At 44.2% G+C, this 70,527-nt stretch overlaps 4 protein-coding genes across 13 annotated transcripts in view; 3 read left to right on the top strand and 1 right to left on the bottom strand.

Annotated features, from left to right (window-relative positions):
- Positions 1-3,125, top strand: part of Psmf1 (proteasome inhibitor subunit 1) — a 24,258-nt gene extending 21,133 nt beyond the window's left edge. For both annotated transcript variants that reach the window (XM_090352109.1, XM_090352110.1), the window contains 3 exons: positions 954-1,007; positions 1,958-2,116; positions 2,598-3,125. In XM_090352109.1, the coding sequence (XP_090208235.1) occupies positions 954-1,007; positions 1,958-2,116; positions 2,598-2,649 (265 nt within the window). In that variant the 3' untranslated portion in view covers positions 2,650-3,125. The remainder of the gene's footprint in view (positions 1-953; positions 1,008-1,957; positions 2,117-2,597) is intronic.
- A 10,132-nt stretch (positions 3,126-13,257) lies between these two features.
- On the bottom strand, positions 13,258-15,222 carry Tmem74b (transmembrane protein 74B). The gene has a single exon (XM_090352807.1). It carries the CDS (start codon positions 15,166-15,168, stop codon positions 14,485-14,487), a length of 684 nt encoding a protein of 227 aa, XP_090208933.1. The 5' UTR covers positions 15,169-15,222; the 3' UTR covers positions 13,258-14,484.
- Positions 15,223-27,625: 12,403 nt separating this feature from the next.
- On the top strand, positions 27,626-28,707 carry C18H20orf202 (chromosome 18 C20orf202 homolog). Its single transcript, XM_090352806.1, has 2 exons — positions 27,626-27,836; positions 28,306-28,707. Exons 1-2 carry the CDS (start codon positions 27,771-27,773, stop codon positions 28,537-28,539), a joined length of 300 nt encoding a protein of 99 aa, XP_090208932.1. The 5' UTR covers positions 27,626-27,770; the 3' UTR covers positions 28,540-28,707.
- Positions 28,708-37,226: 8,519 nt separating this feature from the next.
- Positions 37,227-67,382, top strand: Rad21l1 (RAD21 cohesin complex component like 1). Of its 9 annotated transcripts, none has more exons than XM_090352103.1 (15): positions 37,236-37,283; positions 39,566-39,600; positions 40,282-40,458; positions 42,194-42,323; positions 45,746-45,839; positions 47,658-47,731; positions 49,962-50,126; positions 50,828-50,923; positions 51,914-52,018; positions 54,858-55,084; positions 55,281-55,377; positions 56,845-56,969; positions 59,508-59,609; positions 62,655-62,732; positions 66,820-67,382. In XM_090352103.1, the coding sequence occupies exons 3-15, from the start codon at positions 40,315-40,317 to the stop codon at positions 67,006-67,008; spliced, it is 1,626 nt and encodes a 541-aa protein (XP_090208229.1). In that variant the 5' UTR covers positions 37,236-37,283; positions 39,566-39,600; positions 40,282-40,314; the 3' UTR covers positions 67,009-67,382. The 9 variants fall into 9 exon arrangements, with proteins under 9 accessions (XP_090208227.1, XP_090208229.1, XP_090208228.1 ...); XM_090352102.1 differs by having other exon boundaries at positions 51,911-52,018; positions 59,511-59,609; positions 66,820-67,381; XM_090352100.1 differs by having other exon boundaries at positions 51,911-52,018; positions 66,820-67,381.
- Positions 67,383-70,527: the final 3,145 nt, after the last annotated feature.

The raw sequence follows: 70,527 nt of genomic DNA, 5'->3' as shown, positions 1-70,527 counted from the left end.
AAGTGCCTGTCACAGTTGCCCCTTGAGTGTGCTGCTTCCTAGTTTCCTCCCATGCTCACACCCCACCCCACACATGCTCCTTGCACTATGGCTTGAGTTCTTTCTGCGTTCTTAAAGCCTTGTTTCTATTGTTTCCATTGTTACCTGGGGGGGGGGGGGTGCTAAACCCTGGAGTATGTAACTGGTCCCCATTTAGGCTGAGTCCACTTTTTCTCATTAAAGCTCTTTTGTGGATATATTTTACTTAGAATTCTTTTAAGATGGATATTGATGCACAAAATTATTGAGCCAAAGAACATGAAGACATAAGACTTTGGGAAAACTGATGGTATTTTGTGTGTGTTGAAATACATGAGAATTGTCCTTCAGAACTCAAGACATTTATGTTCCTAGCTCGGGCATCCCAGTGAAGGGAATAGAGGAGAGGAGAGCGTCTTGGGGATCTCGGAGGTTTGGTACTGTGGATGTCCAGTCTAGAGGTCTGCCTGCACAACCAGATTTCAGGGCCTGGAGCCCCCTGTGAGGGCTGGTTGCAATGCACAGAGGACCATCAGCTCCTCCAGCACATGCCTGGCTTGTAAATCTCAGCTTTGGAGCTCAGGGTTTTAGCTTGAGAGTAATATTTTTCAGATATTCTTGGTTCTTTAAAGTTTAGGAATGTGAGATAAGTGTGAATAAAATACAATGTATGTACAGATTACCATTGTTTATATAGACTGTGGTCCTGTATGTAAGTTAGCTTTGGCTCCTCCCTTCTGTAAATGCTGTTACAGTTCCATTCGTGTTAATCCATCTAAAATACCCTTGTGCTGTGGTCTCTTGCCAATGGATGTCTTCCCTGCCTCCCATCTGTGGGTGTGCATTTGTGACCCCACAGGCATCAGCTTTGGGCCTCTGAGCCCAGGCGCCCAGCTGCTCAGGGACTTGCAGTAATTGTCCCTTGTTTGTTTCAGGTGTGATCCCCTGGGCCCATTTACTGTTGGAGGAGAAGACCTAGACCCATTTGGGTGAGTACTGCTGGCAAGGTGACAGCAACAGAACTCCAGCTCACTGTCTAATTTTAGAGCTTTCATCAGTGTCTTCCTTAGGGTTGAAGTAAGCCATTGTTGCTTGGTGTCTGAGAAAACACAGCCACATGCTGTTTGCTGCCATACATGGAGCAGCCCAAAAGAGTGCTGAGCCTTGTGGAAGACTGAGCCTGTCAGGCAGCCCCTACCTCCACCCACCAGGAGACAGCAGCCCTCCCCTGGATAGAATGATGCCAGATGTGGGCGACAGAGAACACAGGGGGCCTCAGACCTGAGGGCAGCCCGAGCCTGAGAAGGCTCCTTCTCTGCTGTAATGAAAGTCTTCGAGTCTCTGTGATCCTTGTCAGGTACCTAGCAAAGGGATTACAGCCTCAGCTGTGCAATCCGTGTAATGAGCCGTCCAGATGAGCTAGTGACCCCAGCTAAATCATCTCACCACCAAACAGTGACCTGACAGTGAGAGGAGTGTGGCTCGTCCCTCCCATGGCGAGCACATGTAGTGAGGCATGGAACTCCACGAGGGACAGAGGCTGTGTGGAGTCAGACTTGAGCAGAAGTTACCACCTTGACACCCTCAGAGAAACTGCAAAAGCACTGGCACTGTAAATGGTCTCCGTGCTATATTAGTCTTTAACCTAAAGTAGTGCCTGTGGAGCCGTGGGATGGTGCTGCAGGTGCTAGTTCTCGTTCTTGACTAAATCAGCCCCTTTGGTGTATAGCACATGGCAGGAATCTCAATTTAGCAGGGCTAGAACTTCCTCTACTGTGCTAGGTGTCTCCACGGCCACAGTGTACTTGTGCACTCCGTGTTGGTGCCCTTACCCACTTCCAGCTGAGCCTCGTGTGTGTGCTCAGTCCATTCTCTCCTTCTCCTCCTAATCTGGAGCAACCCATGCCCAGCCACTTACCCAGCTTCCTTGTTGCCTCAGGTGCCGGAGAGGTGGCATGATTGTAGATCCCCTGAGATCTGGCTTTCCACGAGCACTAATTGACCCATCTTCGGGCCTCCCAAACCGGCTTCCTCCCGGCGCTGTGCCCCCAGGAGCTCGCTTTGACCCCTTTGGACCCATTGGGACCAGCCCATCCGGGTAGGTATTTACTCACTTATGCCTGGCAGTGGGACCCAGAGGCAGCTCAGCTCAGCTGGCACTGCAGCCTTTCAGGTGCCACCTGCCACTGCCAAGAGAGTGGCACATCCTCCAGTCCCTGCTTGCTCCCTCCCTGGAGCCTTGCAGGAGCTCCCACCCTCTGTACCTGCTCCCTGAGCTCCCTTGGGGAGATGGAACTGCACTTAACCAGAAAGGAGAGAGTGGCAGAGACTCATTGAACACTAACGTGATGGGCTTTGTCCATCACACTACATGCATTTTATAGATTTAAAATGGAACCCCTGAGGATTAGATAACCTAGCCAAAGGGTCTCACACTTAGGCCCTCTGGTTATAGAGTGCATGCTATGAAAGTCCACAACCCAGGCAGCACCACAGAGGAAGGCTTCCTCGGTGTAGGTGCGTACGTGGGTCCTCCATCTCCTCTCCTTATGCTCACCAGGCCTCCCTTCCTCTTTCAGACCTAACCCAGATCATCTCCCCCCACCTGGCTACGATGACATGTACCTGTGAGATCCTCGAGAATGTAACATCCCAGTCCTTCCTCCACTGTCAAGGAGCTGCCGCTGCTGGCCCTGTCAACAACTGTGTTCTTGCAGGCTGGGGGCAGGGGACTCAGCCCATATGTTTGCAGGCTGGCTGGGATTGCCTTGCTCTCTCTTGTCAGAACCGAGGTGTCTGCTGCAGCTCTCCACCTGGCTGCATATAGGTCCCAACGAGAAACCAGCGTGTCCACACACCACCAGCTCCTCCCCTCTTCTGAGGGAGACTCCGGCAGCGTACACCCTCCACCCGACACAGTCCCACTCACAGCGGTATAAGAACAAAACGCATTTTGGATGTTATAATTAAGAACCAAATGTCAATACAGAATTCATGTTGCCGGACTCCCAGGTTTTTTTTTTTTTTTTTTCAATTTACTTTAATGGACAGTGCTGCCCAGTTGTGAGACTTATGTGTCTTTCTGGGACTAAAGGCCGCATTGCTTACCTAGGGTCCATTCTTGCTTCTCGTGCGCCTTCCTTTCATACATGGCTGTTGCTCCGGACATCACCAAGATGGGCCCCAGTTGGGTGGTGTGCATGGAACCCCCCGTAGGCCACAGGACAGGCCCAGTGTGGAAAGACCGCATCCTTCTCAAGAGGGTGGAGTCCTCCCTGCTCCCCTCTGAACAGAGCTCTGGGTTCACGTGTGCCTGGGCAGAGGAGTCATAAGAATAGACCTGCAGGCAATTTCACTTTTGCTTTGTAATTGGCCTTAAGAAAGTCTCTTCTCTTTGAGCCTTGTGGCCGCGTGTAAAATCAGAATTGTCTTTTCTACTCTGAAACATTCTAAAGTCTCTCTATGGATAGCATCAACCCTAAGAGCTGGAGTAAAAGGAAAAGAGTAAAAATTGGAGGCCTTAAATCCATCTGTATTTCTTGTCTGTCTTGGGGCTCAGATGAGAACACAGGAGCACAGGCTCCATCCGAGTGTTGGTATCTCACACTGGGACACAGGGAGCCTTTGGAAACCTCTGTCTGGCCCTGCCGGCGCTGACAAGTGTGGGCTCAGCACTGTCAGCTGAGGGGAAAGAGCACCGTGGGTCCTCCCACTTCGCACCTCCTCGGGTCCCTTCCCCGAAAGTGAAACAGCGTTTTCCTGTTGGCAGCAACAGGAACAACAGGCTGCTGTTGCTTCTCTGAAGTGCTGCAGGCTTTTATCTGTAGCCTAGGATTGCCTGTCTGCTCAGCCTGAGAGTGGGGAGGGAAAACTGAGACAGCCCAAATAGAAACTGGACGTGGGGTCAGGCTCTCACTTCCTAGGCAGGTGCTGTACTGCTGATTTATACCTCCAGCTTTTTTTCTGCTCTGTTTTCAAAATGGGGACTCACCCTGGCTTGTGCCGGGACTGTGATCTGCCCGTCTTCAGCGGCCCACTGTAGCTGCCATGACAGACGTGTACCACCACATCCAGCATGCTTCTCTGTCCAGGCTGGCCTCAAACTACAGTCCTCCCGATCTCAAGCATCCCACCACCCTGACCAGCTTCTTCTGGCAAACTTTTCTACCTGAGCTGAGCCTCAACCTCAGTCTTCCAGGCATGTCTGGCATTTTCCATGCCACACGCTAGCATAGACCCTGGGGACAGTGCTGACCATCGTGAAGCCTTTAGAACAAGTCCTGTGGAGAAAGAAAGGCTCAGAGGGGAGAGGCATGGGTGCTCCTGACTGTCCTTGAGGGCTGGCAGATGGGTGGAATGTTTGTCTTTGTTTTAGAACTGGACCATACTTTCAGCTAAAGGGGCTTCAAAGGAGCCATTTCCTTATTTAAAAAAGAATAATAACCCATTTCTATCAAAGGAGCATTTAAAGGAACATCAAACTAAAGGCTATCAGACAGATGCAGCAGAGATACATAACTTCTGGAACCCTGGTTCTAGGAAGAGGGCATGAAAACAAATTCACCACTGATTTTCTAGTAGCAAAAGTCAAAAAGTCATATAGATTCCTATTTTCTGAAGACAGAAAACACAGGGATTCATTTACTTGAATTCTTGGCTTGGGTGCTATCCTTGAGCTCCTCAGCTCAAGGCCTGTGCTCTATCACCTGAGCCACAGCACCACTTCTGGTTTTTTGGTGGTTAATTGGAGATAAAGAGTCTCACGAACTTTCATGATCCTCAGATCTCAGCCGCCTGAGTAGCTAGCATTACAGGCATGAGCCACCAGGGCCCAGCTATTGTTACTGCCTTTCTATCTGGGATGGTTACAAGCTTCAGTGGCATGTTTCAAGCCCTGTCTTGTAGAATCCAAAACAGCCTTGACAGTAAATATCAGCATTAATATCTTGTTCTCTTTGTTTCCTTCAAAACAGCTAATTTATTGGGAGAGAAATCAACTATAAGTTAACTGTCGAAAGTACTACAATTCAGTGAGTTGTAAATTCATAGTGCTATGGATCTACCACTTGGACATTTTGCCACCCCCAAAAAGTAACTGGCACCTCACCCCCTTTTCTTCTGTCCCAGCCTAGGCAACTCCTAGTCCACTATCTAAAAATCGGTTCCTCTGGACAGTTTTCATAAATGGAATCAATATGTGGCCCTTCATGTCTGGCTTCTTCAAGGTTCATTCATGTTGTAGTTTTATCTATTTTATGTCTTTTGTGGCTGAATAATCCATTATATGGATATATCACATTTTATTAATCCGTCAGCTGATGAATCGTTTCTTCCTTTTGGCTGTTACAATTAATGCTACTGTGAAAAGTTGTGTACAAGCTTTTGTGTAGGCAGATGAATTTGTGTGTGTGTGTGTGTGTGTGTGTGTGTGTCCTGGGATTTGAACTCTGGGCTTGGACACTGTCCCTGAGCTCTTCAGCTCAAGGCTAGCATTCTACCACTTGAGTTTTCTGGCGATGAATTGGAGATGAGTCTCACAGACCTTCATGTCTGGGCTGGCTTTAAATTGCAATCCTCAGATCTCAGCCTCCTGTGTAGTTAGGATTACAAGTGTGAGCCGCTGGCGCCCAGCTGGCTTAGCCCACCTAGTGACTCTTAGCTCACCTTGTAGGTTTGGGTCCTCCCCATATTTACGCCATGCAAGAGAGAAATTCACCATCAGGGAGCAGATCATTGCTTTGAGAACTGCCATCTCGTGGCAAGCCATCGCCAATGAGCCAGAGAAGTTGTGATTTGGGGGATGGGTTCTTAGCTAGATGTGATGTAGGACAGTCCTTCAGGTGAATTCCTGTGACCTCTTTTGATATAGTGAGGTCAACAGAGTCACTCTTGCATGGTTTGAAAGGTCATAGTTCATCCGTGACTTATACACATAGAATATGAGTCTAGTTTTAAGCCATTGTCTTCCAGTAGTGCTGAAGTGCTGTAGACCTTGTACTGACCCACATTCTACCTTCTCTTCCTTGGATAGTCTTCCCCATTCTTAGAGCAGTGGCCCCTTGTGCTATCTCCTCCATCCAGAACTTCAGGCTACCTCCCTTCTAGGTCATAAGTCTTTTAAGACCCATCCCAAGAATGCAATGCCGAGTAGATTCCTGCACTAGTCAGTGCTGTGAACGCACAGTTGAACAGCTTGTGAGTCCCACACAGACTCGTTCTTTGGGACCCAGCCTCCCTAGGGCCTCCCTGTCGTTATCACAAGCGACAGTTATGGACACATGGCTGTCTTCACAGGAGGACAATTGGAATCTGTGGAGCATGTTCTCCGTCACCTAACCCCATACACTTGGGTGCAGTTCTGATAGACAGGACTCCTTACATCATGTGCATACTTGCACCTTTTGCTGTACTAGCACTTGCAGATTGGCCGGCTAGTGTGGACTTTTTGCTCCAGAGAGACCCAGGGAGGCTCTAGGCCCTCAGATTTTGTTTGCCACAGACATACCCTGGCTCCCTCCAGTCCGGATAAGCCCTGAATCTGCCTCTGCTGGTAGGCCACAAGGCAAGCACAGCCAGCATTGGAGTGAAGGCAGAGTGGTATTCCAGCTGGAGGTAGGACAGACCCTAGAAGGCACCAATGAATGTAACCCCACATTCCCTTTGCTGGTGTGTGGCCTTCCTCTGCGAAGTTGCAATTGCCCTGATTGCAAGATTGGCATTTGGTCCCACAAAATATGTCATATTAGCGGGTAATGGTGGCCCAGTGGGTGCCAGTCACGATTTTTACCAGTCTTATGGGCAGGTGAGATGAGACTCATGCAGGGAACAAGCATACCATCTCATGGAGAGCTCTTCATGATCCTGAGGTCAATTCTGCAAGGAACATTTGTTGGGCAGATGTTCTGGGGTGAAGTGGGGGCAGAATGGGGTTATCTTGGTTCTACATCTCTAGAGTTCTTTTCAAAAGAGGTGTCCTAGAGGGGCTGGGAGTTTGGCCTAATGGTAGAGTGCCTAGCTTGCATGAAGACCTGGGTTCAATTCCTTGGTGCCACATACATAAATAAAAAGCTGGAAGTGGGGCCAGGAGTTTGGCCTAGTGGTAGAGTGCATGCTAGGCAAGCACCACATACATAGAAAAAAGCCAGAAGTGGTGCTGAGGCTCAAGTGGTAGGGCTCTAGCCTTGAGAAAGTCCAAGGACAGGGAACAGGCGCTGAGCTCAAGCCCAGGACTGACAAAAAAAAAAAAACTGGAAGTGGTAATGACTCAAGTGGTAGAGCTTTAGCCTTGAGAAAGCCTAAGGACAGTGCTCCGGCCCTGAGTTTAAGCCAGGACTGGCAAAAAAAAAAATGTCCTAGAACTCATGCCCTGGCCCAGACCCAACCCAGAAGCTAGAGAAGAGTCAGGACCTGTATGATAAAGGACAATACTGTGTGATCCTAAATATGGTCATAAACAAAAACACTTGTTTGCAAAATGCTCCTCACAGGCCCAAGAAGGTTCAGTTAACAACTACGACACCAGAGTGCCTGGAGCAAAGTGACATCTCGTCTGCCCGGCACGGACTCTATGCTGCAGAGACAGGCCCAGAAACTCCTTGGAGGCTTCTCTGTGTGTCAAGCCCAGGTTTGTGCTCTGAAGGACAGCGGTCACCTGTCCCAGCAGATGCTCACCTCAGCCTTCTGAGTTTAGCAAGACTGAAGCTACTTTTTCCCCACTGAATAAATGAGAAAGCAAGTCCAGAGTAGATGTGTGAGGATGACCATCTCAGAGCCACACTGACCTTAGGAAATCTTATCTTCAAGTCCAAGGCTGTCCCACCTGATTGGGTAAAACAGTCATGGTGGTCCTGACGCTCTCCTAAGTAGTTGGAAGAGCAATGTACTAGTTCAGCACCCCGGTCAGCACCCACACCCCGGCCAGCACCCACACCCCGGCAGCCCTGGAAGCAGGCCTTTGGCCCAGGTTATACCAGACCAGTCTATCCCCCACCCCAGAATGGCCAAGACCTGGGGACAGGCAAGCATCCCTGAAGGAAGGAAACCTACACCTAGGATTCCTGCCTCCCATGTGGAATTCCTGCCTTCAGAAGCACAGAAGCAGGTTCAGCCTTCAGGCTTCTTGCTTTCATGAGAAGTCCATGAAGAGAGGGATGAGCCAGAGCCATAGATGCCCTCTGTGAGTCCTGTCCCCCGTGGCTTTCCCATCTGTAAAACTTAAGGTGAAGATGGTGCCGACCAGGATTCTGTGAGATTCTACCTGATCAGTCCACAGCCCAGCTCTGCCATAAACAAGTTCTAACTTGCCTCAGTTGTATTGTCATGTGATACATAACAACAAGGCATTAGGCTTGAGTCTCATCTCTGCTTCATCAGCTGGCCTTTTTGTGGCCTTTTGCAGGTGCCTTGGTCTTCCTCATCTATGAAATGGAAGGAATGACATATTCAACCTCCTTTTTGATTCCTCATGTTTACGCCTCTTTCACTGAAATTACTCATTTAGAAAATTACTAAGGCAAGAAGAGGTGTGGTCATGACTCAAATGGTAGAGCCCCTGCTTAGCAAGCACAATGCCCTGTGGCGAGTGGGGGTGGGGGGACTATCTTGCTGGGTTTTTATCTATTTAGTGCTAGATCTCCAAAAACTGCAATAAAAGAATGAATGAATGAATGAATGAATGAATGGTGCGTGGATGGGGACCACAGGTGGTCTGTGCCCCACCATTATGAGTGGTTTATGAAGCGTGGGAGAGGGGAGGGGCACTGTTCCAGCCCCAGCCTGAGGCTTCAGCCTCAGTAACGAGATAATGCCTGGCATCATCTTTGTACCCACTCAAAGTGGAGCTGTCCAGCTGCTCTTGAGAAACCCAGGGCTCTGGTGACCACAGGGAACAGCTGGCCAGAGCTGGAACAGATGCCCTCCGTCCTGCCACCACTGCCACAGCCACCTGCTGTGTTCCTTGATGTCCCTGCCAAGCCCTGCAGGCATTTGCACTTGGCCCCAGCTTTCATCTGTCGGGGGAGGGCAGGGACACTGGAGTGGCTGGCGGCTGGCAGGCAAGTCAGCAAAAGTGACAGCTCACCTCTGATGGCTGGCTGCTCATGAGTAGCTTCAATGAAAGAGAGGTGGACACAGAGACAGGGATCAAAGGATGGGGGAAGACTAGATGAGGAGAAGAAAGATGGGAAAGGGGTGGTTGGCTTTGGCTGAATGTCATTGGCCCTAAGTCAGTATGGGCCCAGACACCATGCCTCCTGGGAAGAGGTTGACAAGGCAGCCGCCACCTTCCAGGGCTCCCTCCCTGCGCCCCTGGGGCCAACGTTCCTGCTAGTAGAACTGGTTAGGTTAGCGAGCTCCCTTTCACTTACAAAGCCCCAAAGACCAATGGCTGTAGCCTTGACCTTGGAGGAAAGAGGTCACATGAGGGAGCTTGAAGTCATGCTGGGGCCAGGGCACAGCGGGAGCCCTGAAAAGCTCTAGCAAGGTGCAGGCCACTGTGCTAGTCCTCCTTCCACTGCATCTGCCCTCGCAGACCCTTCCTGCTACAGACATCTGCAGCCATCCAAGGGCAGACAGACCCTCTGCCACTTCTGGAACTGTGAGCCAGGTCCTAGACCCCCCACACCCCGGCATGCATCAGCTCACACTCCTGCACAGAACCTGCACACCTTGTCTCCCCTCTCCACCTGCAGCCTCTGTCTGTGTCTGGGGTGTCTTTCCTTCTCCTCAACCCACGCTGGTACTTCCTTGTTCAGCCTTCCTACCCCTCTGCCAGGTGAACCTCACTGATCCCAGCTCACACAGCTGCCTCCTCTGCGCCCCCCTCCACGCACAAGCCTCTGTGCCTCCTACATCACCGCAGGGACCACCAGCTGCCCTACTCCCCAGACAGCCTGGCAATGGCTCTAGGACAGGGGCTGTGTGAAGAATGAAGATCAGGAGGGAATGAATGAGTGAACCTGAACACTATTTACCAGGCAATTAGGAAGCACCAGCATAGAAAGCACCAAGTGAATAAGCACCATGTTGAGTGCTCCCTGGACAGCCTCATGGGGAAGATGCTGGGATTCACACCGTCACCTACACAGCTGGGGAAACAGTCTACTGGGCACTGGGCACCTTCTCAGCACCCTAGCGGTCTAGAGGCGTTGACTGACTTTTCCATCAAATCTCATTGAGTCCCTTTGTAGGGCTCTGCTCTCAGCCCTAGATTCCCCTAGAAGAATTGCAAACATAGATGCATGTACACGCTCACTCCACACACACACACACACACACACACACACACACACAGGAGGAGGGTGGTTGGGCCATAGTTGTCCTTTTTTTAAGCCGGGCTCTGGCCAATCGAGCATTGGCGTTTCTCACAGGGGGGATCAAAACTCAGGGAGCCTTTTGATTAAAGCCCGCCAAACTCCACAAGCTCCATCCCTGAATACAGACCGTGCCAGAATGCTAACATCCCTTCAGGGACGAGGCACGGGCAAAGATCTCAGCAAGCTTCTCCCTCCTACCTGAGTCTACCTTTGGCGAAAACAAGGGCAGAAACAACCGGCTCAGCAGGAGGGTGCTTCTCCGCATTCATGGGTGCTACTGGCACCCCACCTTCCTTTTGCTTCTGCCCTTTGATGCAAGGAACCACACTCAATTCCAACATCTTGACTTCCACCTGCCCAGTTTTACTCTGGAAGATCAGCGAGGTAGAACAACCTGCCCAAAGTCAGCTGTGGGCAGGACCTGGTCACCTCGTCCCCTCCCAGAGTGCCTGGGGAAAAGCCTGGGACCTCCTCCTCCTAGCACCATGGAAAGAGGCAGGGAAGCCATGCAGAGAGTACGAAGATGGATGGCGGGCGGCCCACCCTAGGGAGGGCAGAGCTGACAGTTGGGAGGGAGGCATGCCGGGAACGTCACAGCCTGGAGCTGGTGGAAAAAGCAAGCGTCGTCAATCATGCAGAGGATGCCCTGGCTTGGGGCTGCTTTCCCAGAGCACGTGTCCTTGGCTTCTGAGCAAGGTCAGACAGGAGGAAGCTGTGTGTGTGTGTGTGTGTGTGTGTGTGTGTGTCCAGGGAAGTATGTGTGAGAGCACACAGATGTTTGTGCATATAAACCAGGGTGTGTGTAGGCAGCTACATATGTGCAAGGAAAGCATTTTAGAGAGAATCGCAGGCCAGGTAATATTTATTCCTGAGAAAGGGAGCAGCAGCAGCAGCTCCCTGCCAGCACTTGAGATGAGTGAGTGGAGGAGACAGGCACCAGTCTTCCAAAGGCCCAGGCCTGGGTGCTTCGGGTCCACGGCCGAGGGGGAATTGGGCAGATGGATACACCCAGAACATGTCTCCAGGTATAGCTGGAACCTGGTTGTGTCCTGTCAGAACTGAGAAAAAGAGGCTGTCCTTCATCCGGGAGACTCCACCAACTCTTCCACATAAATCTGTACCAAGGCCCAGAGAGAAAGTGGGTTCCCACGCTGCAGCGTCAGGGGCCAGTGGCAAGCCCCTTCCACACTTCCAGCCATGGGGTCTTTGGGGTTTGGATCCTGTCCCCCACCTCTACCCTGAGCAGGCCTCCAGGAGACTGGCAGGAACTATAGGGTTCCAGGACCCTGTGTGGAAGCCAGCTGCTGTGGAAATCTTAGGAAATCCATTCTCGGCAAACACCTACTATGTGTGTCAGCCCCTGCTCCAGTGCACAATGAACCACTTGGACTGAAATGTTTGTCCTTGTGAACTGTGGTCCAGGAGGAGGCAGCTGGAGGGAGAAACGGTACAAAGTCCAGGGCGGGTGTCCTGCCGGGTATCCTTACCAGGTTGTGGGAACAGCTATAAACAGAGTGGCCAGCAAGGGCTTTGATGAAGTCCCCCTAAAAGATGAGGGAGTGAGCCTGCAGTGAATGCAATTAAGGAGCAGTACTTAGAGGAAAATGACATCAAAGGACAGGAGACAACTCTGGGCCTTGGAAGGGGGCTGTGAAAGGGAGGGATGTGGACACGTAAGCTGTGTCCTGCCTCCACCCACCTCCGGCCGAGTTTTACCTAGAACAAGACCGATATTTAGTAGAGCGTAGGGCAGAGGGGTGACCTGACCTAGCTGCCCTTTATATAGGTTCCTTCTGGCTGCTGAGTGGAAGGTGAACGGGGAGGGTGGGGGCAGGAAAAAAAGCCATGAACCCCCCCCCCCAGAGGGTATCCTAGCTGAGTTTCAGCAGCCAGTGAATGAGCCGTGATGAGAGTAAAAGTAGACGTGACAGGATCAGCTAGTGAGTCAGAGGTACAGTGTGAGGAGGAGCAGAAGGCTGGCGTGAGTACCACTACCAGGGCTCACCCTCTTCAATATCTCATTCTGCTCAGGTACCGCAAGGGAAGCCTGGCTTGGGGATCCTGGTAGCCTGTTGAGTGGGAGAGTAAAACCCCACAAAGAAACTTCTTAGGCATCTGTGTTCTACCTGACTCCTTCCTAACGCTGTCTGGAACCCACTGATTGGGAGAGCTCAGCCGCAATCTAGCGAAATGTTTTTGGCATCTCTCACTTTTTTCTTAATTCGCTGACAAGGTAATGACTGCCTCGATCCATTATTCACATTTTCTAAAGGAGTTTCCGCATCAGCATGCAGAGCAGGAGTCTCTGGTTTAGAGAAAAACCTGAGATTCCTGGAATTTAATCTTCTCACAAATTTTTTTTTGCCTCTAAATACAATTCATTGCATTTCAATGGATGTGAAAGGATGATCTCAGGTGCAGCCTCTCCATAGGTTTAAGAACCATGAGCCCCCCCCCCACTGTCACAGGAACCATACAGCTTGGGTTGATATTTTTATTATCATCATTATGGATTTGCAAAGCCTAGGCCCATCATTTGGGATGGTCCAGGTCCACTGCAGCTCACGGGGGTGGCATTCTGCATTGTTCCTTTGCTGAGAGATTGACATGACCATAGAAGCCCAGGATTTGGGATCCTCCCACCATGCTGGGCAAGCTCCACCCATTGAACACCACGACCAAACCTGGGAGGCCAACCTCTACTATCTTTGTCCCCTCAGCAATCATTGGGCTCTCAGCTCTGGGCAAAGACTGCCAGCAGAAGCAGATATTTGATCCGGCTCAGAAGCTGTGACATTACATTGCCCAGAGGCTCAACTGGCTAGACTGAAGGCTCCTGTTACAGGGACTCAGGGCATCTCCAGTCCACAGACTCCCTCTTCCCCCAACCCCTACCCACCCCATCCTCCCACCCCTGTGACAGCCTTATCCCCACAGGATCACTGAAACAACTCCTCACCAGTGGATGAGAAGGTATGGGCTCTGAAAGCCCCCAGTGCTCACCCACAGACCTTGGCCCCCAGAATCTGCATCCTTTCCTTGTCAGAAGTTTCAAGGGAGTTTGGAAGGAACCTGCAAATATCCCACAGGACCAAAAACAGACAGCAATCAATATGGTGGGAGCGTCTACCTAAATGTGCCCGATTTCTCCCCCAAATAAATTGTGGCTGCATTCTACTCCTAAGAAGAGAAGCAAAGATTATAAATTCAGCATTAAAAAATGAATTCTTTAAAAAAAATCTTTTCTACGACCAGAATGAGGTCAATCCCTAGAGACACAGCATTGAAAAGGAAATAATACCCAACCTTGTGCCGCAGACACGGCAAAGCCCTCATGCCTCCCACTCACCTGTACTGTGGGAAGGTCATATTGTAGGAAGTGACATCCCAATACCAAAACTAAGGCTTTGACAAATTATCAACTCAACCCAATTGTACCAGGGGACTCGAGAAGGGCTAAGATCACCACCTCCAGATCACCAAGTGGTGATCACCAAGGTGGGCCGCAATATGGCACTTCGAATGACTTGTGCCTGCTGGACCCCCCCGTCCTTGAAGGAATGGCTGAGGTCAGACTTGGAGGTTCCCACTTCCAGGACACAGCTGGCCGTAAGGGCTCATGCACTTTAACCTTCCACTTTAGAGACAAAACCTGATACTTGTCTGTAGTGGGAAGATTATAGTCCAGTCAGTGGAGTGCTACAGGCTCACCCCAAAGCTGAATGGGATCCCTATTCTCAAGAAGCCATCTGCCATATTGGATGGCCAAAGCTCGAAGCCCAACCCGCCCCCAGATTAACCCACCCTCATTTGGCAGATGAGGCTAGTGGAGGTCCCAGAATTTCCCCAGACCTGGGCAATCTTTCAAACAACTCTCAGCTCTCAGAAATGCCAAGAGACCTCATCTTCCAAGAGCAGTGGTTTCTAAACTTTGTATTTTTAGCAGCAGAAGCCACCCCCCTCCCAAAACAAAACCTTATGCAAAACCTCAAGCTGCAAAACAGATCAGTGAGCACTTTGCCTGCATGTGGCCTGGCCAGGCTCTGTCTCCTTCTCCAGCACTGAGGTGCCTTCCATGGGGCACTATGTGGAGCCCTGGCCTCTGGGGGCCTTAGACCTGCCACCAAAGCAGCCATGTAGGGTGGATTCCTACTTAAGAGCCCTGGAGGGGGTGGCTGGTCTCTGAGGCTTGGACAACCTCATTCTCCACCAGGGCCTGGCTCCCATCCCCAGTGAGCTGGCGCATGCGCAGGTTAATGGAGCCGTAGGTCTTCCTGGAGCCCCTGCCTGGGACGAAGGTCCGTCGGCGGTACAGCTCACCCTTGCACAGGGACACCATGAGCAGCACAGACAAGAGCATGCCGCCCACCGTGAGCAGGCCCAGGCCTGCGATAATGCACTTGTCCAGGTGGGAGCCCAGGCGGGCGTAGTACATCTCCAGACGCTCCATTTCCCTCGCGGTCACTGTGTCTGGGTTGACCCGGGCCTCGCGGGGAATGGCATAGGCTGTCACCACCAGGAGAATCCCACTCACCAGGAAAACCAGGGCAGACACAAAGCCATAATCCACTGGGCGGCTTATGGGCTCCAAGCCTGGCCCCTCCTCCGAACGCAGGGACAGATCATCTCTCTGAGACCTGGGCAGTGAGGGGCCATGCCCTGGGGAGCTGGGGGAGTCTCCCAGTCTGGCATCCCCAGGGTTCTGGAATCCAGTCTCCTGCTCCTCAGAGGAGAAACAAGCATTCTCCACACCCACTCTGGGTGGGGCCATTGGACCCCTTGGGACCTGGGGACCATTGCTCAGTGTCTTCAGTTCCAGTCCAGGGGGTGATGCCATTGGGAAGGAGGACCCCGGCTCATCACTTGGCCCCTTGGCAGCTAGAAGAGAAAACAGTACATTAGTCCAGTTCAGCAGATTTCTGCCAAGTACGTGCTTTCTGGGATGGGACATCACACTTGTCTGTGAACACAGTTGTACCGGGGTTGGGGACAAGCATAATGACACAGCAATGTGGTCCACACTAGGATCTTTGTTCCAGCACTGACTGGCGTGTGGCTTCAAGCAAGTTGCTTATCCACGCTAGGCCATGGTGTCTCCATCTATGGAGTGACAGAACAGCAGCACTCCCTGCTGTACAGGCCTAGTGTGGGCTGAGACAGTGCACAGAAGTATCAGCAATGGAGGGAGTTAGGATGGGCTTCAAGTCCATCTTTACCACTGGAGCTTAGGTACATGATGTGGGTGCCTCTCCAGACTCAGTATTGTCATCTGTAAAATGGGACTAGACAAAACATCTCCCTCCTCACAGGTGGCTGTGAGGATTTCAAGTACAACCACATGACGCCATGGCTGGCTCAGTGCATGACATCATTATTCATGGTGAGGATGGAGTGGGATTAAAACAAAGGAGGGGGAATCAGGAAAGCCTCTGAGACTTACTTATCCCTTAAGCCAAACATCAGAGGAAGGGTGGGGTTCCCCCAGAAGTTAGGTGATCTAGGAGGGAATCCAGGAAAGGAAAAGAAGGGCCCCAGAGGCAGCTCATAGAGGGCTCCGAAAGCCAGGCCAAGGAGTCAGGGCAGTGACGGTGAGGTGTTAGAACCTGGAGGGCTGAGATCCAGGTGAGTTTCAGAAGGCAGCAGGACAGATGGTATGAAAGGAAGGAGAAAGAGAATGGAGGTCAAGGTCCACCAGGAAACCAGTCGGCTGGGGGAGCTGGACATCACAGTGGTCCCTGAGCACCGACGGCCCTGTACTGGCTCATCACACAGCAGGGCTGAAGGGGCTCCAATGAGCTGTACATTCATTCCCTGGGGTGGAGCACAGGGTGGGGAGGTGAAGTCTCGGGAGTCAGGACTGAGGCTGAATAGGAGAGCTGGGGGTGGGCGGGGAGGAAGAGAAGGCGGGAGAAGAGAAAAGGAGACGAAGGAGAAGAGGTCTCTGTGGGCTGCAAAGCTGGGATATCCCCCCCCACGCACACACACAAGCATGCACGCGCATGCACACACACACACACACACACACACACTCATCAAATAATACCTATCCTACAGTCCCATGGCCAGATTTGGCTTACACAAATTTTAGTTTGTTTTATTTCTTATCTGGTTTTGGTTGAATTCGTTGCACATATACATACATGTAATATATGTGTATATACATATCGAAAGACTTTCTATTTTACTATTTGGATGTGGATGCTTGGCTTTTCTTGACAAATGGAAGAATCTGTCCACCCTGGTCCCATTTCTTCCTATCACTTGAGTACAGCCCAGTCCTGCCTCACCCAGATCCTGTCTCTTCCCCACAAGCCCCTCTCTCACTGCACAGCCACACTGTTGCCGGTAGCTCTGCTGTACTGAGGGCATAGACACCCAGGGCCCGGAGCACACAAGTGCCTGCACATCTCAGAGACACCATCTGCCAGATTCAGAGTGGCTCTGTGCTGTCACCTGTCACACGTGCACACATGCACATGCGTGTACATAGACCCGATGCTCTCTGCATTCTCATGTTCGTTTTCTCATGTGAATCTGAGCAAATGAATGAAAGGAAGATGAGTGAATAGAAGGCATAGAGGCTGAGGACAATGGTTCCATGCAGGAAGGAATGGGCTTCCATCTCTGGCTGCCCCAACAATGTGAATGGGCAGCACAAGGCTCCTCTTAGCATACACCGGGCCTCTCATCTGAGCCCCTGCTTGTACTGACAACTCATTTCTGTCACTTTGTTTTTCTTTCTAGAGTACTCATCTAATACATGTTCACGGAGCACCCACTATGTGCTGGACGCTGTACTGCCTTTCATTCAGGATGAAGAATAGTTGGTTAATCTTCACAAGGAACAGGAGACATGCCTGGATTCCCTGACACACAGGAGTATGCCACTTGAATGCAGGTGCCCCAACATGACTGTACCCTAAAGCCTGCACTTCTGTGCATCCTGTGAGGCAGACAGCACTCCACCCTCCTTTCCCAGCTCATCCTGCTCCATGACTGCACTCCACTTGATTCAACTGTAATGCAGCACCCTAAAGACAGTGGTGGGCCCTAAGGACCTGCCCAGGGCACTCACTCCCTGCTGAGTGCTCAGTTAAGACAGGAGAGCTGGCTGGCTTTTTATTCTTACCACCAAAAATGACATCCACGGTGCTAAGCTGGGTGGTAGATGCTCCGATGTGCCCCAACCACCAGTCCCCAGCATATTCCACCCCTTCCCTGACACCCCCCTAGCACTCAGATTCCTGGGACTCTCACCCTGCAGAAACCCAAAACTTTTCCATCGAATGAGAGGACAGAAGTGGAGGGGAGGGCCAGAGTTCCCTCCACCCTCAGTCTTAAAATGTGTTTTTTTCTTAGTAAGGTCCCGGTGCCCACCAGATACTCTAGGACATGCCCAAGAATTACCCAAACACATCAGAAACATAACAGACAGACACATTCTGGTGTTCATCGGTTACTCCCCACAACCACAACCACAACCACCACACCAATGTGCAGTGGGGCAGGTCCTGGCTCCCCTGGTTCCGGGAGCCAGGAGTGTGACCCACAGACCCATGGGCCAATCTGGCACCAAGGAGGGATTAGGAGTGGAGAGAGAAAGGGAAGACAGACAGACAGACAGACAGACAGACAGACAGACAGACAGACAGACAGACAGACAGACAGACAGGCAATAAAGGAAGGTCTCCGACCTCTCCTAGGAGAGCCAGATCCAGTTGGTCGCCCCAGACCTGCTCAGGGCCCAACAACCCGCCCATGGCGTCTGTACCCTGGCACCCAGACACCCAGCGAGGATGGGCGAAGCTTCACAAATCCAATCGGCAGACACACGCACGCATGAGTTGTACACAAAGCCTCCTGCGCGCGGATACGCACACGCAGGTCCACGCTGTCATACCCAAAGTTCCGCGGAGAAAGCCCCGCGCGCCCGCCCGCCCGCGCGCCCGCCGGCCCGCGGCTCATACCCCCGGCCCCTGCCCTTGACCGTCCACGCCGCCGCGGGCCCGGGCCAGGCCGGAGTCGGCCGGCGGGCAGCGCCCACAGCAGGGAGGCCCCGGCGATGCCCAGGCGCCGCGGGGATACGCGTGCGCCCCGGTGCCCCCGCGACGCGTGTCCTTCGGCGGGCCGCGAGGTCAGGCAGAGCTGTCCTCCGCCGCCCCTGCCGCCTCGGGCCTCCGCCTCCACCCGCCGCCACGCCGCCCCCCGGTGCCCATCCCACCCGGCGCGCCTACCTGCGCCGGGCCTCCCGCCGCATCCCCACGCGGGAACGGAGGGCTCGGGGCGGCCCGGGGCTGCGTCCTCCCCAGCGCCCGCGCGCCAGAGTCGGGGCTGCGGCCCCGGCCAGGCCGCCCGTGTCTCGCCCTCCCCGGCTCCCGCCCACCTTCCCCGCCCGCCCCGGGCCGCTGCCGAGCCGCACGTACCTGCTCGCGCCGCGCGGGGCCACACCGCCGCGGCTCTGGTCGCCGGGGGGCTCCGGGGAGGGAAGGAGGGAGGAAGGGGCGGGGAAGGGGCGGGAGCCGGGGATCCTCGGGCGCCGCCGATCCAGCTCCGCCCGCCACCGGCGCGGGCGCCCGGAGAGTTAGCGCGGGGCGGGACCGGCTGGCGGGCCACGGCCTAGGGCAGGGGCGCGGGGGGCGGGGGGCGCCCACCAGGCCTCCCCCCTTTCCTCGGGACACCTCCGGAGCGCGAGCGCCCGCTAGGTTCGGGGAGCCGGGGCGGGGCCCAGAGGCCTTCCCCCAGCTGGGAGCTCCGGCTGCGCGCAGCCCCGCCGCTTCCCCTCTTCCACGCCTCCCTCTCCAGGTAGGACCCAGGGTCCGCTCTAAGGCCTTGGGGCTCCCGGTGTTCTCGCGCGCGTGGGGCGCCATGGCTCCAGGGCGCCACCGGAAGGTTGAAAGGAAGCCTCTGACGGACCCCACCCCACCCCCACGTCTTCATCTGTGGGACAGAAGATCGCACACCCAACAGGCGTGTTCTAGGCTTTCCCGCTGGCCGTGCACCCCGTAGCCCTCTATGGCCTAACTGCGAGGTCCCCGGGCTTCCTCAGACCCCCTCGCGCACCCCACAAGGCCCTCTAGCAGGCTGTGTCTTTGCTTCTGCTGGCCCTCCCTGAGCTCTTGGAACCTGCTATCCTTATCACCATGCACAGGGGTGGATACAGGTTCAGAGAGGCCAGGGCCCCCCCTGAATATTCCCAGACACCCCATGTCCTTTAGACCAAGTCACTTAGTTGTAGCTTTCTGTTGAGGGCCCAGCCCCCTCCTTCAACCTGGCAGCTCTTAGAGAACAGGGCCCACGCAGGACACCCCCAGAACCCAGCATGGTGTGTGGGCGAGCAGGTAGTGAGTGGGAGCGACCCTTTCTTGCTGTGATGTATTTCAGGACTGTGATGTATTGTGTTGAGCACAGACCTGAACCAGGCACTTCCTCTTGAGGACCCAGGCCAAGCCCATGAAACTCCATGGAAGGAGCTGGCTTTCCAGGCAGACTCTGTGTCCGGGCCTCAGGTGACCCCACCCCCACCCCCGCATGTATTTTTTAAATTTAATTTTATTGTCAGAGTGGTGTACAGGGGAGTTACAATGACATATGTAAGGTAGTGAGTTCATTTCTTCTCAAACATTGTTACTCCCTCCTGCGATTTTCTCTCATTTTCCCTCCCCGACTAAACTGTCAAGTTTATTTTCAATGTATTGTCTTGTGAGCATTGCTGTTACACTGATTCACCGTTTGTCCTTTGTTACCGTTTTGTTGTTCCCCTTTCCTTCCCTATTTCAAATAAACGTATCTACAATACACCAGGTACTAAAATCACATACAGTGACAGCAGGGATAAAGCATAGGGGAGAAAAAGAAAGAAAAAAGAAATAACTTCCCATAGCACCTTAAAAACAACAACCACAAAGAAAAGTCTCTTGTTTCCATATTCTGGAATTCATTTCACTTAGCCTCATCTTACATGGTCATATGCACATAGCTATTGCGCTGTTGGGATCCTCTGCTAGGAAAATCCTAGACATATACTAGATATTAGAAATGAGGGAAATCATTTCTGAGCTTTGCATCTGCGTCTGTTCCTGGGAATCAGGACTGCGGGATTGAGGGCTGTGGAGCCAGCTCTCTAACTCCCATTAGAGTCCGATGAACATGGCTTCTAAAGCCTGTGTTGTCCTCAGGACCTAGGGAGAGCTGAGACAGCCCTGGAAGAATGGGTCTGTTTCTCTTCCAGCTTTCTAAAGACCTGGCAGGTAGTTAGGGTCTCCAAAGCTAGACCCATGTATCCCCAGCACCACCACTCACAATCATGTGGCCTTGGGCAAAGGGCTTCCTGTGTGGAACTCAGTTCCTCCACCAGAGGATGGATTTAGTGCAGGAATCCCATGAGACCTTTCCTTAAAGTCCTCACAGGTCCTTTCTAGTCCTACATGGTCCTGCTTCACAGCCTGTGGCTTGGCTGAATTGCTTGGGACATTTTCGTCCTGATATCTCTAGTGCTCACCCCCTTTCCTCACGTCTTCTATCACAGGCCATCAATAAAAAGTCAAGTTTTGTCCCGAGCAAGGCCGGGAGTAAGCATTATCATTTACCAAGAGAGCATGCTGGTACATATTTGAAATCCCAGCACTTGGGAAGTTGAGGTAGGAAGATGTGGAATTAGAGATGAGATCCTGTGACCTAGCACCTTTGCTGCTTCACTTGAGCTTTTTCCTCTGTATCCATTTTCAATTCCTGCCATGAAGTTACTTCCTGTATTGTCATTTCCACAAAGAAAAAGAGAGTAAGGGCTTTGCCTGTTTCTCTCCCTGTTTACCCTCAGAGGCTAGAAAATGGATCAGCACCCCAGGAGGCCCTTGACAGATGAATACTCTTTGAATGAAGAATAAAGAAAGTGAGTGGGTACTTCCTGCACCGTGTCAGTGCCTCTTGAACTTAGTAGACCCCACCAAGAAACACATATCATATTCCAGTAGGAGAAAGGCTAAGGAAATGTAACATCACTGTTGTAGAAAGTGCTAGCAAACAAAGGGACATTGTGGTGAATAAGCCTCAAACAAGCATACTAACCTAGTCTTGGGGACAAGATGGCTTCCTGGCAGAAGTGAGAATTGAGCCAAATTTTGGCAGATGCATGGAAGGCTGCTGGATAAAGAGAGCAAGGATGAGTTTTGGCAGAGGGCTCGCATGGAGAAAGGCCCTGGGATGGAAGGGAATATGTGAGAATCCTGGAGAAAGAGGGGGGAGGGAGGAGAGAGGAGGAGAGTACTCTGTATGGTCTCTATGGAGAACTCAGCATTAGCAAACCAGGCTATGTCTTGTAAGCCAAAGAGTTAGTCCTTAATTCTCAGCACAGCCACAAGCCAGGCTAGCGTGTTGATGGCAGTTAAGTGGACCTTTTCCCTTTGTACATATGGCTTTTCACCTTTGATTACTTGTCAGGCTGTTTCCTAGAAACACATAAATATATGTCTTCTAGGTTACTAAGCAACATGGCTTATGACAAAAATGACCCCTCACGAGGAAACTAGAATGGTCCATGTGGCAATGGATTCGAATTAGAGGTATCAGGATGGATGGCTTTGCTTAATGTAGGTACAGATAGTCACCTAGAAAAACAGTTACAGGTACGTTAAAGCAAAATGCACGTGGGTACCTGTGCACATCTGTGTCTCCATGCTCTGGCAGGTGAGCGGGAGCAGCTACAGTGATGCACCATAGCTGGGGCCTGCCTACTGCCAAGATTTCAATTCCTAACACCACTCACCAGTAAGAGGAACCAGGGCTCCTGGGACAGATGGGAAAATCAGTACACAAGATGAACCTGCAGCATCTTACAATGACTAGCAAATAAAGACATGCAAAATGCACACACACACACACACACACACACACACACACACACACACACACGAGCGCTGATAGGGCATTGTCCAAGGACATGGGCCAAATTTACCAGCCTCCAATGGCCAAAGCTAGAAAAATTAGAGCAGCAAAATAAATAGTCATAGTGCTTAAGCTGATGAAATCTGAGTGCAATATGAACTTTAACCAATGATAGTGTAGCAACATCAGTTCTTTAATTGAAACAAATGTCCAGCACTCATGTCATGCTAATAATAAGAAACAGTGGTTAGGGGGAGAAACTAGGGGACTCTCTTTGCATTTTTTTGCTCATTGAAAACTGTCTTAAAAAAGACAATTGAAACTGGGCACCACTGGCTCGCACCTATAATCCTAGCTACTCAGGAGACCGAGATCTGAGGATCATGGTTCAAAGCCAGCCCAGGCAGAAAAGTCCGTGAGACTCTTATCTCCAGTTAACCACCAGCAAACTGGAAGTGGCGCTGTGGCTCAAGGGGTAGAGTGCTAGCCTTGAGCTGAAGAGGTCAAGAATGGCACCCAGGGAGTTCAAGCCCCACAACTGACCAAAAAAAAAAACAATTGTTACTAGGGATGATAGTGTCATCTGGTAATCTGGGATTATGAGTTGAGGCCAGACTGGGCTATACAAAACCTTGTCTCAAGCAATCAATCAAGTTATTATCATTTTTAACAGCAGCTGGGAAGAATTGTGGATAGCTAATGGAAAATTCATTCTGATTTTCCTTTCCTGTATTCGGCTGTCAAGTTTTTAAGCCAGCCTCATCTTAATAAGCCTGATGCCTACAATCCCGTGATCCCAGCTCCAGCAGAAGTCTTGGGCAGTAGGACTGCAGCTCAAGGCTAACCAAGATCCTATCTAAAAGGTAACTACAGAAACAAAATAAAAAGACAGGGTGTGTGTGTCTGGGCGGAGGGGTAGGGAGGGTGGCTCCAGGGGTCCAGCACCTGCCTAAGCAAGTAGGAAGTTCTTAGTTCAAACTCCAGTTCTACCAAAAAACAAATCAAAACAAAACAAAAATCCACCAGACTTCAAGTCAGTGCTCTAAATTATGAGGTTAGGTTTCATTGTAATTTTCAAAGCATTTACAACATTCTTGAGAGATTGTTTGCATTTCCAATTTTAGTTAATATTAATGATATAATTGTTACTATTTTTATTTTTTCCCATTTGGGGGGGGAAATTGAATCTCAAAGAGAAGACTCCCCTACAGGCACGCAATAGTGGCTTCAGTCCAATCACACTCTGGGACCCCTGACTTCCACATTGATTTGTAAACCTCAGACAGACCTAAGTCCTAGGGTTGATCTATGCCCTGCCTTCTCTGGCCCACTCCACTCAGTTTTCCCCAGTTTCAGAATCGGGCTGGATTTGGTTCCTGGCTCTTCTGGTTTCCCTGGAGACTAGAACCTTTCTAGGGAATCCTTGTCAGGGATTTAAGGAAATGAATGAGTGGCCCTAGACGTACACATATATCTTCAGATAACCTGCCCGATTTTCTCCCTGTCTGCTTGCTCTGTCTGGTACTCCCAGACTCTTCCTGCCGTGGAGAGAAAATGAAGGGAAGCCGAGAGGAGCCCATGTCCCCATCTGCAGTTCCTTGTCATCTCTTTAAGGGCCTAGGGGCCCCAGAAGCGCTGGGTTAGCTTTGTATTCGGTCTACTCACTTGGAAGAAGGTAAATCTGGGGGAAGAGGAGGACCAGGAGGAGGTACCCCATGTCTGAGCTCCTGTGTGGTAATCCCTGTGTGCCTTCTCACTTAGGCCCCCCCCCCAGCCTGATGGATTCATGGAGATGTTTGTCTTCATGCTTAGCATGGCTGAGGGCTGTTCTCAGCACTGCTAATTTATACACTGGTCAAGTATGTCTCTGGAGTGGAATCAGACATGCCTGCTGTAGGAACAGGGGATGGTTGGTGACAAGTGCTTTGGCAGTGCTGGATACAGAACACGGGGCGGGGACATACTTGTTCCTGGCCCATGAAGACACAGTCCACAGACATAGACAGAAGACATGATGATTTGATCCCTGCCTACTTGTTTGGAGTAATGGGAGAGCCTGCTGGAAGCAGGTAAGCACAGAGAGGTGGTGAGAGGATCTATAGGTGTTCTGTCCCCATGTTGCCTCTCTGATTAATGTGACATTGTAAGCCTGCACAGTAGGAAGGGAGGACTGAAGAGTCAAGGTTGTTCAGACTATGTCTCATTTGTACTTGGCAAAGTGGATGACGCTAAGGTACACAGAGTAGAAAGGATACAGCATACAGCCTCCCTAGAGGTGGAAAAGCTCTGCCTAGATGCTGGACACCTGGGGCAGATCTGAATCATAGCCTGATCCCACTTGCCCGTCCTGGAGGTGGGAGGGACTCCTCACTCTTGCATCTGGGCAGGACATCAGCACCTCTTGCACCTTGGCTTTGCTGCCTACCCCAGGGGTGGCCGCAGAAGTCATCTCTTAGCTATGGATGCCACAGAGATGTTGCAAGGACTGGATTCAAGAAGGAAAAAACAGTTGGAAGGGATTACAATGTCCAAAGCCATATGCTGGGGATTGTAGACAAGGCTTGAAGGGGAGAATAGGATGCTTGGCTTTGGCTGTAGCTCTGCTGGCTTGAGTCCTACAATAGAGGACTCACAATAGTCGTGTTCTTTAATAAAACAGGATTTATTGCTCAAGTGTGAAGACTCCCTAGCTGAAGCTGAGGTGGTGGCTTCTCTATCAAAGATGTCTAGATTCTTTCTTTCTCTGCTATCCTCAAGGTGGCTGCTGAAGCTCCAGCCCTTATCACTGCATTGAAGTCAGCAGAAAATACTGAGAAGGGCTCCCTTCTCCATCCTTATATGTATAACCCAGAAATTGCACATATTGTACCCATTCATATCCCATTGGCCAAGACCCACAAAGGAGGCTGGGAAATGTAGTCCTTTTCCATATAAGGTGGGGTATGAAGAAACAGCCTGAAAATTTTAATCACAGCCAATGACTTGCTTGAGCAACTCATAGCTCCAACTGCATCATAGGTTTTTTTTATTCGCAAATTCACTGATTCATCTTACACATACACATGCACACGCGCATGCGCACGCGCACACACACATGCACTTGTTGTCTCAAGTAAGATTTTTATCTTTTTTTTTTTTGCATAACTGGGGTTTGAATTCAGTGCCCTGTTCTTTGCTTTTTGCTTATTAATTGGAGATGGAGTGGACTTTTCTGTCTAGGCTATCTTTAAGTTGCCATCTTCCAGGTCACAAAGTCCTGAGAATCTAGAACTTCAGGCTATAGACATCGGAGCCAGGCCCAAAAGTAAGATTTTTGAACCAGAGGACCCTATAAGCTTCTTGAGGCCAGGTGCAAAGTCTCCTGTGCTCGCTACTATATTCCCAGCATGCAATGCAGGTCTGGCACGTGGACGCCATATACCAGCTGCTCGTGGATGATGAATGATGACCATTTGGGCTTGCCTATTTGGTGGGTGGCATTTTTTCTTCATTCAGAGGTTTAATTTCCTTCTCCTTCCAAGCCTTCTGGCTCTACCACTCCTCATCTCTGTATGCCAAGCTTTTCTGAGCCTAGGACGTGAAATGTGCTCTAGGCCAGATTCCTGACTGGGATTAAAAATAAATGAAAGTGTATCAAAGCAAGTTAACCACAGAAATGGCTTCCAGGGTAATAAGGCATCAGTATAGGAGGCCACCTACAGAATCGCCAGGCTCTTACCACCAAGTGTTCTTATCACCCCACTACTGCACAGGGCAGGAAACATACTGCAGCCTCCCTTGACCCTCCACCTCCCTAAAAGCAGGCAAGACCTCCATGTACACTGGCCCCGGGAGAGCAGGCTCTAACTCCTGCTCTGCTGCCTACATGCTGCAGTGGGTCATGGGAGAACCCGTGTTTTGTTAGGTTCACCCGCTGCAGAGTGGTTTTGTTCACCTGTTCTCATTTAGAAGATGCAGGTCATTAGGGACCCTAACTCACAGGCAAAGAACCCTAAATTTTCTCAGCTCACTACACCTTTAACATCTCAGTGTGGTAGCCCTCCCCCCCCCAAAAAAATCTAACACTTTAAATTAACTAATTATGTTCCAATAACTTAAAAGTCATTGTTTGTATAGCATCTGTCACATACCATTGTGTGCCCTCAAAACCACAACTATTTTGCCCCAACTCTGGGAGAGTCTTTTACAGTACATGGCAGTGCCTTGACACAGAGTTTGGGAACTGCAGTCATTAGACTTTGAAGATGAAAGGAAGTTGTGTATGTCAAGGGCTTAGCATGATGCCTGACACAATGCCTGGCCCAGAGCAGGGGATCGGTAAATGTTGGTTGTCCTAAATGGTCCCTCGAGATTCCTTGTGCAATCACCTTCCTCATATAGAGTCGTATTGCTCTCGTTTTTCCCCACTCCTGACATGGTCCTTTGTAGATGGATAGATGTCCTTGTGCCTTAGCTTTGGGCTTAGTTTTCTGACTCACTTTGTCCATAGGCATGTGAGAAAGTGGTAGTGTGACAGTTCTGAGCATCAGCTGGACAGCAAGCAGCCTCACAGAACTCACTTGCTCTCTTATCCTTTGCTACTGCTAAGAGTAGATTGTGCCACCAGCCCTGAGGCCACGAAAGACAGAAGCAGCATCAGACCTACAGATGTGCTGCTGGACATAGAGCATCCTGGCTAACCCACAAACGCATGCATGAAAATAAATGGCTGCTATGGGTTAGGTAAGTGTCCCCAAAGGGCCATGTATTAAAGGCTTGAGCTCCAGCCAATGATGCTATCAAGAGGTGACAGAGCATTTAAGAAAGAGGTGGGACTTATTAGAAGGCCTTTCCAGTCATATGAAGGAGATATTGGGACTCTAGTTCTCTGTCTCTCTTTCTGTCTGTCTGTCTGTCTGTCTGTCTGTCTGTCTGTCTCCCCCACCCTTTCCCCGCCCCTGGCTGTCTTTATCTGTGTGCGTCTCTTCTGTGGGCCACAATAAGGTAAGTACAATCCTTGTCATGCACAGTCCAAAATGACAGGGCCAACTTTCCATGAATTGAACTCTTTAAAAGTATGAGCTTAAAAAAAAATCCTTCCAATTTTAAAAGTAGTTCTCTCAGGTATTTTGTGCACTCTGTTATGTATGGTGGGCTATGTCCCAGTGGAAACACATGTATATTCTTTATATGTAAAGCACACATCAAGCCCTCCGAAAGAGACTTCTTTTCATAGTAGCCATTATTGTAATAATTCAAAGCTTTATAATCTCTGTAATCCTTTGGGCATCAGCTCTTCTTGGCTTGTGGAAGCAGCAAGCACTGGGTTACCATATCCTAAAGATTTCCCTTCCTCCTTCCTTGTTTGGTTCAAAGCACTGAAGCCCTTTAAAAAAAAAAAAAAAAAAAAACCTCCCTTCTCCAAGGTGAACCACTTCCTGCTCTGCTCTCATTAGCTTCATTCTCAGCGATTTGCCCAGCCCCTGCTGCCAGCCTGGGGGAAGCCGGGAACTGTTGGAGTCAACGATCCCTCAAGCCTGCACCCAGGTCACCATTAAGGTCTCCCTCAAGAGCCCTAAAATGAAAACAACAGGAGAACCCACCTCAAACCTTGAGCAGACCCTGGAGTGGCTGAGAAAGGAGCTGGTAAGGTTTGGCGTTGCTTTTGCCCTCATTTTCTAAGGTGCACCATTGGCTGGAGCAGAGGCTTCAGGCTGAAATACGGGCCCTGCAGGCACTCTTCTGGGGCTGCCACACAGTGCACAACTGGTTCTCCAGGGCTGGGATAAGTAGGTCGTGGCCTACATAGAAGGTATGCTGGGTGCAGTGTTGGCTCACTGGTTTTAACATACACAGGGTCCCTGCTGTAGGATGACCTCTAGTAAGTGGCCTGACATGCCCTCGAGCATGTGTGCTAATTCATTCTGTCCTCAGAAGAGTGCAGAAAGGTAATATGCTTTCTCTTTTGTAGATGACAACACTGAGGCTTTGGTAGGTATCTTCTGTTGGGTGTGCAAGTCACCAGGAGACTTGTATGCCAGGAGGAACAGGAAGGGACTTAGTGGGAGAGGGGGGACAGCCCCTTATTCTCCTCACAGCGTTTTATCTCTCCTAGGCTGAGATGCAGGTTCAAGATCAGCGGCTTCTGCTCACACTGAGGCATCTTCACAGTGTCCTGGCAGAGTTGCAGGCCCAGAGTGAACACTGGGAAGATTCCATGTCCAGCAGAGGGGTATCACCCATCCGGGCTCGAGCAGGCTCGGAAGGCAGCGGCTGTCAGCCTGTCTCCTTGAGGGGACTGGCCCAGATCCTCCAAGGGGAAGAGAGCAGGCGAAGCTCTCTCCCTTAAGAGGCCAGAAGTGACACTTGCCTGACTCTTCCTTCTAAGTCTAAACTTTCCTAGCAATGTTTGGAAGGCTAGTTTCTACCCTCACCTGCTGTTTGTCTCTGGACCCATCACTCATCCTCTCTGTGTGTGTCTCTGTCCCTTGTCAGTTTTTGGAGAAGTATCAATAAAGTACTGGTTGTAAACAAGGTTTACACGTGCCAGTGTGTCACGTAGCTTCTGGCAGGCACTCATTATGGTAATCTTGGCCTTGAGAATTCCCACAAAGAAAGACCTTGATGTGTGTGAGGATATGTTGCCATGGTAAAAAATCCGAACACATGTAGTGAATTAGTGGCTGGTTTCTGTCTTCTCAATAGGCCTTCATATCCTCCTTTATCTGGAAAAAAAATCAGAACAAAATAGGTTCTCTTGCCACTCTGGTCATAGGAATGGAAATGTCACCAGACCTGGCCAAGAATATAATTCATGGTTGCTGTAATAACCTGATTGGTTCGGTGGGAGGGTTATGTGACTCAACAGAGCCAATCGCCATCCTTCCCTGACACTGCTGTCTGGATTACCTTTCTACTAGTTATGTTATGGTTTAAGGACAAATGTCTAGCGTCAAGGTGACAAAAAGTAAATTGGTGACTTGATTGGATTGAGAAGCATTTAGATTAGTAGAGCACACCTCTGGGTGTGCCCATGTCTCCAGAGACAGAGTTCTTAAGGGCATAATTGGAAAGTGGTGAAAGTAGGAGGAGGTCCTATTTGAAGGAAGCATGTTCTCTATTTTGTCCTGGCCCCTTCCTGTATCACCTCTCTTTACTTCTTTTTTTTTTCTGGTCCCAAGGCTTGAGCTCAAGGCCTAAGTGCTATCCTTGGGCTTTCTCAAGGCTAGAGCTCTACCACTTGAGCCACAGCACCATTTCTGGCTTTTTCTATGTATACGGTACCAAGGAATCAAACCCAGGTCTTGCTAGGCAAGCACTCTACCAGTAAGGCAAACTCCTGGCCAGCCAAACTCCTGCTCTCTTTACTTCTTGTCTACCATGAAGTGAACAGGTCTCCTCTACCACACACTCCCCAACTGCCATGTTTGGCCCAAATGCATGGGGCCAAGTGACTATGAGAAAAATAATGCCTTCCTCCCTTAGGTTTTTTTCCCCCATGTATTTTGGTCACAGTGATGGAAAGGCAATTAATACAAATTACAAATCAACACAAGTTACAGAAGTACTTGTGACCGTGTTCCTTGCTGGGAAGAGAAGACCCGGTTGTCATAGGGATGAAAGTCACATCTTCAGAAAGAAGAGAGAAAGGACTGTCCTAGAGATGAAGAACAAGGGAAAGTACTGGCTCTTTTTAGTTTCTAGTTCCAGATCATAGTTTAGTGAGGATCCATTGTCTTCTTTCCAGTGAATTCCGCCACCAGCTTGCACAGTAATATACACCGATTTGGAGTTTATTTAAACTAATTTGAGAAGAGTTTTCCTCATGGGCAAGGAGAATGGCCCTGGGAATACAATATGGATGATCAAAGAAGCAGATAAAGGGCTTTCATTCAGTTGGGATTTGTAACAATGACCTCCAGAATAGCTGGCAGCAAGATTTACAATGTGGCCGTGTTACTGGAACTGATGATGCTTTTCCCAGTGGAGTCGCCAAAGAGCAGTTACGGGATGGGATGGCATCAGTGACTGATAATGCTCCAGGCAGGGGGTGTTGAAAAGGGAGGAGGCACTGCTTGGCCCTGGGGTACTGAGTTTGTGATGTTGGAAGGGAAGAGTTTGAGGTAAAGACTCAGAAAACTTATTAGTAAAGCAAAGGAAAGGGGAGCTGGAAAGATACTACACTACCCAGATCTGGGTGCAGACACACCTGATAACAGCTGCTATGAGCGCTCTCACATCACAGGTGTTTATGGTAAAAAAAATAAAAGCCTGGGGTTTGGTTCATATTTACCTGAGAATAACTGTTCTTTTTTTGTTCAAATACTTGGTGCATTGTTATTATTGTGTTAACACACATATTTATTTTTTTAATCAAAGCAGAGATTTCAAGGTTGTCCTCTTCACTAAATGTGATTTATTGATGCCTGGGGATTCCTTCAAACAAAGGATGGATTCTGCCACACATTCCCTTCAAGACACATGTCCATCATTGAGAGCATGTATTTTTAAACACACGTCATACCCAAAAAAGTCATTTCCTTAGAATAAGTCTTTAGAAAAACAAAAAGATTTCCTTGCTCAGTCCTGGATCATGTCAACCAGACCATTGAGCAAGTGGACAAGAAAAGGGTTAGAGAAAGAGCAATGTTCCTTTTTTCTTTTATTTATTTTTACTAAACTGGGCATCAGTAGGGTCACATCTGTAATCTTAGCTACTCAGAAGGCTGGGATCTAAAGATTATGGTTCAAAGCCAGTCTGAGAAGAAAAGTCTTTGAGACTCTTCCCTCCAATTATCTACCAAAGAGCTGAAAGTACAGCTGTAGCTCAAATGGTAGTGTGCTAGCCTTGAGAAAAAAGGGGGGGCTCAGGCATAGCGTCCAGGGCCCTGAGTTCAAGCCCCAGGACTAGCGCTCGTGCACACACACACACACACACACACACACACACACACACACACACTAAAGCTAAACATTGTAGCCTTTGAGAGAATATAAGAACAAAAATAGTGCTCCTGTGCTTTAAATCAAGCAATTCACTAATATAGTGCTTGTCTCTGAATTCCTAACTTCTGTTTCCTAGGCCGCTTTTTTCCTGATCAATTCGACTTTATCAGGACACTCAGTTATATGGAGTGTGGCAATTGTAACTTTCAAACTATATCTGCTTGATTTTTTTTAAAGGTTAAAACAGAAAAAAAACGAAATCATTGTGGTAAGATGGTCCAATTACTAGTAGTGTGTTTTTTATTTTAACATCTATTTTTTTGTATTTTGCATTTGCATTTTGGGGAAGGAAGGGTGTCAGTTCTAGATTGAACTCAGGGCCTGAGTGCTGTCCCTGAGCTTTTGTGTGCAAGACTAGAGCTCTACCACTTGAGCCACAGCTTCACTTCCAGTTTTCTTGGAGGTCAATTGGAGGTAGGAGTCTCGTAGATTTTTCTGCCCAGGCTAGTTTCAAGCAGTGATTTTCAGATCTCAGCCTCCTGAGTCGCTAGGATCACAGGTGTGTGAGCCACCAGCATTCGGCTTCTACTTACATTTTAGAATGTTATTTCTATGTCTTTAGTAAATAAATCTACTGGGGCTGGGAGTTTGGCCTAGTGGTAGAGTGCTTGCCTAGCATGCACGAGGACCCAGGTTCAATTCCTCGGTACCACATACATAGAAAAAAGCCGGAAGTGGTGCTGAAGCTTAAGTGGTAGAGCTCTAGCCTTGAGAAAGTCCAAGGACAGTGCTCAGGCCCTGAGCTCAAGCCCAGGACTGGCAAAAAAAAAAAAAAAGAAAAGAAATCTACTACATACAGAGGCAGAGTAGCAGATGTCCATTATAATCACAATGTCTATAGTCAAATAATATATACTATATATTATATAATGAATATAGCATTTTTATATATTATATATAAAGTATATAATAAAATAAAATCATTTCTGTGTTTCCAACTACTTTCTCTTAGACTTTGCTGGTCTTAGTCAATAAGCAAGGTACAGTCAGTGTACCTGAGAAGGGCCTGGCTTGTTGAATGTCTTTCTGTCCGAATAAACACTACCCACCTTCACCTCACAACAGCAGCTCCTTGCCTGGCTCCAGCCATCCCAGGATCTAAGTCCAGTCCAGGCCCATAGACCCCTCTCCTGAGCACAGAGATATCAGCTCTCTGCCTGTAAGTCTGTTCCTTTGTTCCCTCTGCCCCAGGGGTGGTTTATGTTTCCTATAATTGCTACTTTAAAGTTCTTTTTATAACCTCTCAGTCACTCAGTTCACAACTTTTTACCTGGTTAATAATTTTTTACATTAAATTCTTTATGGTAATAGCCACACCAAACCAGAATGAGGAGGAAGAAAAGGCAGAGGAGGAAGAGGAGGAGGAGGAGGAGGAGGAGGAGGAGGAGGAGGAGGAGGAGGAGGAGGAGGAGGAGGAACTGATGTGGTTTCTGTTTTCTCCATGTCTCCCTCTGACACAATGTACTGTCACATCTACCATGCCACTGTGTCTGTTCATGTCACCCCATGCACAAGTACAAGATTTGTTAAAATATACACATGAGAGTTGGGTAAACAAGTCTGAATACTCATTTATAGCTTGTACCAAGGCTGAATACCTATTTAACACCCCATAAACACAGTACAGGTGTTCTTGGTGCGTCTTACCTGATGACCAGCTGATAGTATCAATCCTTTAAGTATTTTTACTTTTATTACAAAGGTGATATCCAGAGGATTTACAGTTACATTAGTCAGGGAATCAGTACATTTCTTTTTGGACAATGTCGCCCCTTCCCTTGTGCACTCCTGGTTTTTCTCTCCTGTCTCCACTGACATCAATCTTCTTAAATGCTGCTGGTACAATGAACACAAGATAGTATTAGAATGTGATCTTAGTATTGCCCTAAGGCTGATTACTGTCAGTTTATTATTGCTGTGGTACTGAAATTGTGACACGCACAAATAGGATTACTATCCAGATATCTTCCTGGATGTGCAAGGTAGAGATGGCATTGCTGCCAGGCCCAGTACAACCATCAGCACACTTTACCTTTCCCAACTTCCCACAGCTGAACTCACAACTCCCAAACCCCTGCCAGCCCTCACTCCCAACCCAGTCTGGCAAGTCAGATCTTGCTAGGCAGGTGCTCTACCGCTGAGTACTTCCTGCCCTGTGTTTTGCTTTCTAGGATTTTTTCCCCCTCCTTTCTCACTGTTAACCATTTCACTCTTCTGCAGAGGGGCACCACCCATCCGGGCTCAAGTGGGCTCGGAAGGCAGAGGCTGCCAGCCTGTCTTCTTGAGGGGACTGGCCCAGACCCTCCAAGGGGAAGACAGCAAACAAAGCTCCCTCCCTTAAGAGGCTATAATCTGTGGAAAAGGAATCTGATTGGTCAGTCCAACTTTTGACACCTGGACATAGGATAGATTGTTGGGGCACAAGATAATTTCTATCCTCTTCCTTCTCTTTTTTTCTTCTTCCTTTTCCTTGTCTTCTCCAGCACCACCAATATATAAGTAATATAATCAACAGTGATTAAGCATGAAGATCTGACACTAGGCTGCTTGGATCTAAATCTCAAGTCTTCTATTTTTTTTTTTTTTGCCAGTCCTGGGCTTGGGCTCAGGGCCTGAGCACTGTCCCTGGATTTTCTCAAGGCTAGGGCTCTACCACTTGAGCCACAGCACCACCTCTGGCTTTTTGCTACGTATGTGGTACTGAGGAATCGAACCCAGGTCTTCATGCTTGCTAGGCAAGCACTCTACCACAAGGCCAAACTCCTGGCCCCTCAAGCCTTCTCTGTGACCTTGCGTGAATACCATAACTTTTTTGTTTCCATTTGCTCCTCCAAAAGTGAAGATAAGAAAATTTCATTAGGCTCTCAGCAAATGCAATGAGTCAACCTGTTCCAAGCACATAAGAAGTACCCCATAAATCTTTGCTCTTATTAGTAATGACAGCTAGAATAAAGTCAGATTAATGTATAGTCTCACTGCTTGTGTTCCAACTCTACCATGTAGTAATTGTGTGTCCTCAGATAAGTTATTAAATGCTCTAAGCCTCCATTCCTTACCTGCAGAATAGGCTAACAGTATTGCTTTATGCCCTGCCTTCTGGTGCTGAGTGGAGCAAGTTATCTCTGATATCTGTGACAGGAATTTTATGACAGTGCCTCTGGAACCCAGCCTCTGTGTTCCTTAGAGGATATATTACTCTTTGACCCCAGCATATTTTGAATCCTAGTTCATGGGCAGGATTTTTCTGTTGGTTATGGGGCTTGAACTCAGGGTCTAGCACTGTCTCTGAGCTTTTGTGCTAAATGCTGATGCTTTACCACTTTGAGCCACAGTTCCACTTCTGGTTTTTTGGTGGTTCATTGGCGATAAAAGTCTCATGGACTTTCCTGCCTGAGCTGGCTTTGAACTGTGATCCTCAAATCTCAACCTCCTGAGTAGCTAGGATTACAGGAGCCACCAGCTCCCAGCCCTTGGTAGGACTTCTGCCCTGCTCTGATGGCCTGTTTTGTCCTCCATAGGTCACACTTTTTATCCTTTTTCACTGGGATGAAGCCAGTTATACTAGGTCAAAAGCAAAATACGAGGTTGGCCAGGCTCCAGTGTCCCTCTGGAGACTCTGAGAACTTGCACCTTGCCTGTCCCAGTGTCCAGTGACTGCGGTTCCTTTATTTGAAGCTGCACTACTCCAATCTTCACCCAAATCATCTGATAGCTTTCTACTTTCAGAGGAAAAAGATTCCCTGTTCATGCCTATAATCCTAGTTACTTAGGAGGCTGAGATTCTGAGAATCACAGTTCAAAGCCAGCCTGGGCAGGAAAGTCCGTAAGACTTTTATCTCCAATGAACCACCAAAAAAGCCAGAAGTGGCACTGTGGCTCAAGTGGTAAAACACTAGCCTTGAGCAAAAAAGCTCAGGGACAAGTACCCAGGCTCTGAGTTCAGGCCCCAGGATAGGCTTGAACAAGGATTATCCAGGGAAAATCTCTGTATACCAAGATCCTTAACTCAGTGACAGCTAAAATAACATGGATAGGTTCCAGTGATTACTGTGTGGGATCCTTTTCTCTTCCACAGTTAGAAGTCAACAAAAGGGAATGTTTTTCATATTTCTTCCAGAAATCATTTTCTGGCCCATGTGTAAGGCTCAGAATTTCATCTACAGTCAGCTTCCATATCCATGAGATTCAGTCAATGACAGAACAACAGAATGTATTCAGAAGAAATTACATGTGTATTAAACATGGGGGAACTTCTCTTCCTTTTCAGTTTCTAAACTATACAGTGTTATAACTATACAATCTTTACATTGTATTGGGTATTGGAAATAATCTGTGATCTGAGATAGGTAAAGTATAGGTTGCATGTAGGCTATGTAAATAGATTTTAATATGAGACTTAAGCCTCATGGAATTTGGTATCCAGCAGAGCTCCAGAAACCAATGCTCTGATCGTGAATGACTAGCTGAGATTAGCTTGGCCCTGCCAAAAGATCTATTAACTATGTACAGATATCTAAGTATCTCCTCCTCTTCCTCCCCCTTCCTCCCTACCACCAAACTCAAAGCAATGGCCAATGAAAACAAAAACAGGAGAGTTGAGAGCAAACGAAACCGATAAGTCGGGTTTCTGACAAGATGTTTTTTTTTTTTACATCTACTTTGCTTACCATGTGCAGGACTTATACACACAAACGCACACGCACACGCACATGCGCAGGCATACGTACTCCAGTGCTCTGTCTTCAGGTGCCACCTACTGTACATATAGTGCAATCCTGCAAGGACTAGGTTGCCCTGGATAGTAGGGGCAGGGATGAGGGGTGAGGAGGAGGATTGGAAGGACAGTAAAGGATGAGGCATTATAGCCCAAGAAATAGCACTTTGGATATCAACTATGCTGCTGAGTAAGTGACCTAAGCCAAGTCACTACTTCCCTGGCCCCTCAGTTTGCCTTACCTTCAAGATGGAAAACATGACAACTTTTCAAAGCCATGGAGAGTATCTTGGGAAACTATTCATTAAACTGGAAATATGGGGGAGGAGGAGAAGCAGCACTGTCCGCAGCTGAAGAGGTATGGATTTATGCTAAAAGTCTTCCTTTCAGGCTGCATCTCAGTGGTGAAGTGCTTGCCTGCCCTGCAGGAAGCTGTGGATTCAATTCCCTGTACTTCACCCCCTCCTGCCAACACACACGTCCCATCACATTGTGCACCTGCTGAGTACAAGGCACTATGTGGGAGGTGGAGATGTAGCAACAAATAAGAGCAAAATTCATGTTTTCATGCAGGCAACAATCTAGCATTCTGGATTCTGAGTTATTTCTTCTATTCCTCCACAAACTCATCTCTGATTCTGCCAAGTGTAGGTTCTTCCTAAACATGGACACTGAAGTTATCCGATATAGCTAGAGCTCATGGAGCAAAGGGAAGAGGTTGAAAAGGGACTGGCTCAAGTTTGGAGAGCCTAGAGATTACAATGTGGGGTACTTACTCTAAGAGAAGGAAAATTACATTATGAAATTAGGTTAGGAATTTTTTAGAATGCTGAAGTAACAAATTACCAAAAAAGTTTAAGTTGGCGACTACTGTAAACATTAAAAACAACAACAACCGAGAAACATGTTACGGTTTAAATTTTAAGTGTCCATTCCATTCAAAAAAAAAAAAAAGCCTTTATTGGATAGTAGTGGAGTCTTTAGGAGGTAGGGCCTGCGGAAGAAAGTTAGGTCACTGGGTAGGTGTCCTAGAAATGGTCACTGGGACGCTGCACGCTTTACACCCCGCTTCCAGCTGCCACGAAGTGAACCGACCTTCTCCCCTCCCCCTACGCCCACCGTGGTGATCGTCGTGATCTTCCCTAGAGCCCTGGTGCCCTGCAGCTCCGCCCCCGCCGGCTGACCACACCCCCGCCGGCTGGCCACGCCCCCGCCGGCTGACCACGCCTCCGCCGGCTGACCACGCCCCCAGCTGGCCACGCCCCCGCCTCGCTGTATATAGTTCACGCCCCCCACCCCCCCCACCCCCCCAGGCGCCTAACGCCTGAGACTCCTCGCGCGCTCGGCGACTCCGCCGGGTAACGGCTGCTCCGGTGGGCTTCACCTCAGACCCTGCCCCCCACCCCACCCGGCCCGGCCCGGACGTAGGCTGGGGCGGAACCGCGGCCGCTCACCCCTCCACGCGCTCCCTCTGGCCGCCTACCGGCCGCTCGGGTCCAAGCGCGAGGTCGACCCGAGGAAGACGCCGGCTGGAGGGTCCCCGGACGGGGCGCCCCAGCCCGCACGCAAGGGGACGGGCCCTCTAACCTCGTTGTCCGTGAGGAACCCCCGACGTCCGGCCTTAGGCCGGGCCTGGCCCACCTCGTACCTTCCTTTTCCTCAGCGCCCCGGGCTCCTCCCTCTTCCCACCCTGTCCCTCTCACCCTCGGCCCTCCCCTTTCCTAGCGGCCCGGCGCCCCTTCAACCCTTCCTCGACTCCCGCTTCCCCCCCAGCCTCACTAACCCCAAGCCTCAGAGCCCGCCCCTCCGCCCTCACTAGGCTTTAACAGCCGCCCCTGCGCCCAGCCCCGGCCTAGCCTGAGCGCCCGCGCCCCGCCCCGGCCTAGCCTGAGCGCCCGCGCCCCGCCCCCTCCACGCCTCGGCGCCCGCGCCCCGCCCCCTCCACGCCTCGGCGCCCGCGCCCCGCCCCCTCCACGCCTCGGCGCCCGCGCCCCGCCCCCTCCACGCCTCGGCGCCCGCGCCCCGCCCCCTCCACGCCTCGGCGCCCGCGCCCCGCCCCCTCCACGCCTCGGCGCCCGCGCCCCGCCCCCTCCACGCCTCGGCGCCCGCGCCCCGCCCCCTCCACGCCTCGGCGCCCGCGCCCCGCCCCCTCCACGTCTCGGCGCCCGCGCCCCGCCCCCCCACGCCTCGGCGCCCGCGCCCCGCCCCCTCCACGCCTCGGCGCCCGCGCCCCGCCCCCTCCACGCCTCGGCGCCCGCGCCCCGCCCCCACCACGCCTCGGCGCCCGCGCCCCGCCCCCACCACGCCTCGGCGCCCGCGCCCCGCCCCGGCCTTGCCTCAGCGCCCGCGCCCCGCCCCCTCCACGCCTCAGCGCCCGCGCCCCGCCCCCACCACGCCTCAGCGCCCGCGGCCCGCCCCCTCCACGCCTCAGCGCCCGCGCCCCGCCCTCCACGTCTCAGCGCCCGCGCCCCGCCCCCCACGTCTCAGCGCCTTCGCCCCGCCCCCTCCACGCCTCAGCGCCTGCGCCCCGCCCCCACCACGCCTCAGCGCCCGCGCCCCGCCTCCACCACGCCTCAAAGCTCGCCCCTCACAGCCACTCCCCCCATACACACGCCCCCGCCTTTCAAACTCCCGGCCTCGCGTCCACCCCTCCTCAATACCAGCCTTGGTTCCCGCCTCACCTCGCCTCAACGCCAGTCTGTGTGCCTCACCCCGCCCCTACCTCCCACCCTCAGCCCCTGACCCACCCACCATCTTTCTGGGCATGGGCTTGGTTCCTACTTACCTGGAAGTAAATTTAAAAACGAACGTCCAAGGTCTTTGGTGTATTGAGGGTCTAGGGAGATCATATATGCTCAAAAGTATCAGTGTCTCCGGAAATACTAGGTCCCAGGATTTGGGACATTGGAATTTATTCCAGTTCACCAAAATACACTCAAAAACACAGTCAACACAAACCATAAGCCACACATATCAAATCCTGCTGTCGCGTGGGAGAATGTGATTTGTAAATTGCTTAACGTTTAGGGGAAATGCTTTTGATTCTTGGGGTAGAAATGGGCATCACAGTTCACCTAAGTTTTTAAATCTGTGGATAACTTTGTATCCTTATTGGCTCAGTGTTCTTATTTATGGAAACTTTAGATACGTTTCTGTTGTGGTAGTTTAAAATTGTATGTGAGCATTAATTCCTCTTCAGGAGTCAAGCAAAGTTGTTATACTATTTCTACTAATTTTTGCCTTTGTAACTGAACGTTATAATGTTCTCAATAGTACAGTTTCTAGAAATGTACACAAAATCCTGGTTATGAATTCCCGCTTATGGCATATATGAAGATGCTCTTTTAAGTGTTTCATTTTTTGCTTTTGATTCCTACGGTCTCCTGGCCTTTTTCACTTTATGGTCCCTTGTAATTCTGTTATTTCAAAAGTCAATATATTGCTGACTAAACCAGAGCATCTAGGAGAGAACAATGAAATTCAACACCTGGATGTAAATCAGTGATACAATACCTATTTCTTAAGTTTTGCCCAGCTTTTCCTTCATTTAGTTAGTAGTATGCATTTAGTTAGTAGTGTGGCTGACAGTCTATTAGAGCTCTGTTATTTATAATTTTATATTGGAAATAGTTTTTGTTTTGTTTTTATTATCAAGGTGATGTACAAAGGGGTTCCAGTTACGCAAGTCAGGTAAAGAGTACATTTCTTTCTGGACAGTTCACTTGCTTTCATCCCTGCCCACAAGTTGTAAAAGTTCATTTTCAACATAGTGAATACTACTGCTGCATTTGTTCACTCTTTGTTGAAACAGTATTTGTTTCCTTAGTTTGGGGTTTGAACTCAGGGCCTGAGCACTGACCTTGAGCTCTTTTGTTCATGGCTAGCATTCTACCACTTTGAGTCACAGTTCCACTTCTGGTTTTGAGTGGTTAATTGGAGATGAAAGTCTCACAGGGGACTTTTCTGCCCTCACTGGCTTTGAACCACAATCCTCAGAGCTCAGCCTCCTGAGTAGCGAGAATTATAGGCATGAGCCACCAGTGCCCAGCTAAATTTTTTTTTAGATTTTATTAACATTGATTTTTACATCATATTTCAAATGTCATGTTAAATATTCAAGAAGGGAATCTATATATACGATCACTGGCACATAGATTTTAGAACATAATTAAAATTAAGCTAAGGGTTTGTATATCATGATACATTTTAATAAATGTAATAAAATTGTTTTTTACAAGAAAATTTTCATTGGGCTAAAACACAATCTGAGTGTCGTAGAATTAATGATACGGTTTTGCTAACTGTAAGACATAAAGATAGCTGAAAAGTTTTGATTATCAAATTTTAAGCATCTTTTTTTGTTTTCCCCAGTTGCTTAAATATAAACTAAGGAATACAAGCAACATGTTCTACACTCATGTACTTATGAGTAGACGTGGGCCATTGGCCAAAATATGGCTTGCAGCTCACTGGGAGAAGAAACTCACAAAGGCTCATGTATTCCAGTGCAATCTAGACATAAGCATTAAGAAAATTACTTCACCTAAGGTAAGTTACTGATTAGAAATGGTAGTTTTTATTTGTCATGATTTCTGGAGAGGACAGGAATAGAATCCATGTCATAAAATACATTTCTAAGACAATTTTATTTTTTATATCTTTTTCATTCTTCTAGCATTTACCAACCAACCAATTTTTGTGGATAATTATTTCATGTATATATCACATTCTGAAGGATAAAGGCCATGTATTATATTTTATAATCCTTTTTCATTCCCTAACGAAAAATACTATGTAAATAGTAGGTACCTAGTGAAATGAATTAATGAATGGAGTAGAAAGAAAAATCATTGATTATAAATAAGAGTTAAAATGCTATTATAAAAACACTAAACTACTAGAATTTGCATTAAAAAATCTTAATATTTTTTATTGGTTAACTTTTTTCAGAAAAGCCTCTATATGTTAGACACCATTCTAAACTTTATTAATTAATCTCAACAGTCTCTGAAATCTGCTCTTTTAGACTTATGCAGTATGAGGATTAGAGTTTTAAGCTGTTCAAATTTATGTTTAATCCTTATTTCATTACTTTTTTTTGTAGGTCATGGGCTTGAACTCTGAGCCTGAGCACTGTCCCTGAGCTATTCAGCTCAAGGCCACCACCCCAACCCTTGAGCCACAGCACCACTTCTAGTTTTCTGGTGGTTAATTGGAGATAAGAGTCTCACAGACTTTAATGCCCAGGCTGGCTTTGAATCATGATCCTCAGACCTCAGCCTCCTGAGTAGCTAGGATTACAGGCGTGAATCACTGTGCCCAGCATCTTACTTCATTATTTAATAGTTGTATTACTTTGTTCATAAAATTTAACCTATCTGAGCCAGTGATTTCACTTCTGTAAATGGAAATAAAAATTAAATAAACTAATGTGTTAAAAAGCTCTTTGTACAATACTTGACACAAAATAAGTATACAGCAAATTCTAGCTTTTTTGTTGGTCATAGAACTTGAACTCTGAGCTGGTCCTTGTTTTTTGGTCAAGGCTAACACTTTACTATTCTGAGCCACAGTTCCACTTCCTGTTTTTGAGGTGTTTAAATGGAGGCAAAAGCTCTAATGTCTTTCCTGGCTGGGCTAGCTTTGAACCATGATCCTCAGATCTCAGTTTCCTGAGTAGCTAGGATTAAGGTGTGAGATACCCGTGTCTGGCTAGCATTTTTATTAAACTGAAGTACAGAAGGTTAAATGACTCAGCCTCAGTAATTGAGCTAATGCTTGAACTCAAGTTTGCCTGACTATAGAGATTATATTCTTCCCATAATACTAATAATAACATAGTTAGTTGGGCACCAGTGGCTCATACCTGCAACCTTAGCTACTCAGGAAGCGAGATCTGAGGACCACGGTTCAAAGCCAGCCCAAGAAGCAAAGTCCTCAACACTCTTTTAACTCCTAAAAAGCCAAAAGTAGAACTGTGGCTCAGAGTGGTAGAGTGCTAGCCTTGAGCATAAAAGTTAAGGGACAGCACCCAGGCACTGAGTTCAAGCCCTAGGACTGGCACAAAACTAACTAAATAAAAAACAATAGTATATTTCACTTAAATGCTACATCAGATTACCTTGGTTGAATAAGCAAAAGAGTTAATTGTTCTATAAAGTGATATAAAAGTCAAGTGGTTTACTTTATATAAGTATACAAAAGTATTTTTAAAGAGAATAAATTCTTATGCTTTCAGAGCAGAACTTATAAATCTAATTCTTATTCTACTTAATCATTAAAGATGAAAATTGCACTTCGAACTTCAGGACATCTTCTTTTGGGGATTGTTCGAATCTATAATAGGAAGGCTAAGTATCTTCTGGCAGATTGCAATGAAGCATTCCTTAAAATGAAGATGACATTTCGACCAGGTATATATTCAATAAATATTGTCTTTTCTTGGTTCCCATTTGCATTTTTTGCATGGGGTAGGCTCTTTTAATTGTAATTCTAAGTGATTACAGAGATTCAAAAACATGCTGGACCCATGCTGTAATCCTAGTTACCTAGGAGGGTTGTGAATGGGCGAGTATGGTTCAAGACTAGTCTGAACAGAACAGTTCTTGAGACCTCATCTCAATCTTGAATCAGAACTGATTATCATTTCTATGCTCTTTGTTTAGAATATTTTTTCATATATTTTTATTGTAATTAATACAAGGGTTACATTATATTCACCAGATAGAAGGTACATTACTTCACATACATTGATACCCTTTCACATGTCTTGGTCCCCATTTCCTTCTCCCCACCCCCGCCCCTCATCTTGTTTCCCCCTCTTCCCTATCCTATTTCAAATAACCAAATAAACATATATACAATATATTAGATAACAAGGTAAAATACTGTAACAATATGAGATAACCAAGGGACAGCAAAAAAGATGAGCGATAACATAGTACATTAAAGAAAACAATCACTCATTATATGGCTTTTGTTTCTATATCCTGGAGGTCTTTTCATTTAGCGTCATACTATACGGCCTTATGTATCTAGGTTTTGCTCTATTGTAAATCTCTGCTAGGAAAGCCCAAGGTTTCTACTGATCATGACAAATGAGGGAAACCATGAGCCTATGTTCCTTTGAGTCTGACTTACTTCACTTAATATGATTTTTTCTAAGTCTTTCCATTTCCTTACAAATGGAGGGATGTCATTCTTTCTGACAGCAGCATAGAATTCCATTATGTATAAATATCACATCTTGTTGATCCACTCATCAACTGAGGGGTATCTAGGTTGGTTCCATATCTTTGCTATGGTAAATAGTGCTGCAATGAACATTATTGTGCTAGTGGCTTTAGTATGTCCTTGTTTCTGGACAATTGGGTAAATGCCAAGTAGTGGAATTGCTGGGTCATAGGGGAGCTCTATGTTTAGTCTTTTGAGGAACTGCTTTCCATAGTGGCTGAACAAATTTGTGCTCCTACCAACAGTGTAGTAGTGATCCCTCCTGGCCACATCCCCACCAGCATCTATCTTTTTATTTTTTTTTTATTTATTTATTTTTTGCCAGTCCTGGGCTTGAGCTCAGGGCCTGAGCACTGTCCTTGGACTTTCTCAAGGCTAGAGCTCTATCACTTGAGCCTCAGCACCACTTCCGGCTTTTTTCTATGTATGTGGTACCGAGGAATCGAACCCGGGTCTTCATGCATGCTAGGCAAGCACTTTAACCACTAGGCCAAACTCCCAGCCTCCCACCAGCCTCTATTGTTATTAGATTTCTTGATCATGGCCATTCTAACTGGGGTGAGGTGGAATCTTAGAGTTGTTTTGATCTGCATTTCTTTTGTGGCCAGAGATGTCGAGCATTTCTTCATGTGTCTGTAGGCCATTCTTATTTCTTCTTCAGAGAAGACTCTCTTTAAGTCTTTGGCCCATCTTTTAATGGGATGGTTGTTTCTTTGGAGATTAGTTTTGAAGTGATTCAATTTTTTGCTGTTGATATATTTTAAATATGAGTCCTTTGTCTTTTGGTTAGTGAAAATCTTCTCCAACTCTGGAGGCTTTTTAGTTTGTTAGCTGTGTCTTTTGCCATACAGAAGCTCTGCAGTTTAATGCAGTCCCACTTGTCCAGATTTTCTCTGATTTGTTGTGTTTCTGGGTCCTTATTAAGAAAGTTTCGACCTGTGCCAAGGAGACCTAGTGCATCTCCTATTCCTTCTTGTAAAGTTTTCAGTGTATCTTCTTTTACCTCCATGTCTTTGATCCATTTGGAATTAATCCTGGTGCAGGGTGACAAAGAAGGATCCAACTTTAGTTTTCTACAGGTACTTAACCAGTTCTGCCAGCACCACTTGTTAAAGAGGCTGTCTTTCTTCCATTCTATTTTTTTGGCTACCTTATGTTTAGAATATTTTTATAAAATCTCTGTAATATATTTGCTCATTAATTTCATTTATATATTCTACAAATATTTTATTGATCTCATACTTTGTGTCAAGTACATTAAGTTCTAGGATATAATGGCAAACAAGTAAGGTCAATTTCAATTTGGTAAAGATATCAAATAATGGAAAGATTTTTAAAACATTACAATGGGGGCCAGGAGCATGGCCTAGTGGTAGAGTGCTTGCCTAGCATGCACAAAGCTCTGGGTTCAATTCTTCCATATTACATACACAGAAAAAGCCAGAAGTGTGCTATGTCTCAGGTGGTAGAACACCAGCCTTGAGAAAGCCTGAAGACAGTACTCAGGGCCTGAGTGTAAGCCCCAGGACTGCAAAAATTACAATAAATTATATCAAAGCACCAAAACATAACATAGCAGACAAGTTCACTTTAGTTAGAATAGTTAGGAAAATAATTTAAGCTCAAGTTTGAAAAATGAGAATTATCCAGCCATGTACAAAGTTCCTAAGGTATAATGTAATAGATGAAACAGAAAGAGCAAAGGTCTTGAAGTGTGAAATGCTTAACTTTTTCATGGACTCAAAGCTAGTATGTTTTGAGTATAATGAGCTGGGAGGAAAATGTCCTTAGATAATGCTTGTAGGTAGAAGTTAGATTTTTTTTTAATATACCAGGTAGCTTGCTTGACCATTTTGGACATGTGTATTATCAGAAGTGGAGGTGTGGCTCAAAGTGGTGAATGGGAGCCTTGAACAAAAACAGTTAAGGGAGAGACATGAGGCCTTAAGTTCAAGACCCAGTACCTGGACTGAAAGAAGGAGAAGGAGAAGGAGAAGGAGAAGGAGAGAAGGAGAAGGAGAAGGAGAGAAGGAGAAGGAGAAGGAGAGGAGAAGGAGAAGGAGAGGAGAAGGAGAAGGAGAAGGAGAAGGAGAAGGAGAAGAAGAAGAAGAAGAAGAAGAAGAAGAAGAAGAAGAAGAAGAAGAAGAAGAAGAAGAAAAGCATGGGAATTATCTAAGTGGCTGCTTTTGAAAACTGTCCAGTTGGTTGCTTTATAGAAAATAGACTGCATGCCTGTAATCCTGGCTACTCAGGAGGCTGAGATCTGAGGATCAAGGTTCAAAGCCAGCCCGGGCACAAAAGGACCTGAGACTCTTATCTCCAATTAATCTCCAGAAAATGGGAAGTGGGGCTTGGCTCAAGGGTAGGGCCGTGGTAGTCTTGAGCTGAAGAGCTCAGGGACAGTACCCAGGCCAGGTTCAAGCCCTATGACCCACAAAAAAAAAGAAAAAAGAAAAAAAGAAAATGGACTGCAGAGAGGCAAGAGTGAGTACAGAGAAACTAATAAAGAGATTAAGCATCCGTCTAATGTGAGACAGTAAAGATTTAGTTTTATTGGACATCATTATTTATTGAATGTGGCATTTTTTTCATTTTTTTTCAGGACTGGTTGATCTCCCGAAAGGGAATTTTGAAGCGGCTTACAATACTATCACATTGCAAGAGGAATTCCATGATTTTGACACCTTTAATATAGAGTAAATTATTTTCCTATTGATTTTCTTGATATCTTACTGTTTGTTTTCAGATGTAGGTAATACCTGAATAAGTACACATATAGCTGACAAACTTGAAATTAGTGTGAAATTCCCAGGTTTAACAGTAAAAATGTATCATATTTAATGTATTTGCAATGATGACAGTGTAATTACCATTGACTCAGAAGGTATTCATTTGGTACCTTTCCTATGCCAGACACTGTTCTAGGCGTTGAAAAGATAACAGTGAATAAAAAACAGCTCCTGGCTTCATAGAGTTTACATTCTAGCTGCAGTAGACTGACAAAAATCAAACAAGTAAATATACACTATTCTAGGAGATGATCAGATTTCAAATATGAAGAAAAGTTAGAAGTAAAGTAACTAATGGGATAGTCTTGAAAAGACTTGTTGATAAGGTAAGAACAGAAACCTGAAGACACTAAAGCACTTTAGACATTTTTCAAGGAAAAGCAAAGACACAAGCGAGACTGGAGTGTGGAAGTCATGAGGGACTGAGTAGGAGACGAGGTCAGGGAAGTGCCGGCAGGTGATGTAGGGTATTGTAAGCTACAATGGGACTTCTATTTTACTCAGAGAACAAGCATGGATGGGTTTTAAACAAAGAATAGAGGAGTGGCTAGATCTGACTTAAGTTTAACACGCTCCCTCTGGCTGCTTACTGCAAGTGGGGAAAGGAAGCAGAGAAGCCTATGATTGTTTCAGTAAGGAGACCAAGTGAGAGAAGATAGTACTCATGATCAGTTCCTAGCTTCAGCTTATCAAGGTGGTAGCAAATGATAAATATATGTGGAAGGCAAAACCAACAGATTTTGGAAATGAATTGGATATGACTCTTAAGAGAAAGAAGTGATTTTGAGCATTAAAATGGCTTTACTACTTAATAAAATTAGGATAACTAGGGAATGATACATTTAAGAAAGGGAGAGAAAAGAAATGTATGGTCTTAGGCTGAATATATATGCTCCCCTAAGTTCAGATATTATAACGTAATTCCCAAGGTGATGGTATTAAAAGGAGGATATTAGATTGTGAAAGCCCCCATAGATAGGACCCGTACCCTTATAAAAGCAGCCTGAGCAATCTTCCTTACACCATCTGCCACCTGAGAATTCAGCAAGAAGAGAATGTCTCTGCCTTTCACTAAACACTGAATCTGTTTGGCACCTTGACCTTGGACTACCTACCATCCAGAACAACATGTTGTTTATAAATTATCCAGTGTAATGTAATTTACAGCATCATCCAAGGCTGAGGAAGAGCGAAGTCAAGATGCTAGCCTATTCTGTATTTGGTGAGGGTATGGTATGCTTCCATGATTATAGAAGTAGTCTTCTCACTGTATCCTCTTTTGATGAAAGGTACAGAGCAGCACTCTAATCTCACTCATGAAAGCAGAGCTGTCCTGACTTGGTACCTCCCCAAAGCCTCACTAGCTACTAAAAATCCTTAATTACCATGTTCCTTCTGGTGTATAACAAATGCAAGTTAGAAAATAACAAATGTTACTTAAGAAACAAAAACTGGTTTGGTAGTAACACAAGCATTCAAGCATAGCAGGAGTGAGCAACTCTTCTAAATGCTGTTGCTTAGTAATACTAGGACTAAGAACAAACACTGAGTTTGATGACCTAGAAATTATTTGTGCATATTATATATTAGAAATTATATTTATAAATAACACTATTGGTACAATCTCCTGTATTTTTATAATAAACCTGTCTTTTGTTTTAGAATTTTTTATTTGCTATAAAAGCATTGTATTATTTGTTTTTTTTCAAACTTATATTTTTCTAGCACTATTGATGTTTCAGAATACTTTACTCAGAACCAGAGCAGACCAGAAGACATTACACTTAAAGAAGACTATGGTAATATACTGGTTTTCCAAGCTGTGAGCTTTGGTGGGAATATTTGAGATATCAGAATTGCAAATCCTAATTAGTTATATTTGCACCTATATACTGAAACAATACCAGTAGATGTATCTATACAATGGATGTTTTTATGTTGTATAGTTTTCAATAAAAACTTCCTTGCTTCTTAAAAAAATGTTTTAATGCCAAGACACTCTTGTTGCTGAGCTACGCCTCCAGCATTTTCTTTGCTGGTAATTTGTGTGTGTGTGTGTGTGTGTGTGTGTGTGTGTGTGTGTGTGTGTGTGTGTACACATGTACACGTGAACGTGTACCAGTCCTGGTACTCAGAGCCTGGGTACTGTCCCTGAGCTTTTGTGCTCAAGGTTAGTGCTCTACCTCTTGAGTCACAGCACCACTCCTGTTGATTAACTGGAGTCGAGTCTCATAGACATTCCTGCCCAGGCTGCCTTTGAATTGTGATCCTCTGGTCTCAGCCTCGTGAGTAGCTAGAACTACAGGTATGAGCCAAAGGTACCTAGCTCTTGGTAGTATTTTTAAGATAGAATCACACTTCCTTCTGAACGTGCCTGTGCCATGATCCATCTTTCTTTGGCTTCTGGTTGTAGCTAGGACAATAGTTGTGTGCCAGTTAACTCAGCTGTCAGTAGCTTATGAATTGTTCTACCCAGGAACCACAAACCTCCCAATTTCAAGGATCTAGAATTACAGGCATGAGCCACTGGTGCCAAGCATTAAGAAATGTTTATTATTAATCCATCCTGTTTGGGATTGAATATAAAATTGAATGTAATTATTGTTTGTTTCATTTCTGTAATTGCAGGTTATTATTAGGACAAGGGTCTTGTCTATAGTCTAAGTTGGCCTGAACTTGCTCTACAGCTCCAGTTGACTTAGAATTCCAGATCCTTCTGCTTCAACCTCTTAAATGCTGAAATTGCAACCATTCACTGTCATAATAATTTAAGGGTTTGGGGGAGGGGTCATGCTCAGTCCTTAGAATATAATGGCTTTCTGACTGACCAAGGCTATTTATTATTACAGAAGCTACCAGATGGTACCTGAATGATATGTACATACTCATATGTACATACTTTAAGTGAGACATCACTTAAAATTTTTCAATGTAATGAAACTACTTTTTTCAACTCTTCCTGTCAAAAACACTGTCGGTTAGCCTAAAGTTGGTGGCTCACACCTGTAATCCTAGCTACTCAGGAGGCTCAGCTCTGAAGATCATGGTTTGAAGTCAGCCTGTTCAGGAAAATCAATGAGAGTCCTCATTTACAGAGAGAGAGAGAAAGAGAGAGAGGGGGGAGAGAGAGGTGAGAGAAGATGGGGAGGAGAAAAAGAGGAGAGAGATATAAGAGATACATCTCGATTTTCTTTACTGTTAAACACTAACATGTTCTTGGAGGGGAAAGAGAAGACCAACAACTGACCTCTGGGGTTTTAGATTTCTTGATTCAAACTCGAGAGAATGTGCAAACATTGACTTCTAGTCCCTTGGAACTATCAGTACAATGTTGTGACTATCAGGAGGTAGTTTTTAGCGTTACAGCTGTGTTCAGTTCCTAACGCTGCCATTTATTAGAGTATAGTAACTATACAAATAACAAAAACACTCTGATGTATTTCTTTATTTGTACAATGCAGGTTAGAACAGTATCTTCTATCATATAATACACATAATAAGAACTTAGTTAAAGTTAGCTGGCTGGGTTTGTCCTTTTTAGTTGTCTATCTCCAACTTCTGTCATATTCAATAAATAATTATTGAATGATTTTTATAAGCCCATTCTTTAATATGTTTCCTACCTTTCTTAGGGAGGCAGATATGGTCTTTATTTTGTAAAATGTAATTATAGTTAAACTGTGTAAGCAATTATCCTTGAAATAAGAAGTAATAATTAAGCATAAATTGATCTAGCTAAAGTACAGGAAGTTACTATAATTCTATAGTATCACTACTTTCTAAGAAATTACTAAGCTATACCACAACTATTGGCATTTTCTTTTACATGCAAGAGAGTATTAAACTAGAAATGTAGTCCCTACTGATTAACTCAGTGTCTTCAGTTGAATAATTCAAATAATATTTTTCTGCTTTTGTTGTCCTTGTTTCTAAAATTAGGTAGATTATACTAGATAATATCTAATTATAAAAGTATGTGTTTTCATGACTAACTTAACATTAATGATATGTATATACACATTTATTTAGGGACAATAACTGATATTCCCAGATGCATTTTTGGTGACAGCATATTACTGAACTCTAGTGGTCCTTTAGTTGAACATAATACTGGAAGCCTCACTGGAGAAAAATCTTTTATTTATGACAATGGAGATGGATTTGGAGATGAAGGAAATGCAGGAGAAATGATAGGTATGCCATTGGTCAAATAGAGATCAAATCTTTATTTCAAATTACTACAGTGCTTTAGTGGATTTATTACATCAAAACAAATGTTTGTATGCCATGTAAATTAACCACTTTTAAATTTTTCCAAAGTTTATGGTATATGTAGGCCTAAGAAATAATCATGTGCTTAAACACATTCTCCATATAGGTTGGAAATTATTGCTTGTTTTTATTTTTATAACTATTTTTGGAGAAGAAAGAATAAGACTAGTATATCCCTTCTTTAATACTAGTTGTGGGGTAGATACTCTAAAGGATCTTTCTGCTATTTTATATTATCATCGTATATCTATATTACTACTAGTATAAAATCTGAGAACTAGGGTAGACAAAACTGAGGAAATTAAATTTACATATCTTAAAGATCATTAACTCTCTATATCGAACATATTTTTAGTACAGACCCTGAACAAAAATGCCAAACAAGAGTCTGAGGTCCTAAATTCAAGTCTGGTATTAACATGGGATATATATATGCACATATATACATATATAATACATACATACAAATATATACATAAATATTATATAATATAAAATTTCTAGTTTGTATTAAAAGTTTGGTTATCCCTTTACAAAACTTACATAAAGTAATGTTAATAAATGTTAAATGAACAGATGAAATATTGCAATCTGTATGACAAAGGTTATTTGTGTTTTTCAAGACAATATATTACAAGGCAGTGATAATAACCTGTTAGAAGACATGAATTGGAATGAAGAAGTTTTACTGCCTCATGAATCTAACAATAACATAGTAGGTATGTTGAAGTTTTTTGTATATAGAAAGTGAAAAGTTGTTGAGGGGGGTAGAAGGGGGAAATGGGGACACAACGTGAGAAGGGGTATCCATGTGCAAGAAGTAATGCACCTCTACTACCTGGCAAATGTAACTGTAATCCCTCTACACAGATCTTAGGGATTCAAGTAGCAACATAGTATAGTGAAAGATAATAACATGGTTTCTCAAACTCTTAGTCAATATAGAATAGGAATATAGAACAGGAATTTCAGTGTGTGAAAATTACAATAAAGGATATTTAGCATCATTGGGTTTCGTGTAAGAGCACATTTAATTGCTAGCCAAAATACAATTATTTCAAATCCTAAAAGCAATATATGCCATAGAATGAGAAAAATGATCACATTTGTCAATTTATGTACAATCTGAGAGAAAGCACAAATGTGACTTTGTTTGCCCTACTAACATTTCCCTAGAAATTCTTGTGGAAGTGCTTCAGATGAGATGAGGTCCTTTAGGTTGATTTTTTTTTTAAGAATTAAAAGCATACTTACAAAGTATAATTAGCTAAATTTTGGGTTTTCGCAATTTTTGTTGTTCTATTTCTTTTTAACACAATAAAAATTAAAAATGTAAAAAGGGGCAAGTTGTGGATCTTTATGAACCAAGCAGTTTAACAAAATGTAAATATTATAGGAAACATATTAAATGTATATCCATCATTTGTTACGGTTGCTGTACTGTTTTTTTTTGTTACTTCTACTGTGATGGTAGCCCAGTCTTAGATGTCTCATGTGTAAAAGAGGATGATAACCTTGACTCCCTAAATACTGTGGATTCCAATAACTGAGCTTCTTATCCCTATTTAATATATGATTCTAAGAATCAAGATTCATCTCCAGTTGGCAATATAAATCTTCAATTAGTTTTTATTTTAATTTTCAAATAGTATTATGGCTTATAACATAATCATATGTTCTTACACTTTTATGGTGTCATTAATTAGTAGAACCAGATAATCCAGATGATATATATCCACCTACAAATGAAAAAATGGATGGAACAACATCAAATGAAGAAGACGAATTTATTCTTGCTCCAATTGATGTTTCAGGTCAGAGGTTTTCATGTTTTTATTATTTATTTATTTATTTATTTATTTATTTATTTATTTATGTAGTCCTTGCTTGAGTTCAGGGCCTGAGTATGAAGCTAGAGCCGTAGCACCACTTCTGGATTTTTCTATGTATGTGGTATTGAGGAATTGAACCTGGGTCTTCGTGCATGCTAGGCAAGCACTCTTACCACTAGGCCAAACTCCTGGCCCCCATGTTTTTATTTTTATCTTTGTTATGCCACTATCTTTTTTACCTTGAGATATATGAATGGTCCACAAAACATTATAGAAGGTAGTCAGTTTAGTAATGGCATTTGTAATACACTAGGAGAAGAATGTGAAGAAAGTTTGAGATCATTCTTTCATTATATTCAGCCCTATTGAACATAGGAGTAAAGAAGACTTAGTTCCTGCCTTTACGAAGTTTTGTAACTTGAGGATAGGGACAAAAGAGGGAAAGTAGGGGAGAACAAAGGAAAGGGTAACAGTGACCAAGATGCATAATATTCATAGCCTAATTTACAGATTTGTAATCCCTTTGTACAATTACATCATCATCAACATACAATTTTTTAAAATAAAAACATATCAAGAAAAAAAAAGATGTTTTGGTCAATGCCAAACATGTATGGAACACATACATTTAACCCCAGTACTCTATATAGAGTCTGAGACCAGAGTTTTGTTCATCTGAGAGAAGACTGGGCTAGATAGCAAATTTGAGGCCAAACTGGGCTACATAGTGAAAAACAAAAAAAAGGTTCAGTTTAGTTAAGATAAATAGATGTGCAGAGAATATTATATATAATATGTTATAAAACTAAGTACTATAGGAGCATTTGGGGGGGTGGTTGTTTTGTTTTGTTTTTGCCAGTCCTGGGCTTTAGCTCAGGGCCTGAGCACTGTCCTTGGGTTTTCTCAAGGCTAGAGCTCTACCACTTGAGCCTCAGCACCACTTCCGGCTTTTTTTTTCTATGTAGGTGGTAACAAGGAATCGAACCCAGGTCTTCATGCATGCTAGGCAGGCACTCTACCACTAGGCCCGGCATTTTGGTTTCAATTAGTATAACTGATAAGAATTTTTGTTTATAACTCAGGCCTGCAAGGAAAAAAACATTTGTTTTCTTTACTGAATTCAACTTTGAGCCTTTAGTCCATAGGTCTGGTAGAAAATTCAGTCTGTAGAGTTTTCCTATCTGCCCTAAGCTATGGTAATACTAAAGTTTTGAGGAAAACTAAAGTAATAAAATGAGGATGTAGAAATGAAGCCCTGGTCACCAGCCACACCAAGTAAGGGTACAACTACACACAGTTTGTAGCCACCTTTCTTAACTGCACAACCAGCCCCTCCAGGCTCTTATAGTTTTCCAGAATTTTACTAGAACATATCAACAAGGTGGTTCCTGTTCCTCCTGGCTCCATCTGATCTGACATCTTCATCTGAGGAGTCTAATTCCTTCTCTTTCCCATTTTACTAAAGAAAATCTTGAGCTAGGTGTCAGTAGGTAACATAATCCTGGGTTCTCAGGAGGCTGAGAATTGGAGGATTGCAGTTTGAAGCCAGTTTAGGCAGAAAAAGTATGTGAGACCCCCAAATCAAATTAACTAACAGAAATGGAAGCTAGAGGCATGGCTGGAGTGCTAAAGAGTGTTAGCCATGAGCAAGCAAACCAAATGAGTAGCTTGTCTCAACATCTTCTTTCTTTCTACTGGTAAACTTCCCTAAAAGTTAAAAGTCCATGGATCTGGCTGCCTACCTTGAATTTAGATATGAATTTCAGTGCTAGAGGAAAATCACACTGGACAAATAAATAGTAAGGTCTCAAGTACACTCTTACATAGGCATTTAAAGGACCCTCTAGATAGGGTAACTTCCCTCATTTAATGTGGCCTCCGGTCCATGCTGAATTGTCCACTTAGAAGGTCAGCAAAGTCCTTTCTGAACACTTTGAAGCAACACCTTTAAAACATATCAGCTTTTGGCTGTTCAGGTATTCTACAAAATACTTGTAAAACATTTTCAGAAAATAGAAAATTTTCTACCCACTGAAACTCTGCAGGTGTTTATGATATGTTTCTTACGGATGTATTATCTAAAAATGTTATTTTACAAAGCTGTACAATTGAACACAGGCTTATTTTTCCTTTTCTATGGTACTGAGATTTGAACTCAGGGTCTCTATTGCTAAGTCACACAGACTTGGCTTTCTCTGTTTTGTTTTGTTGTTACTGTTTTTTGTTTTTTCTGTCAGTCGTGGGGCTTGACTCTGGGTCTGGGTGCTGTCCCTGAGCTCTTCAATTCAAAGCTACTGCTCTACCACTTGAGCACAGCACTGCTTCTGGTTTTCTGGTGGTTAATAGGAAATAAGAATCTCACAGATTTCTCTGTCCTGGCTGGCTTTGAACTGTGATCCTCAGATTTTAGCCTCCTGAGTAGGTAGGATGACAAGTGTGAGCCATCGGCGCCCAGCTTCACTGGTTATTTTTAAGTATGGTCTGCTATCTGCCCGGGTATGCACCTGAGCTGCCATCTGTTTCTTGGCTTTCCATCATTGCTGGGATAGCAGATGCTTGCCACCACATCCCGCTTCCCTCTGTAGAAATGGAGTCTTGAAGTTATATCTGCCCTGACCCAATTTCAGCCTCTCACATAGCTTGAGAGGACAGACATGGACAACTGCACCCACCTATGGTTTTAGGAGGGGTCTCATGAACATTTTTCCCCCTCGGCTGGCCTCAGGCTATAATCCTTCTGTTCTCAGCCACTCAAGTGGCTAGGATTACAAGTGTGAACTATTAGCACCCAGATTATGCCTTCCCCCTCACCCAAATTCAGGTACTGCTGAGAAAAGGAAAAGCAAGAAAAGGAGACTGATCATAGATCCAGTCAAGGAAATCAGTAGCCAAGCAATGCATGAACAACTGAATTCTTTTACGGACACACTCATGGTTCTGGAACTCGCACCTCCTACACGGAAATTAATGATGTGGAAGAAGAAGGGAGGAGTGGATACACTTTTATCAACTGCTACCCAGGAATTGATTCATGAGGAGTTGAAAATGGTAATAGCTTCCATCCTTTTTACCTGAGTGCAATGTTTGTTTGCAAATAAATAAATATATATACAACAGAATTATAACTTGTAAAAATAATTTGAATATGTGTGTATAAATTAGTTTTACTTTATCATATATACTCGTTTTATTCTTTTACTTCAGCAATACAAAATCAATTTAATAAAAATATATGTTTTTCCAGCTGTTTTCAAAATGCTTTCTGTCTTCTGTCCTTAAAATTGGAAGAAAAGTTATACAAAAGGAGTCAGTAAAGAATGAAGTGAGAAGCCAAAACATAGGTAAGACTTCCTAATTCTGTTGCTATGAAGAATTTTGTGTTATCCAAAATCTTATTTTATACTAAAGAATGAAAATGAGATCCACCTTTTCAATTACAGATACCAATTTTAAAGAGCATTTGAACTTAACATATTTATTTTTCTGCTTTTGACATTAATTTTCACCTCCAAGTTTTCATTAATAACATGAAATAATCAGGTACAGTGGTGCATACTTACAATTCTAGTCACTTGAGAGGCAGAGAATAGAACTGACATTAGCAAGACTCTTACCTCAACAAACAAATTGAGTATAGCAGTTCCTAACTGATTCCTAGCCAAAGGAGACATGGGTAGAAAGATCTTGGTGTAAGACTACCTCTGGAAAGAAGCATGAGTGCTTACTTTCAGACCCTATCTAGAAAATAGCTAAAGCAAAAAGGGTTGGAGCTATGTTGCAAGTGGTAGTGTCTGCTTAGCAAGTGTAAAGCCATGAATTCAATCCCTAGTGCCAAAAGATATACGCTACATGTAATATAATTTATAACATGTATCATTCATCATATATATTGCTTATCATATGTGTAAAGCATCTTTACTCTTTCTCATCTTCTTCCCCAAGACAGTACTCAGAACCCCTCCAAAAAAGAGAAAATGTTTGTATCTAGAAGGATGATGTTTCACTTTAACACAACTAACATAGAAAATCAGATAGGGGTAAGAATAGTACTATATTAATTTGATTAACCTGAGGCATAAATATTGCCATCTAACTAGTGGATTCCTAGAGTATTAATTATCACTGATTATTATTATGACAATCATAAAGTTAAAGTCAACTTATGAGATGAGTCTACCGTTCATAATAACCTTTCCCAAAAGCATTGGAATCTACTGAAACTATGCCACAATGAACTTGACCTATCCATGTTGTCCTGTGAGTAATTGTGTGATTGAGTATGGAGGGGATGGTTGGCAGAGGATAGAGAAAGGAGGTGATTAAGAGTCAGAGAAGATAATGGGTACCAAGACATGTGAAAGGGTATCAATGTATGTGAATTAATGCACCTTCTATCTGGCAAATATCATGTAACCCTTTTATTAATTACAATAAAAAATTTTAAAAAAAAGAGTCAGAGAAGAAGGGCTGGGAGTTTGGCCTAGTCATAGAGTGCTTGCCTAGAATGCACGAATATCCAGGTTAGATTCCTAGGTACCACATATATAGAAAAGCCAGAAATGGTGCTGTGGCTCCAGTGGGTAGAGAGGAAAGCCCAAGGACAGTGCTCGGGCCCAGAGTTCAAGCCTCAGGACTGGCCAAAAAAGTCAGAGAAGGGAGAAAGGAAGCCGTAGGAAAGTTTGTTCACTCTTTGCCTATATCCTTGGGTTCTAAGTTATCTATCCAAAGTTTTCTTTATTAACAAGCCGACCCCATTTCAAGTTTGAATTTATGTTGTTTATACATTCCTTATTTCCTTGACAATTTAGAAACCTTTATGATGGAAGAGCCAAATACACAGCAAGAATTAGATCAGCTCCAAACATGGAAGGATGTGACTGATGAGTCTAAGGGTGGCTCTCATGAGGAAACCAATAAAAATATTAACTCTGAGGTAAGATAATCAGAGAAAATCATAAAACTAATTTTCCACGTGAGGTGCTGGTGGCTCATGACTGTAATCTTAGCTCCTCCGGAGGCTGAGATCTGAAGATTGCAATTTGAAGCTAGCTGGGACAGAAAAGTACCCCTGAGACTGAGCTCCAATAAACTACTCAAAAAAGCCACAAGTGGCACTGTGGCTCAAGTGATAGAGTGCTAGCCTTGAGTACGAGGAGGCTCAGGGACAGCGCCTAACCCCTTAGTTCAAGCCCCAGGATGAGCAATATATTTCTAATAGTGAAAGAATGTTGAGATATTGATATGTCTCCTTAAAATTTCATTTCATGTTTCATATGTTATAGTTCTATGGGGTTTTCTTTAGTAAATAGCAGTGCTATAGGATAATACATGATTTTCATCTGCAAGACTGTATAAAATTAGAAGTCAATCATAAGATACTTTCACAATGAAACAGTATTTTACAAGATAGATGAATGATCTCTGTACTTGAAACATCTATCTGCAGAGAATCTACTACCCTTCTCCCTTTTAGTATTTTGTAGGTTCTTTTAGAACTAGCCAATAAACCTCTATTTTGTTCTTTTTTTTTTTTATAAATTTATCCATCTACTACTAAAAGAGTATCTTCTAGACCTTTATGTTTTGCTAACCTTTAATCTTAAAGACTCTCTCAATGTCTGACCAAAATGAAAATAATTAATTTTATTGTAAATATAATTTGTGAAAAACATAGCTATTTGAACACATAGTTAGAAACAATATGCTTTCATATTGTCTTTGACCTAGTGGTAGAATGCTTGCCTTGCATGTATGAAGCCCTGGATTCAATTCATGAAAAAGCCAGAAGTCATGCTGCGGCTCAAGTGGTAGAGCATTAGTCTTGAGAAAGCCCAAGGACAGTGCCCAGGCCCTGAATTCAAGCCCCAGACTGGCAAAAATAAAATATTGTCTAAATCTCATTAGTTGTATAAATATAACACTAGACAAAAAAATGCTTCTCTAGTCAGTTCTGTCATCACTGTATTTTCACAACCACTCAAGGAATTCAGAGTTATCTTTTCACAGTGCATTAAAGCAGAATTATTAATATTTTGATAATGTACTCAATATTACTGTAATAGGTTACCAGAACTATCTTTCTCATTTGGACTTGGACATTTCTTTAAAGGTGCCTATTGAAATTGTGATTAGGCAACCTTTTTTCAGTTTATGATTTTTGGAAGGGAAATATGAGCACAGTTATCATAGATATATTAAAATGTATTTTCCCATGTACTTGAAGTGAAAAGAAGGAAAGAACTGATGTTCTTTTGAACTTTTACTCTTTTACCATATATTTTGCTTGAATTCTTATTTTGTTTCCAAAATGATGAACAAATACTATAGTGAAATATAGAAACACCATCAGTTTAAAGAGCCAGGAAAATATTAATTCTGATTATTTTCAAATTTTCATAAAACAGAATTTTTATGTACAGAAAGTGTTAATTTGAGAATATCTAAAATGTAGAAAATTCATGGAGAATCGGAGAGAACATAAGGTTCCATAAATGCAATTTTTTATAAACTGAGGTGAAAAAAAAAGAAATAGAGTAGAGGAAGCAATCAGAGATGATAACTAGGGAATAAAGTGCTTGAAGATAGGTTGAAGATGAAAAGGAACTGACAGCTGAGCCCCAGTGGTTCACATCCATAATCCTAGCTTCTTAAGAGATCTGAGAATTGACATTCAGAGTCAGCCTAAGTAGACAGCCTAACTAGACTATGTCAACCTTAGGCAGAAAAATCTATGAAATGTTTATCTCCAATTAACAAACAAAAAGCATGGCTCAAGTGGTAGAATGGCAGCCATTAGCACAAAAGCCAAGTGAGAGTTTTGAGATCCCAAGTTCAACCCCCAGCACTAGCGCACACACACACACACACACACACACACACACACACACACACACACACACACACACACACACACACACACAGAGGAATCAACAGCTTCCCTGGCAATGCAAGTGAGGAGATAATGAGGCATGGAGAATTTCTGGCTTTCTCTTTTTTCCCTCTACCTTTAGACGTCTTTGTTCTCTTGCAGAGAACATCATGGTGTCAGTGACACCTCCAGTAATGTTGGCAGAAATCTTGTCAGGGCCCTGGGTAGGACAGTAATATCCCTTCCCTCCCCCTTTCTCCCTCTCTCATTGCTTCTGCTTGACCTCTGCAGGTCACTTTTCTCTGCTACCTACAACTGGCCTGAAACCAAAGGCTGAGATCTGTATCTAGAAAAAAATTGCTTAAAAGGAACACAGAAACTTTTGATGTGAGGCCTGCAGTGAAGAGGGAAATAGGAAGGAAAAGAGTAGGCAGCAAAAAGGGAAGTTCTTAACTGGGAAAGGAATACTTAAGTCAACTGCTTGCCTTGGATATCTCAAATAAAATTTTGAGAAATGAGAGTTTATGTGATAAAAAGCATTGAACAAAATTAGATTGTTACAACCACCAGTAGAATTATCTATTTTCCTCTAATTTTCCTTAGCAGGGTATTATTGAATTGGTTCCTCCAGCTGCTAAGGAATCATCTTCAATGAATGTCGTCTCAGCCCAAGAAAATCATCCAGTTGAATTGGTGAACATACATGTAGTCTTGAGAATTTTCTTAAACACTTTGTTCATACTATTTTATATCTTATATAGCTAACGTTTGGTTTTTAGAGCTGTCAAATTCATTTCTAAACTTATAATTTAAATTTATAATCTCCAAAGGTATGTTTAACTAGATGTAGTAAATCCCTTTAATCCTAAAATTCAGGAATAGAACAAGAGGATTTTGGAATAGTTTGATAAAATATACAGAATTTCTCTGACATTTTTTATTTTCTACTTTATCTTGAAACTTCAAATAATTTTAAAGGAAAGTGTGATATTTTTAATGCTCATCCAAAGGTAGTGATAAGTTTTTAAATGTTGAGAATCACTGAAGTTATCCTTATCTCTAGAAAAATAAAAAAACCTCCATGCTATATAATAGGAGGATAGGCTAGAGCATCTGAAAATTAACTGTGTATGGTGGTACATAACTCTAATTCCAGCACTCAAGAGACTTGTGTTTGAGGCCTACCTGGGCTGCATAGCAGGACTCTGTCTCAAACTAGTCAACCAACCAACAAATCAGGAACATGAAAATCATGCACAAAATACTGTACTTTTTTTCCCTCTCAACATTGTATGGGATTAAGCTCTATATCTGTACAAGACTTCTGAAAATTAAGAAAAAGAAAATGTTCTATTCAAAGGGCATGTGTTGATAGTGGTGACATATAAAATATGATTTCTCTGACTCCTTATGAGTTTGTTAACACCTTATTTCTCTGGTCCTTGGTCCAGAGTACTAATGGCATTTTAAAGTTGTAAGGAATCTTAGTACCAGTTCTTTAGTTTAAAAAACAAAAAAAAACACAACAAAAACACCTATTTATGACTGATGTTAATTTTTTAAATGTGTTGTCTTTACAGTGAGTTTCACAACTTTGAAATTATTTTTACATCCATGGAAAAATGGGTTAAATTCTCTGTATAATCTAAGAGAATAAATAGCCTAAACATTTTATCTGTAATATCCTAATAGTTGAGCTAGGAGCTATATGGTTCATTTCACTTTTCTCTTGCTTCTATAAACACTATTTTCATTTGTGGTCAGGTAAACCACAGTGGAGCACAAGTTCAGCCATTTAAATAATCCACTAGGCTTTCCAAAGCATAAATTCAGTTGTAGGGTGTCCAGATCAAATTGACAAATAATAGCAAAATACACAGGCTATTTATTCTGAGCTCTTTTTTTCCTGGTTAGTTGTGTCTTTTAGGCAAAAATTACATTTTCATGGATCTTTGACAAAGAGTTTTTTACAGAAATATTTAACAATATTTAACCACCTACAAAATAAATATAATTAAGTCAATAAACTTATTTCCTAAGGACAGATTAGAAAGGAATAGAAATACATTGAGGTTGGAGAGATTTGGAAAAACTTCAACAAAAAAAAGACCATACTTTTGAATCAGTCTTTTGGGGATGTAAAAAATGTCATAATACAAGCAAGACCAGGAAGCCAGTGTAGCTGGTGAGAACAGGAGCTCAGCAGTTCCTGGATTCAGTCTTAGAGTCCTTTTAGCCTCAAATGATTTAAAATGGCAGGCAAAATATTCTGGAGCTTTCTGAAATCACTTTGTTGAAGTCCTTGAACCTGAAAGCACTTTGAAGAAATGTCCGAACTCCAGAGTTATGCATGAAACTAGACAAACAGTTGGGCATGTGTTAAAGTGGCAAAAATGCTGTTGGGTGCTATAATCAGAGCCATCATAGGAAAAGTGTGTCTGTGCAATTTCCATGCTCCCAAGCCTTCATATGTTGGTTGTGGAGCTTGAACTCAGGGTCGAACAGTGTCCCCGAGCCTCTTTGTGCTCAATGCTAGGGCATGACCACTTGAGCCACTATGCCACTTCTGTTTTTTGAGTGGTAAACTGGAGATAAAAGTCTCACTGGGACTTTTCTACTCAGGCTGGCTTTGAGTCATGATCCTCAGGTCTCAACCTCCTGAGTAGCTAGGATTACAGTCATGAGCCACCAGTGCCTGGCTCGTGTCTATTCTTTATATTAGACCAGTCAACACTTTTCTTATGCCCAATTTCTGTTCTTGGGCTCATAAGATGCTAGTAATAGATTAGAGTGAGTTCTTGTAAAGAGAATTCAGCTTTGCTGGTTCAAGTCTTGAGGCATTTCTGAAGGTCGTTAAGATTTAAAGACCAAAAACAATGACCCTATTCAGAACACTCTTAACAGTAGGCAGTGAGTTCCCTTATTTTGGACAGGGTACCCTTGAAATATGAAGTTTCTAAACCAATTGTCACCTACTTATTTTTAGATCTTTTTTAGATCATATAACCTTTTCATTGTCTTTCTATTGGTCAAAGTTTAACTCTGCAGTATTTATTAAAACTTTAGTATCTTTAAGTAGTTGTACAAAGGGGTTATAATTCAACATGCCCATTTATGAGTACAATGCATCTTGAAATGTGATCTCTTTCATCCCTCATCTTTTTTTTTTTTTTTTTTTTTTTGGCCAGTCCTGGGCTTCAGCTCAGGGCCTGAGCACTGTTTTTGGACTTTTTCAAGGCTAGAGCTCTACCACTTAAGCCTCAGCACCACTTCTGGCTTTTTTTTTCTATGTATGTGGTACCGAGGAATCGAACCCGGGTCTTCGTGCATGCCAGGCAAGCACTCTACCACTAGGCCAAACTCCGGCCCTCTCCCTTATCTTTTTAGAACTTCAACTTTAAATTTACTACTGACAATTGTGTTCAGATTGACCAATATTAGAATAGTCCTAGCTGAGAGTGGTTGTCTTTACTAACTTTACTTCTCAAAATATATAAAGGCACAATGTTTTGTGATGCATTGCCAATATAGATTGCAGAATGTCCTATTTTCAATTACTATATTAGAAGAGAAGGCATGTGTACAATGTATTGATTTATATGTGTATTAATTTTATTCTGTCTGTTCTTGGACTATAAACTGGCAGTATTTCTATATTGTAGTTGTTTCTTGTTTCAGCTAATACTGAACTTTTGCAAGTAGTAGACAAGTAAGATTTACTTACACGAAATATTTTTATCAATCACATAGGAATTATTGGGAAGTGAAGAAATGAGGGAGGAAGAGAGATGGAATCAAAGATCAAATCAGATGTTAAATAAACTACAGGTAAGTGGTAGAATATATCAGCTCTTCTTTTTAAAATGTTCCTCTGTACATACCTGCATAATAAGTTTTAAAATTCTGAGAAAGTGTTGATGTCATCACTTATATATTCGTGAAAACAGAACAAGTTTTGACTGAAGAGAAATTCCACCAGAATGAGATAATTTTGAGTTATATATCTACTACGAAAATATACCACTTTGTGGTGGCATGTTCTAATCCACTTTTAATTACATTTATGCCCCTAGTTACCTATGTCCAATAATAACGTAAGTCATTTTTAATTTGCATCTTTATCATATATGTCCAATGGTACTATTGTAAAAGGCTGAAAAAAACTAGAAGTCTTGGTGCCAGGAGTTTGGCCTAGAGATAGAGTGCCTGCCTAGCAAGCACGAAGACCCAGATTCGATTCCTCAATACCACATACATAGAAAAAGCCAGAAATGGTGCTGTGGCTCAAGAGGTAGAGCTCTAGCCTTGAAAAAACCCACGGACAGTGCTTAGGCCCTGAGCTCAAGACCCAGAACTGGCAAAAAAGTCTTTTAACCTTCCCTTCCTTCTCTCTGAGTTCCACTTTACCAGAAGTAACTATACTAAACTGTTTCTTTTACTATTTATATCCAGATTTCTAATTGGTATATTTTTACTGCTCTTTCTTGATAGTTCAGCTTTGAATTTTATTAATTGACTTCTGTGGGGAGAAAATGAAGATTTAGCTTAATTGTATCAGCTATCTCAGTGTCCTTTTAGCATATTATTTAGTGATTATATGTTACAATTTTAATAGTTGTGGTACAGGCTTAATTGTAACAGAGAGAAAATATCTTTGGCTTAAAGAAGAAATAGTTGGGTGCCAGTGGCTCATGCCTGTAATCCTAGCTACTCAGGAGGCTAAGATCTAAGGATCATAGTTTGAAGCCAGCCCAGGCAAAAAAGTCCATGAGACTTTTATCTCAAATAAGCTACTCAGAAAAAGACAAAAGCGGTGCTGTGGCTGAAGTGGTAGAGTGCTAACCTTGAGTACAAAGAGTTCAAGCCCTAGGACAGGAAAAAAGAAAAAAAAATTCTCTCTCAGGTAATGATTTAATCTGATATATAGCTTTGTTGGAAAAGCATAAAATGTCTAAGTACATGTCTGTATTCTAATCAGCAACAAATGGTTGTTTAAAGACAGGACTCAGGGCTGGGAGTTTGGCCTAGTGGTTAAAGTGCTTGCCTACCATGCGCAAAGACCCGGGTTCAATTCCTCGGTACCACATACATACAAAAAAGCTGGAAGTGGTGCTGAGGCTCAAGTGGTAGAGCTCTAGCCTTGAGAAAGTCCAAGGACAGTGCTCAGGCCCTGAGCACAAGCCCAGGACTGGCAAAAAAAAAAAAAAAAAAAAAAGACAGGACCCAGGGGCAGGAATGTAGCCTAGTGGTAGAGTGCTTGCTTGGCATGCATGAAGTCCTGGGTTAGATTCCTTAGTACCACCTATACAGAAAAAGCCAGAAGTGGTTCTGTAGCTCAAGTGATAGAGCCCTAGCCTTGCCTGACCAAACAATTAAAAAAAATGCCAGGTGCAGTGGCTCACACCTGTAATCCTAGCTACTCAGGAGGCTGAGATCTGGATCTCATTTCAAAGCCAGCCTGGGCACTAAAGTCTGTGAGATTCTTATCTCCAATTAACAACCAGAAAACTGGAAGTGGCACTATGGCTCAAAGGGTAAGGTGGTAGCCTTGAGCTGAAGAGTTCAGGGACAACCAGGCCTAGAGTTCAAGTCCTACAACTGACCAAAAAAACAAAGGTCAGGACCCAGAAGTTGTGTGGTTTTGTGTGTGTGTGTGTGCCTGTGAGCATATGCATGTGTGTGTGTGTGTGCGTGCCTGTAAGACTTTACAGTTCATTTATCAACATTTTAGTCACATTGCCATATCTAGCTTGGAAATATAACGTTAATTTAGAAACCTTAGACACATCTAATAATTCAATTACTATGAAAGAAGAGATTGAATATTAAGCGATAATATAGCAGTTTCTCTCACAAAGACTATCTACAATTTAGCTCATAATGTAAAGCTTTATAGTGTAATTATATTTCTTGTAAATTTTATGGCTGAGTTGTCTAAATTAATACATTATTTCATTGTTTCCCATTTACTTATTGTTCCAAATTATCTGTCAATATGATAAACTCCTTTTAACTTATAGTATTAAATATGTCAATTGATCTATCAATTGTTTCTTATCAATTGTTTTCTTTTATCTAATGAAAGTTCATCCTCTTTTATTCTTGCTGGTATAGGAGGTTTGAACTCATGTTTGCTCACTTAGTAGAAGTACTACCACTTGATCCATGCCTCCAGCCCAGCTTTGTGTTGTTTTGGAGATTGAGACTTTTATATTCCTGTGAAACTATCACCATAGCCAATATAATGACCAAAGTTTCTGTGTTCCTTGGCGGCCCCTTCATCATACCATTCTTCCTCTGTGTGATCATTACCATCTCTAGGTAGCAGTTATCCTAATCACTTTGCTTGGATGAAGTAAAAAAGATTTTTTCTTAATTTCATAGGTTATGGCCTTTGTTGTTCTTTGCATTCTCTTTCCACAGTGATTCTCTTGAAAGAACATTCTATTTTGGTTTTTAAATTTAGAGATTTTACTGAAATGTTTAGTGGGTCAGTCCTTATATGTTCTATTTAAGGGCAAGACAACAAAAAAATGGATCAGAATTTACATGCTAGGGCTTGTATGTAGGTTTACAGTCTTTAGAATAAGTTAAGTAGGTAGTGCCTTTTCCCCGGATGCTTTTAGCTAAAGGGTTTCTCTTCTCCGCCCCCCCCCCCTTAGAATGGATAGTTTCCTCAGAGTAGTTATTAAATTTGTACACTAGGATATATAAACATAACACTAGTGGTTTAGGCACCAAGAGGCAGTAAAGCTTCAGAGACTGGTTATCTTACAGGGCAGGTCTGGAATTTGCTCAATCCTCCAATTTGTGGTCTGATACTTTCCCTTCCTTATCCGCATTGTTGGTGTTTCAAATCCAGAGCCTCAAGGATTGGTATCTTTGGAAAGAAACCTTCTTGCCTTCTGTCACATGCATAGTTGTCCCTTATTTTGTGAGGCTGTAGAGTAGTTAGACATAGGGTCTAACTTCTCCTTAGACTTTCAAGGAACTGGTTTTAGTTTCACCTTTCATTTTTGTCCATGGCATGCTAATGTCTCCATTTCCTGACCTTTTATCCCTATTGATACTTAGGTTCCAGCTTCTTTTAGTCATATCTTTCATTTTCTTTGTCTTTATGGCTTTTGTCACTTTTTATTCACTGTAGGGCACTTCTGAAAGGAACAGAAATAATAAACACATATGTTTAATCTTGCATATTTGTCCTCTCAGCGTTTTTCAAATGAAATTGACAAACCTATCCCAGGAGAAATAGCCACTCCATCCACACCTATTCTCTTTTTTTTTTTTTACCAGTCCTGGGCGTGAGCTCAGGGCCTGAGCACTGTCCTTGGACTTTCTCAAGGCTAGAGCTCTACCACTTGAGCCTCAGCACCACTTCCGGCTTTTTTCTATGTATGTGGTGCCGAGGAATCGAACCCGGGTCTTCATGCATGCTAGGCAAGCACTTTAACCACTAGGCCAAACTCCCGGCCCGACACACCTATTCTCTTAAGGGAGGAAATAAATGAAGGTTGGCTATGTCATCTCTAAAGGTTGCCACATGTTTGAGATGAAGCACAATAAAATCTTTTCACTCATTAATTTATGTGTTATGGACTTATAAAAACTTGTAATGACATTTCTAAAAATGCTTCTTAATAGGCATAGGGATACTGGCCAATATCTACTAGTATATTTCTAACTAAAAAATTAATTCTGTGGGAATCTGATTCTAAGTCCCAGTCCTCAAAAAAAAAAAAAGGACCATGATATGCTTAATGACATACCATGTTTTGTAAACAAGTTTGTTGAAGTCATTTATATTTCTCCTTTTGAGGATATCATAGTCTCATCAAAATTTTCAATAATTTGTTAATGATCATCTATCCACAGCCTGCTTATAATGATTTTTTTTCCTTTTCTCTTTCCTCAGGAATCTAACAAGAAGGGAATGCAGTCTTTTAGCTTGATGGAACTCTGCAAAAACAGTGACCGAAAACAAGCAGCTGCCAAATTTTATAGCTTTCTTGTCCTAAAAAAACAACAGGCTATTGAGCTGAGTCAGAGCGCTCCCTATGCTGATATTATAGCTACAATGGGACCAAGATTCCACGACCTGTAAAAAAAAATTCAAAACATCCAACTTTATGTTATCACTAGCATTTCCATTTAGATTGTTCAGTTTAATGCAGAAGTCATGAAGAAGTGGTTGAAAATCTTACTCATTTTTCAGATAGGGTAGTCTCCTATTCCCTCTCAGTAAAGTCAGAATAATTACATCCAGAATTGGAAACCTGTATGATTACAGAAATAATCATAGCTAAGCAATTTTTTTAATTTAGCTGACTTGAAGGTATAAGTGTTGTTTCCCTGAGTTGAATGTTGCATTTAGGTTATATTTAGGATATACTGTAAAAAATAGATATGCTTCTGAGAAACATTTAAGGATTCTTTTCAAAGATTATATTATAATTACAAATAAAGTTGCTATTAAACATTAGTGAAAATGTTTTTGTATAAATGTTTTTATTGTCCTTAGGTATTGAGATAGAATTGCTAAGACATAATTTATGTTTAACTTTGACAAACTATCAAGTTGTTTTCTAAAGAGCTACACCATCTCACATTTCCACTAGCAATGACTCACGGAGTTCTAATTTGTCTATATCCTTGTTGACAATTGTTATCGCATATTTTTTTTTGCCAGTCCTGGGCCTTAAACTCAGGGCCTGGGCACTGTTCTTGGGTTTTCTCAAGGCTAGTGCTCTACCACTTGAGCCATAGCACCTCTGCCAGATTTTTTTTTAATGTATGTGGTACTGAGGAATCAAATCAGGGTCTTCATGCATGCTTGGCAAGCACTCTATTACTAGGCCAAACTCCCAGCCCCACATTTTTTTATTAAAGAATTTATTAACATTGATTTTTACATCATGTTTCAAATGACATGTTTAACAAATGAGTATTCAAGAAGGGAATCTCTATATACAATCACTGGCACTTAGTTTTTAGAACATAATCAAAATTAGGCTAAGGGTTTGTATCTCATAGATACATATTAATCTATGTAATAAAACATTATGTCTATAGAGTCATAGGTTTTTATGTCTATTTAGTTGTGTTTATATTTCCAATACCATGTCCATAACATTGGATATGAAAATATTGAGTCCTTGCTCTTGTACTGTTTGGATCTAATAGCCATATATTAAGGATACCATGCACCTTTTGTTCCTTTAGTCTTGACTTGTTTCACTCAACATGATTTGCTCTAGATTCATCCACTTTCCTGAAAATGCCATTATTTCATCTTGTCTGTTGGCTATGTGGAATTGTATTGTGCATTGTATATAAATACCACATTTTTCTGTATCCATTCATCTGCAGTAGGGCATCTGGATTGTTTCCATTGCCTGGCTATTGTGAATAGTGCAGAGATGAACATAGCTGAGCAGGTGTCCTTATCATATCATGGGTTATGATGTTCAGGGTAGATGCCCAGAAGTGGTATGGTGGGATCATAGGGAAGGTCAATTTTCAGTTCTTTAAGAAACCTCCCCATTGCTTTCCAGAGTGGCTGAACTAGTTTACAATCTCACCAGCAGTGCAGTAGGGTTCCTTTTTCTCCACAACCCCACCAGCAACTGTCATTGTCTGAGTTCAAAATCTTGGCCATTCTTGTTGGAGTAGGTGGTATCTTAGGGTTGGTTTTTTTGCATTTCCTTTATGACCCTGGATGATGAACATTTTCTCATATGCTTTTCTGCCTTTTTTTTTTTTTTTTTTTTTTTTGCCAGTCCTGGGCTTGGGCTCCGGGCCTGAGCACTGACTGCCCTTGGTCTTTCTCAAGGCTTAGCACTGTACCACTTGAGCCTCAGCACCTCTTCCAGCTTTTTTCAATGTATGTGGTACTGAAAAATTGAACCCGGGTCTTTGTGCATGCGAGGCAAGCACTCTACCACTAGGCCAAACTCCCGGCCCCTTTTCTGCCATTTTAATCTCTCCTTCTGATAAGTCTCTCTTTAGTTCCTGTGCCCATTTAGTGAATGGTTTGTTGCCAACCCCACATTTTTAAATCATAATCATCTAGTAAGTAAATTTGATTGCTGAATGATCAGGAAATGAGTATATTTTCATCTAGATTGGATAATATCTTGTTAAAAGATTTTTATATCCATGTTTTAAGAGATATTAGTGTCTATCTTTTCTGATTTTGTTGTTGTTGTTGCCAGTCCTGGGGCTTGAACTTAGGGCCTGGGCACTGTCCTTGAGCTTTCTCAAAGCTAGCACTCTTCCCACAGAACCACATCTGGCTTTTTCTGTGTGTTTATTATCAAGGAATTGAGCCCAGGGCTTTATTCATGCTAGGCAGACACTCTACCACTAGGCCACACTCCTGGCCCTGTTTTCTGATTTTTGTGCAACGTTGACTTTATGAAATAACTTGAACATATTTCCCATTCTTTCTGGAAAATTCCACAGGTTTTTATTATTTATTCTTTACCAGTTTAGTAGAGGGCCGGTAGTGTGGCCTAGTGATAGAGTGCTTGCCTAGCATGCATGGAGACCCTGGTTCGATTCCTCAGTACCATATACATAAAAAAAATCCAGAAGTGGTATTGTGGCTCAAATAATAGAGCTTCTAGCCTTGAGAAACCCAAGGAGAGTGATCAGGCCCTGACTTCAAGGCCCAGGATTGGAAAAAATAAGTAAAATAAAAGTTTAGTAGAATTTATACTACAAAAGAATCTAGACCTAGAATTTATATGGCTGGAAGTTTGACCTAGCATACACAAAGACCCAGGTTCAATTCCTCTGTACTACATACATAGAAAAGCCAGAAGTGGTGCTGTGGCTCAAGTGGCAGAGTGCTAACCTTAAGGAAAAGGCCCAAGGACAGTGCTCAGACCCTGAGTTCAAGCCCCAGGACTGGGGAAAAAAAATGGCCGGGAGTATGACCTATTGGTAGAGTGCTTGCCTAGTATGCATACAGCCATGGGTTTGATTCCTTGGTACCACATACACAGAAAAAGTCAGAAGTGGCACTGTGGCTCAAGCAGCAGAGCGTTAGCCTTGAGCAAAAAGTGTCCAAGGACAGTGCCCAGGACTTGAGTTCAAGCCCCAGGACTGGCAAAAAAAAAAAAAAAGAAATCTATATGCTGAATGTTTTAAAAGTATAAAATTGTTGCCAGGTGCCAGTGGCTCACACCTGTAATCCTAGCTACTCAGGAAGCTGAGATCTGAGGATCGTGGTTCAAAGTTACCCCGGCACTAAAGTCCGTGAGACTCTTATCTCCAGTTAACCACCAGAAAACCAGAAGTGGCACTGTGGCTCAAGTGGTAGAGTGTTAGTCTTGAGCTGAGGAGCTCAAGGACAGCGCCCAGGCCCAGCGTTCAAGCTCCATGACTGACAAAAATTTTTAATAGCTGTGAGATGATCAGTTATCTATTTTACTTTGAGTGAGTTAGCTTCTGGTTTCAAGGTCTGTTTCATCTACATTGGTTAGTTTATGAATGTAGAATTGTTTCAAGTATTCCCTTACTAGCATTTTAATGTCTGTAAGCTCTGTAGTAATAATTCCCTCTTTCATTCCAGATTCTATTAATTTATATCTTCTCTTTTTTTAGTTGTTCTAGAGGC

The sequence above is a fragment of the Megascapheus bottae genome, chromosome 18 (assembly GCF_031878675.1).
Source record: "Megascapheus bottae isolate mThoBot1 chromosome 18, mThoBot2.hap1, whole genome shotgun sequence".
NCBI lineage: Eukaryota > Metazoa > Chordata > Mammalia > Rodentia > Geomyidae > Megascapheus > Megascapheus bottae.
This window is presented reverse-complemented; position numbering and strand designations above follow the sequence as displayed.

Excerpts from the sequence above, each read along its gene's own strand:
- Tmem74b (XM_090352807.1), bottom strand. The coding sequence starts at position 15,168 with ATGGCATCACCCCCTGGACTGGAACTGAAGACACTGAGCAATGGTCCC.
- C18H20orf202 (XM_090352806.1), top strand. The coding sequence starts at position 27,771 with ATGAAAACAACAGGAGAACCCACCTCAAACCTTGAGCAGACCCTGGAG. Across the intron at positions 27,837-28,305 it reads AGTGGCTGAGAAAGGAGCTG|GCTGAGATGCAGGTTCAAGA; the intron begins GTAAGGTTTGGC and ends TATCTCTCCTAG.
- Rad21l1 (XM_090352101.1), top strand. The coding sequence starts at position 40,315 with ATGTTCTACACTCATGTACTTATGAGTAGACGTGGGCCATTGGCCAAA. Across the intron at positions 50,924-51,910 it reads ATCTAACAATAACATAGTAG|TAGAACCAGATAATCCAGAT; the intron begins GTATGTTGAAGT and ends GTCATTAATTAG. Across the intron at positions 59,610-62,654 it reads TTGAATTGGTGAACATACAT|GAATTATTGGGAAGTGAAGA; the intron begins GTAGTCTTGAGA and ends TCAATCACATAG.